This window comes from Gymnodraco acuticeps, unplaced genomic scaffold, assembly GCF_902827175.1.
Source record: "Gymnodraco acuticeps unplaced genomic scaffold, fGymAcu1.1, whole genome shotgun sequence".
Lineage (NCBI taxonomy): Eukaryota > Metazoa > Chordata > Actinopteri > Perciformes > Bathydraconidae > Gymnodraco > Gymnodraco acuticeps.
Window position 1 is genome coordinate 585,030 of NW_022991578.1, and position 72,089 is coordinate 657,118.

Consider the following 72,089-nt stretch of genomic DNA (forward strand, 5'->3'; position numbering starts at 1 on the left):
AGACAGCAGCTGCTCAACAGCTGATCCCCGCTGTTTTTAAGAAGCCAATAGACATGAGAGCCGAGAGACCAAAATAAATAACGGAAGCTTTTGGCATATGTTTTTCAATGACTTTGCGCTCTTGAAACACTTTTTATTATTTATGATGTAATATTTTCAAGACATTCTTTTTAGCTTTACAGCTTGATGAAACCTTTTTGTTTGACATCAGCCATTATAGATAATATGGCCATCTGAGTGTACTGTGTATGGTTTGTTTTTAACTGTTTAATACAGTTAATTATTCAAAATGTCAGAGTTCTTTATTTTTAAACTGAAACTTGCACTACTGTTCAAACATAAATAACAACAAACCTGGAATTATGCATTTGGGACTTTTTTTTGCTTTTTCTTGTTGTACCGAACCGTGACCTCCAAACCGAGGTACGAACCGAACTGTGACTTCTGTGAACCGTTACACCCCTATTGGAAATCGTTTGAAACACTTTGGGCTGGCTACCTCACGGTTCAATCCTGGGGCCTCATTTATAAAGGGTGCGTACGCTCAAAAAATGGCGTACGCCAGTTTCTACGCAATGTTTGCGATTTATAAAATACTAACGTCATGGGAAAACGTGTGGTCCTCGACGCAAACTCTGACCCATGCGTACGCACTAAGCACAACAACGGGAGAGACGAGAAACTGCGACACCGCTGGCAGAAGGAAGAATGGAGAGAAATATGTGGAAATAATACCATAAATAAAACGTTACCTCATGTATCATATATGAAGAATTCCTTTTCAAACATTGTTAAATAATTTTAAGATTGGCTTTAATCAAACGCCTGTTTGCGACTCCTCAGTGCACACAAAAACATAACTTGGAGAAATAAATATATACGGATATGTTATTGAAAACCACCACGAATATGTTGTCTTAAGATGCGGTAAAAAGAAGGACAGAATTACGTCTAAACTGAGGCGGTTTTGTATTTCTATAGGTTGTATAGATACGAGCATGGTTTTATATACTATCATGTTTAATCATGTTTAATGCCGTTTGCTAAGACACAAACGAATGCCGTGCTTCCATGAGCGTCAAATCCCGCCGCAGATGGGAATACATTGCAATCAGTTGAAAGCTATTTGCGTCCCTTTATGACGCTGAAGGAGCCTAGGAGCGTCACAACTGGACGCCACGGACACTGACCAAACGTCGCTCCTGGACGTTTATGGAGTGAGAGTGTGTTGGTGTAAACTGAAACTTTTTTTTACTATGGACTGTTACTCTGCTGTTTTGGTTTGTTTTGGTGCCTTTTCCACTAAAACTAAACAGTTCCAAAAGGAACTAGAGCGTGAGTGAAAATTGCACTCAGGTGTAAACAAACACAACTATTTTGTAATGTGCGTATATTTCTTGATTAATGTTGCTCTTTAACCAGTTTAGCCTTGAGCCTGTTTTTCAGGTCTCAGGCTCGAAAATGACATTCCCAGAACAAATGACCATATCTTCCCTTCTAAAAGGGTTAAATTAATAATCTTTGTTCTCAAAGTAATGATAAACCTGTGAGTTGGATGTAGAAGAGTCAGAATCAATATAGATGTTTTATATTTGAAAGAAAATTCAAATTGAACATGGTAAAAAACTGTAAATTATAGTGTCAGTCCAAAAGATATGTTTTACTTATAGTGAAAACTAATCTTGGATGATGGGTTAGTAGACTAAAAGCTTTAGGAATCCAAAGTACAACATATAATAAGTACCCTGTATCAAGATTGATGCAAAACAAGTGAAATTTGACCTTTTCAGAGAGATTTAGCAAAAAAAACTCCACCTCTGAGGTGATTTGGGTGGAAATGGGGGTTTTACCATTTCTCTAGAACCCATTGGTCGATGTTGCTGATTGACATCTCTTTCTGACCGTTAGAGCCAATAGAATCGAAGGGGAATCTCCCCACTCACACACAGTCTAAAACAAAAAGGTGGGGGCGTCGCGCACACAGTTTTGCACCAGAGCGAAGCTGTCTCTAGGTCTGACTTCTAGAAATGGAAACGCAGGTTTATTTCTTATGGATTATCAGAAATCATTCAAAGGGACACAGACGCATTGGATTAACCTATGGATTAACTTCAGCAGCGTTTTTATCGTTTTAATGCCATTGAAGACAACTTTTGACCAGACTACGACACAGGTGAGCCATGTTAGCGTTTTTAGCCCTAGCGCCATATGTTTTGATGTCTGTTCTTGTTATTATCTCTGCGATTTCGAATAATTGAGTGATAATGAGGGTACCCTTCAATTCTGTGTCACCTCACGATGGGAAACGATGGGTTGGATGCTCAGCAAAGATAAATAATAAGGTTTTGTGAGTGAATTTCGGTGCAGTCATCTGTTTTTCGCTCGTTGCTAATTCAGAAGCTCAGTGTTAGCATTGTTGGGGGTTTTTTTTGAAAAAAAAATTAAAATGATCAGTTAGATGAGTTGCTTCCCGTTACATGAATATAAAACATTCATAGTTTATTAAATGAACATGCCCTCAGACACTGTTTCCTGCAAGATGTTGCGGCAGTGCCCCGGTACCGGGGTCTCTCGGGCTTAACAGGTTAACTACAATGTGTAAATAGGCAACTGTTTGCTAACAAGTTTGCAGTGACACCTTTATGAGGTGATAATGTGTCAATGTGTTCCCAGCTTGTTTCTGCTGCCCTCAAGTGGCCAAACAAGGAATGCAGGTTAAAGTGTTAAGAAAAAGTCTCTCATCAGAGCTCTTTCTTTCCTCTAGTATTTAGTAATCGACTGACTTTGACTCTTAGCCTCTCTGTTGGTTCCTCTCCTCACAGGGTCCCTTGGCCCCTGGGTTACTGGATCATTAGGCTGGTTTGGACCCCTGCACTGCCTCCCTGAAGCTCCTCCTCAATCTCCCAAGGTACGTGAACCTCTTCTACCCTCGGCCTCCCAAACCCTCTTGCCCCGTCTTCCCCATCAGGGAGCGGGGGATGAGATGGATTGCGAGGCAGAGCATAGCCCCCCAGACGGGCTGATTTATTGCGCCTCCTTTCCATCCAAGCAGAGCGGAGACCCCAAGGGGCCCCGTCTGGAGAGTACTGGGGACAGCCGCCATCTCAGACCTGACGGCCCCATGGCTCCCAGTCTACCATGATGCCAAGTACCAAACGGCCACTCCAGAATGGTCGCCATTCATCATATGGGCAGCCGGGGATGTGCCTTAAAGAGCGGATACACAGAGAGCAGGAACAATGAGACTCGCTCCCTTCCTCCCTCACCTCTTCCCACAGACATTGATCTCCACTGAAGCTATTTATTATATCATCTCTGCTATGGCTGCTAGCAGGGGGGATGGTGGGGGACACCTCTGCTTTTATTGAACGGTCGGTGCAATCAGGTATAAAAACCATCATAGGCAACAGAGAGCAACCTTTTCTGTTCTGTATTGACTGCATATGGGTAATTCCATCTTTATCTGAGCCTAACATCTACACAGCATGCTGTTTTACTTCATACAACATACTTACATACTTCATGTACAATGATAATATGCAGTTATAGTATAGGTATATCATCCACCCAGGGATTAAACCTACAAACCACTAATACATATTCTAAATCATTTTAAGAAAACATGCTGTATAAATTGAATGACCAATTCTGTCTTGTGAAAAGCATGGAAAGCATATATCATGTTTTCAATAGAGTGGTTCAGGAATGAATGCTAAACCCTGGAGATTAGTAAGCATGTTATCACTCCAAGTTCCCTCATCTCGAAGTCGATGGTTTGTTGAATTAGTTGGTTGTATGACTGAAATAGGGTCTGCGGCTAATATGAGCTAACGCAATTTTAAAGTTTTGTTTTACGAAATAAAGTATGTCAGTAAATCCTAATCCACTTCTGAATATCTATACTGTGTGTTTTAAAAACAACAGATGCAAACAAGTGACTTAAACACTTGTAAACGTCATTAGGCCGAACATTAGCCACCTTTGCTGAGCATTGTTTACCTCTGCAGACATTCACTCTTTAAATATGAGGAGATTATATTGCTGAAAAAACATGTTTCTACAAAATCCTGTCATCACCACAACACTATGGTGCAAGCTAATAACCAGGTGGCAAACTCCGGTAAAGAGAATGATGAACCAAATTTCACAAGTTTAAACTTTAACTTTTACATTTGAATGAAGCCAGCTATAATCTGGTCACAGAATCGACACATTTTGTTTGTTTATATTCCTCAAATTAAAAAAAGGCCTCTGGATCTTCTGTTTTTGTTCTGTTCTGCAAGTTTCTGAGTGTTGCATAATAGAGTAGGCTACCACTGCATTTTGTTGTGCAACCCTGTGTTCTATAATGGTAACAGATACTTAAAACTCCGCTCCATTCTGAATTTACAGTCTACTACAATTACCAGCAGGTTGCAATATAGGCTACATATTGCCACAGACATGAACACAATTTAACATAATATCAAAATCAAACATCAGAATAATTCTCCACAGACTATGGATATTCCTCTATTTGTAAACTCTGATTCTCAGCACAATTGTAATATGTCCCTGAATCTGAGCAGGCCATTAGTGAGCATACAGATGGAAATTGACAATAGGCAAAAGACAATACGGGAAGGATCCTTGTTGCTGTTCCCTGTGTTATCGGTGTTTTTTGAAAGTGTTATTTCAATTAAAAAGCGGATAAACTGCTGATTAATTCAGCACACTTCCCAATTACAGATCAAACGGGCCTCCTGGGGGCTGCGAAGCCCCAAAGATGGCAGATGCCGTGCACACATTCAGGCATATTTCATACGGCTATGAAATATTGAGCTTGTGTGTGGCGTTGTGATACGCCTGGGTGTCTGTGTTGTTGGGGCTGTATGTAAATCCGGCTGTGACACCCCTGTCTGCAGCAGGAGACTGATATCTGGGACATGTTGGGAGACACTACGTGGAAAATGATGCAATCTGAAGCTAAGATGCATCCAAGAAGCTGCGTGTCACATTGTGCTAGCTATAGCAGAGCAATGCCTGTGCAACTATGGAGAAAAAGAAATGTGAGAGCAAGCGTTGAAATAAGATATGCACTCATGTGGTTAAGTGCAATTCAAAACTGTGGTGTGAATCAAAAAAGAGAGAGAAAAGCCAAATTCAGTCGGTCCCGATCTTTAATGAAGTCTTCATGCGTTACATAACAAACAGCGAGGGTATGTTTTGATATAAAGGTATTTTCTGTAAAATGTTATGGTACATATAATTAACTGGACCTTTTAAACTGAATTGAAAGTATGCTTGTTGTATACATTCTTTATAAAAACAGGCAAGGCAGGTGCCAAACATGGAGGCAAATCCTTTGATTTGATATGATATGGTTTAAACCAAAACTAAACGAGCAGTCTTACAGGTCTATTACGCACGCACGCACGCACGCACGCACGCACGCACGCACGCACTGCTCTCTAGCAGGGGATAAACAGGGGGTAAAAAAGGTTCTGATGAACACATTTTAGTTCTGGCTCTTTTTGGTGTGAACGCGACAAATGGATTTAGGTATGAGAGCCACAGACAGGGAAGACATGTCAGAAAGTATTAGGACACAAAACACAAACAAACACTGAGCTCTGGTTTGTCCTCTACGTTTGTCAAAATGAGCAAAAACAAAGGATAACACCAGACTTACCCCTGACATTGATCATTTCTACATTATAGGCATCTAATGGTTTTGTACATTTCCATGAATTGCAGAGATGTGCCTTGACTTCAATTCTTCTTCTGTTAACGTATTACAGTATTATCAGTTCATCCTGAGTCAATCCTTGCACCTTGTTTAAAACAATAAACTCACTTTAGAACAGACATTATATGACTTCTTGTTCATGTTCAAGCTTATTTCAATTGTTTAGTAGCAGTTACGTAGAAAAGATAATGCTGTTGTTTCTTTTGTTTATCATTGTTATTTGTAATAATATTAGCACCACCAATGAAATTCCATTTACCGCCTTTGTATTAGGAGGAAGACATCTAACAGGTGCCTCAAACCTGAATGTATAAAACCTAAACTGCATAGAGAGACACTGCAAGAGATAAGTCCTACAATCACTTTTTTGATGTGTGAACCTGCACCTAAAACGTAACATAGTGATATAGTGATTAGCAGTAATGCATCTGCATATTTTGTAGCACTGTCAGCATTAGCACAAAAGCTCTTTCAGTACAATCTTTAAAACAGGTCACACATCAATGGCCTAACTAAACTAAGCAAAAGGAAGACCCCTGACTATTATAACCTGAATTATTCCTTTAAATCTCCATGCTTCCTTGTAACCAATAACCGGCACAGATAGTTTTAGAATGACATCCCACATGTATCGTGCCGTTTCCTTCCACTCCCTGTCCACTGCTTATAAGTTTTCAGATGCTGCGCAGAGTTGCCAGATTTGTCTCTTTTCTAAAGTTGAGCATTAGCGGGGGCTTTAACTTCCAGTAGTGTCAACCTATCCTAATGATAGCTTCTTACACTGCAAGATTCATGGAGAGCATTGCCAGCCTTCCCTCCCTTAGTGTGCCCATAACTCATTTGAGTGTAAGAGCAAACAAACTGCTGTAACAGCTCTCTGGACAGGAGTTTGCCTGGTCCAGTTATATGATGCTGCTCTCCCCTCCCTGTGCCGCCTCCCAAACGAGCCCGCGGCACTTTGTAACCACCGCCTCATGTCCCAAAAGACCCCGGACCAATAGTTGCTGAAATCCGATGTGACAATAACACATAAATCATCTTTTAAGCACTGAGAAGAGCAGGTGCGGGCATAAACAGTGTTGACGCTGCTTTCTCAATGATGTAAATAATTTATCAACCCCCCCCCCCCCCCACACACACACACACACACACAGCACAGTTCTTCCATCCCAGTCAGTGTGTAATCCTTAGATGCCATTTTAGTGGAGGGCCTGTCAAAAAATGCGTACACACACACACAGTCAGTGTTTTAGAGGCGGCCCTGTCTGTCGCCGTAATGAATCCCACTGTGATCACTCTGGCAGTTGTGGTCATCACTCTCTGACCAACACACACACACACACACACACACACACACACACACACACACACACACACACACACACACACACACACACACACACACACACACACACACAGAGAGAGGTCCTGCTGGCTGTCTGCTCATTCATCATGCGACCCCTCATGGAGTTGCTTGTGGGAGTCTGGGGAGGCGATGGAGATGGGGGGGAGGAGGAGGAGGAGGAGGAGGAGGAGGAGGAGGAGGAGGAGGAGGAGGAGGAGGAGGAGGAGGAGGAGGAGGAGGAGGAGGGGTGGTGATAATAAGGGTGTTGGAGAACAGGATGGGGGTCTGAGAGCCTGGGTGAGAGAGAGGGAAGTGTAGAGGCGAAGGATCCTGTGCTACAGAAGAGGAAGAAACCTCAGCTCTGGGCCTGGGGAGGGACTCACAGGTATAACAGGGGGAGAGGGATGGGGGGAGGCACCCGGCACACATGGAGTGCCCTTTCTCCCTCCACTTCCCTGCAGAAAAAAAAGTAACCCGGCCTCCATCACCACATTATCAGGCTTGATTTTGGCCACACAGATTCCTGAGAAGAATCCTTCCATTTTGATCTCCTCCTCATTTATGTTGACGAGTGTTTCCTCTCCTCTGTCCGCCAGCTGATGGACATTAGCTTCCCCAGGAGCGTTAAGTGCATATCTAAATAGTTGATGAGCTCTAAGCTGCTGGGGGAAAGTGCCGCCGGCGGCGCCTCATTGAACGCCTTCCTCTGAGACACCCAGTGGGACAGCTTTAAACAACCGGCGTCGCGCTTCTCAGCAACCTGGGAAAGGAGATGATTCCGAGCCCAGCAGGTTCTTCACCTCCACAATCTTCAAAGATAATTATCAGAGGAGCAGCTGTGTTTTATTCCATTCAAACAATGGAGGCAAAGTGCAGATGAATGGCATGTAAGCAGAGAGATTCTGGGAAGAGCTTTAATATTCTCAGAACAGCTGAAATCCCCTACAGATCCCCTTACTCCGTTACCATCAGTGTGTCATATTGGGATGCTTTCATTCACTTTTTAGCAGAGGTGTGGACTCGAGTCACATGACACACATTTGATGTTTTTTAACTCCATCTGACAAAATCACAAAACCCATCCAACTCGACTTGGACTTCAAGACCAATGACTCTGGACTTGACTTGGACTTGAGGTGACTTGATTCTTTACTGTATTCAAAAGAAGTTTGCCACATTATATTTACTCAATCAACAAACCTTAACTATATTAACCTTGGCAAGTTGACATGTACAATCTAATACCCAAGATCCTCCATGATTTAGCTATAAACCAGGTTGCAGGAGAGAGTCGTGGCGCTGCGTGACTCAGCACCCCAGCACTAGCTAAATGATCCCTAAGGAAATCACATTCCGTCAGTGGTGTAGTGGGGATTTTTTTACTGGGTGCACGCTATTTTAATTAGGTCATCCCAAACAATGCCACACAAGTGCGCACGCGCGCAGTGCACTCACAAAACGGGCAGACAGGTCCACAGAAACTACCGGTATGCTTAGTCCTACTTTAGTTGTACTGCAAAAAGCAGACAGCGCTGCGCTCAACACTTTAGGCGGCTCTTCTGATGATGTAGGCCTAGCAGCTTCACTTGTAGCTTCGGTGCTGCTAGCCTCTTTCTTCTTGTGAATTATATTATAGCCTGATGACGAATCATCATTTTTTAAGGAAATCGTTTTTATTTTTTATTATAATTACTGTGACATTTATTATGTTGTTGTCATTATTACAACAAATACACACTTGCAACTGATAACACTGGCAATGATTATATATTTATTAGACTATTAAAAAAAAGATCATGCTCCAAATAAGTGGGGGTATGGCGTACCCCCGCGTCCAACGCCCACTACACCACTGCATTCCGTTACAGAGACTACGTCGTTTTAAATGAAAGCAACTGCAGAATGCATAACATGTGGCGCACACATCACAGCTGGAGACGTCTAATATTCGCAGTTCTTTCAGTTAATGCAAAATGTAGCTTAAAAGCTATATAACCGTGTTGTCTATCCAGCTAAATAAATGCAGGTTTTACATACGGTCTGAATACAGGATGAAATATGTTAGCATCACAGGGCCAAATGACTAGGATAACGTCATGTGGAATATCCTGTGTATGCAATCCAGTTGCTGTGATTGTGCGCTGTAAACGGTCCAGCAGGTAGTCATCATTTTGTCTAGAAATACAGCCTTTATACAACAAACGATCAGAAATGTGTTCAGTTAGTTTTCCTACTCTGCTGCTTCATTCAACTTACCGTACTTATTTACCACCACGAAGACGACACTCTCTTCTTCTTCTGCTGTCTACTCACAGGCGCCACCTTGTGGCGAAAACTAGCAACAACAACAACAACATTAATACTGCTTCGAACTACACAATAGAACATGTAGATGTGAATGACATTAGATATGATTAGGGACAACAGTAAATAGAAATACAGATAGATTGTGGGGTCCCTTATAACACGTTGTACACAGTGGAAATAAACATTGCGGTCAACTTAAAATCAGGGATCGTATTCATCCTCCTTTTGAATTCAAGCGTAGCCTAACCTTACTGTTACTTCCTAAAATAGAACAAACATGTTACTTTACCAGCAGAGAGAACATGGATTAGTAAATGATTGATATGAGTAATAAAGAGCAGTTTGGTCTGCAATTCAAGAAGGAAAAAGGATGCATTTAATGATTAGTTTTATTAGTGTTATGGTACTCTAATGTTTGAGTTCAGGAGCAACTTAACAAACAAACACACTTTTATAAAAGCATTCATGATGTGTGTGAATGTAATATATAATCATTCTGTTGATGGATGTCATTACATTTGGTAAAAAGCACATCATGACTTGTTTGAGGCTCGGTTTTCAAAGTTTGGACTTGACTTGGACTTGCCCATCCTGACTTAGACTTGACTTGGACTTGCCCATCCTGACTTAGACTTGACTTGGACTTGCCCATCCTGACTTAGACTTGACTTGGACTTGCCCATCCTGACTTAGACTTGACTTGGACTTGCCCATCCTGACTTAGACTTGACTTGGACTTGCCCATCCTGACTTAGACTTGACTTGGACTTGCCCATCCTGACTTAGACTTGACTTGGACTTGCCCATCCTGACTTAGACTTGACTTGGACTTGCCCATCCTGACTTAGACTTGACTTGGACTTGCCCATCCTGACTTAGACTTGACTTGGACTTTCCCATCCTGACTTAGACTTGACTTGGACTTTCCCATCCTGACTTAGACTTGACTTGGACTTGCCCATCCTGACTTAGACTTGACTCAGGACTTGAGTGCAAAGTCTTGAGACTTGTGACTTGCAAAACAATGACTTGGTCCCACCTCTGCTTTTTAGTGATCACACATCATTCAACTAGTGCTTTGCTACACCTCCCAGAATACCTTTTGGCAGCACCCTAGACGAGGAGCTGAGAGGATGCAGCTTCACTCTCCATTTGCGCTTTTTTGGGACAAAATCATTGAAATGGGTACAGCCTTCTTAATGAGACTGCACAAGCATCTGCCACAAGCTAAGACTTAAAGCATCCTATGTTTATATTTAAACCTTTTCTCCATGGGAAGAAAACAATGGAAGATGATGACACCGTTTTAACAGTAGGTTGGTGTTCATATCTGTGACAGCAGGCTGCCACTAAGGCTTTGCATTGAGTGGCAATATAAAGCAATACTAATAAGGTGCAAATAGAACATACACATTGCCCATGAATCATAAATGGTTTGGTTGTAGATATGTTTTTATATGATATGAAGGGTAGTGTGGGAGGTCATACTGCAGTAGTTTAAGTAAGGCTGTAACTAACAATAATCATCTTGATAATAATAAGGTGATTATGTTTTTGGTTAAATATTTGGATTACAATTTTTGTGTAAAATACCCATCACTTCAAATTGCTTGCTTGATCTGACCAACAGTCCAAAACCCATGATTATGATCAAATAGACACAAAAATTGAATTTTCTCAACTGAGAATATAAATTGTTATTGTTGGGTACCTGAATGCACCACCAAGAGAGTGTGTTCGGTTTACTTCACTTACTGCTCACTATTTGATGCATGTCATACGATGATGATATCACTTTGTGATACAAATGAATAAAGTGGACCAGATGTTAATTGCGGTGAATTATTTAACACAAGCAGTTGTGAAGTTGATTTGTATGCTTAGAAACATGGGGACCAACAGCGGTCTGTAACAGCTTTGCGAAGATAAGAAAAGAAACAAAGAAATGCTTTAAACCTTGAGATTGTATCTTTGAGTGGATTGCTTTCCTGCATCTGTTTGCCATCACACATCTTTCCTGGTCCTGATAGGTATATGAAGCATCCTCTGGAGCAGTGACGCTAAAAGTCTACACTTTCCAGCTGCTGGGTGTGTGTGTGTGTGTGTGTGTGTGTGTGTGTGTGTGTGTGTGTGTGTGTGTGTGTGTGTGTGTGTGTGTGTGTGTGTGTGTGTGTGTGTGTGTGTGTGTGTGTGTGTGTGTGTGTGTGTGTGTGTGTGTGTGTGTGTGTGTGTGTGTGTGTGTGTGTGTGTGTGTGTGTGTGAGTGTGAGTGTGTTGCAGTGTGCGCTTCATTGTCCTCCAGAGAGCTGGGAGTTGATGCCCACACTGTGGCAGCGCCGAGATGGAGGAGCTGGCTTGTCCAGAATTGATGTCTCTTGAAGGCGTTTTGTTGTTGCTCACCCCTGCACCCTAGGGACCATTAAGCTGAAAATAATTGGCTCTGAATCTCCTCCCTTCATCGATCCTTTAGAGTCAGTGAACTCTCCGAGACACAAGCGCGAGCGTATTCAGAGACAGAGGGAGGAATATACACACACTCACACATTTACACACAAACGGAAGCAGGAGAGGGAAGTGTGTGTGAGAGAAAATGATAAGAGAAAGCAAGGCAGGCACACAAGGGTTTAAACAGCAGCAGTCAGCAGCTCAATATAAGGAAGCACATGGCCTTAGAATAGCAGTGACTCAGCGGAGGTTAAATCAAGTGAATTTCTTCATCTCTGAAGATGTGTGTGTTTTCTTTTTTTCTTTGGAACAGAGCAGGAACAGTGGCCTGAACAATTCTGGATCCCAATGTATCTCAGTGACAGTCACACTGGCCCCAAACTGCTCTAACACTGCTACAGAGCGGCCAACAGAGGGAGCCCGTGTTGTTCCACAGACTCACAGCCTCATGTACTGAGGAGGGGCTTCATTTCAGTGCTGTTCAACTTTGACATGATCTTCTTTGAAAACATAATAAATGAGAGTGAAAATAACAACTCATAAAATATCACTTGCATTATCTGATTTTTCACAATTAGTCTGAAGTGGAACACGCTGAAAACACAGTGACAATAATACTATGTTGTCAATTTGCACTTTTGGACCAACATTAGCATTTATTTGGAGTTGTGTTTCTGTCCACCTGAAGAATATCAGCTCTAGTTTGGTATCCCTGACCTCCTGAGGACAATATGTGTGTTTAGCTGCTAAATGTCCCGCTGTCTTCAACAGATGTTTCTAACATTGTCACTCTCACGTTGGTGCCAGATACTGAACAGTGGTGTTAACAAATTCGTTTTTGTTCTTCCTGAAAACAGCCGTCTGATGTGACAAGAAATGGTGTGGGGTTTGGGGTAAGTTTTCAACTTTACTGACAGGATCACAGACAGAAATGTTTGCAGGCCACACAATGAAATGGATGAGCTGCAAGATTGAGTGCAGAGGTGTGAGGAACTGCAACAGAGATATTTCCTTGACATATTCCACCTTCACATTACACATAGTCCATTGACCAACTGTTCATATGACAAATGTTGATTTGCCCAGATTAAATTAACAACAAAAATGACTTGATAACTATTGTCCTCCCAGGGTAGAAGCACATGTTCAACAAAGAACAAACCACATGTACCCTGTCATGTTTGGTGTCAATTATAGAAAGTCTATTGATTTAAAATCTACTGCAATTAGGATGTCATTTAAGGATCAAACCATTTGAAACCCAGCATTAAATGTAGCTCCTAAAGCCTTTCTGGGAAGTTCTTGGAACGAGGATTCAAACAAGGGCTTGGATTAGCAGCCATGGCGTGCATTCCTCCTCAATTACCTCCTTCAATCTTCATATAGTCAAGTCCGGATTTAATTAAATCTATATCCATCTGTCTTCATCATTTCTGTGGTTGCTGGAGGAATCCACCGTGCCAGCGTTGCCGTCATCAATACAGGCGGATGAAGGCCGCTCCTGGTGAAGAATTGATGGCCAGCGAGAACACAAAAGGGGGTGTTCATCTTCGGTATCACTCACTCCCTCTCTGGCCTTTACAATGCAGAGCACTTCATCACTATGAATATGGAATATATTTACATACCCTGTCCATCCATAACGTGACACCAAGGTAATTAGTTGTGTTCATATTCATACTTCAGAGATGACATGAATAATAATCCTATGTCCCCACCATTGGAAATAGGTCAGGGATAATTGAATTTGTTTATCGTATTTTCTCCCATTAAGAGTAATCAGATAAGTAGTGGGCTATGGCCCCGTGACAGAGTCCTCCACCACTGATGAACCATCACATTAATTGAAGTTAATGGGCAGAGCGGAGAGCGATGGGATGAGAGCGAAGGAGGGAGGCTGCATGGATGAGTGCATCGAATATGTGGCAGAGGGATGGGCTGAGTTCATCCCCCTTGTCCTCCCAGGCCGGGACCGCAGGGATGCGTATGCACAGGAGCAAGCTGGGTAATCAAACACAAAAACGTCCGCATAAAATATTTACTGAGATTAACTCTTGACAAGCTCCCTGCGAAGCATCAAGGCTGTCCAGCGTCCTGTGGGAATACACAGAGTCCACAGAGCAACAACTTTGTTCCCAACATCATCCAGCTCATTCACCAGTTAAATCTGCTCATGATCTGAACAAGATCTGTTTGCTCCATGAACGCTACATGTTTGGTTCTGTTGAGGGAGTGTTTCATTATCTTATCGACAAATGAACTGAATCAAAAACTTAAAATCAGTGGAGAGTAAATGGTGTGCAGCATACACAGGAGAGTTGATTTAGCAGCCATCATTAGTGAACCTAATATGAAAAGTATTCATTTGGAAGTCCAAAAGCTGCTAGTTATATTAACCATGTGGTACCGATACGCATTAAACACAACAGGACATTCAAAAACGATTTGATGTGGTATTGGTTTCATCTTTTTTTGTATTACTACTGTATAAAACCTACTTTTTCCATAATAGCTTTATTGGAAATGTTGGAATATAAAAAAAAGATTATATTTTTGTGTCATTGACTAAATCAAATTTTCATGACAATTTAGAAGGGTCATGGACATAACGCCGGACAAACGCTGGAGAGAACGATCATTGAAGTCTACGGATTGGAAGAACTATTTATTTTTAACAATAATTGTATTCATATTTTAAATTGAACCTGATATCTGATTAGATATTCAACATTGGTTATACTTATTGTGGTTTTACTGTGCTCATATGCTCACCAAAACATTTCCAGTCAAACTCACAACTACAGCCAGAAAACACAATAGAAATAAGCTGCTGGGCTTTATTGCGTTTCATCCTGAAAAGATAAGAGCCTTTATAAAGAGAGTATTTATTGAAATCATCAATAACATTTTTATTAAAACAAATTCTAATTCAATATTTTATATCTTTATATCAATATAATGATATAATTTAACACTTGGGTGTTTGTTACATGTATCAATAAAAATCCCTTGAGGAAACATTGTTATTATAATTAGTGATGAAATGCTAAAGATTGACATACGCTTTTTGTGGAGCTTGCAGTGTATGACAGGATCTTGTTGAGGTTGTTAAGCAATTTCACTGATTGTGTGATTTTCACACGGTCTACAGAGCAGTACCATTTTTATCAAGGCATTTCTTTAAGATACTTTGAAACAGTATAAAGTATAGTAGCAACAGCTGTGTGTAACGGTAATGACAGCTGTTCTGGTGCTGCTTGGTAAAAGCATCAATATGCTGCTTGTGGGAGTAAAAATGGGGCTCTTGGCCCCTGGTGTCCGTTATGTCTTTCGAAAGAAAATTATTTGATATAACCGAACAAAGTATGATCAGCATCATCACCATCATATATACATTAAGCTCATACCAACCTTTGAGAAATGTTTGCTTGTGTTTTTCTACTATTTTGTTGAACAGAGAATATTTGTGGTGCCTTAATCATTCTTTGAGCACTCCCTGCCCTGACCTTTGAAAGCACAGCCAATCACAGAGAGACATTACCGTACAGCTAAATGCATGCATCCCTGACACAATGGGTTTATTAGAAAGACACAGTGATACCACAGTGGTTATAACTTTAATAGAAAATTACACTAACTTAATTGACAGGCAACAAAGAGAAAAGCACCTTCAGCAGTTAAAAAACATGTTTCAGAGTTAACAAGTATATAGTGCAGAATCTAAAGAAATAACCATTTAGAAGCAAAAATGGATCAACAGGATAAAAACATCTGAAATAAGCCCAAATGCATCTGATGAAGCTTGGAGTTGTTAAAGTTCCAGAGCGCTGTAATTACCTGCCAACGCCAGGCAGAGCAGCGCCAGGCCGTAACGAGGCTTGACGGGGTCTTAGGAAGCAGCAACACACAACAATCAATAGGCCAACCTCAGAGGAAGAGCATAGGGGGGGCCAGACATCACAACCAATCTCCTCTGAATGAGTGCTTTGCTTCCACCCTCACTCTAACACGGATTCATCAAAGTGAGAGAAGCGATAAAGAGGAAGAGCGTGGTGACAAGTCTTATGAAGAGAGGTACACCACTGACAGAGAGTTCTGAGGGGCTGATCTGTGAGAGCTGGAGCTCCTCTCCCAGCAGGCTCTGCATCGCTGCCTGGTGGCTCTGTCACTTCCCCTCAGGCTGGGGCTGTGTGTTGTGTTTGTGTTCAAATGTTTCTTTCTTTGTGAGAACCAGGCTTTGGACTCAAAAAGCGTACAATATCCAAGTAAGGTCATCATTTCAAACTCTGACTTTGATACTCAACTTTTAGTGTGCTGTATGTTTTTTTGAAAATGTGTGATTTTGTAAACTTAAAGCAATATTGTATCTTAGTCCAGTAAAATCAGACTTTGTGCACTGCCTAAAGTCGGCACATGCTGCGATGACACAGCTGGATGATAATCTGCAATGTAAATCCCTTTAATGCAATGGCTCCAAAACGTTTCTTTCATTTCCACCCATCCTTTTTGTTAGGAACAGGTCATGATTATCTCTCTGATCTATTTATATTGTTGTGAAAACACCTCCTTCAAACAAATGTATTTCTTTAGGGTCCTCTCCAAAAACTACAATCAACAAGATGACATTTGAACAAACCATGGTAATGTGTGAATGGGTTAATGTTGACATTAGCAAGTCCCTTTGCTAAATATGACTCTTTAAGCAAGAGGAATGTTTAACCATAAGCCTTACCCATGTTATTTAATCACTTTATCAAACCACTTTTTTAAATGAATGTGACTGTGGTTTAATGATTATATCCATCTTAATAATGTCTTGGATCTGTTACTGTCAGCTGCTGGTGTTTTCAGTCATTAAATACACACTGGTCCTTTTTCCGCTCTAACCACATTTGCTGTAAAATGACATCTGAAGAGGTTGTCTTGTTTGTCTTACCTGTTGTTCTTTATGTTATTTCTAAACATCTGTCTATTCTGTAAAGCTAACCCAAGTGCTTTCTGAATGAACACTATCGAAAGTTTGAGAGGATTTGTTTACTGCATCAAAATAATCTGACGTTAGTGACCCCCGGTCATTTGCACCCCACCAGTCATGCCTCTGTGCCCCAACAGGGTGAGCACCTCACTCCTTCAGAACCACAGCTTTAATATAAATGACTACAGTTTGTGGAGTTTGAAGTTCACTGCGCTCCCTGCTATGAACATATTTTGAGAACTAGCAATTAGATTAAACCACCACATGAGAAACCAAAAGATGATTGGAAAGGTAGAACCAAGATCCAAGATGGCGGCAGGCAGTTCTAGCGCAGTGGCAGCAAAACAGCTAGCTCTGCCGGAGGATCTCTGCAGGACCGCGTCGATGGCTAGCAGCCTAGCGGCAGAGATCCATAAAACACCAGCTAGCTCTGTCTCTCTTGCACTGTCAACAATGGCACCGAGGTAAAGCCTAGAAATCCTGTATTTAAAAAACACTGTTACACAAAAATGTTTCAAACCAAAATAGTGTGGATCCTCGGTGCAAGCCGAAGGGTCTATTCAGTGGACATTTACATTTCCACAGCATCTGCAATAAACATGAACAGCTAGAACATCTCCTCCTTGAGTCCAATATTGACTGTTTGGGAATATCTGAATCTTGGCTAAAACAGTCGTCACCATCCACTCTTGTATCTATGTCAGGATATAATGTGTTTAGGAAGGACAGACTGAAGGGAAAATTAGGGGGTGTGTTGCTTTATGTGAGGAATACCTTTACTTGTAGGGAGATTGCACTCCCAGCTAATATTGAGTTTGATTGTGTTGGTGTGGAAATCAAACTTTCTGAGGAAATGTCCTTCACCATGATTTGCCTGTATCGACAACCCACCGCTAAGGTGGATTTCTATGACCAGGTAAAACTCCTGCTGAATTCCTGTGACTCCAACAAAGAGCTAATTATTGTAGGAGACTTTAACATCAACTGGAATGACAAACAAAATAGAAAGAGCTTAAAACGGATCATGAATAAACACAACTTAATACAACTAATGGATCAACCGACTAGAATAACTCAAACCTCCAAGACTATGATAGATTTATTATTTACAAACAAAGATGACAGAATAGTTAAAACCTACAGCTTCCTGATTGGTCTTTCTGACCATAATCTTGTTCTTTTTACCAGGAAACTCACAACAAAAAAGGTTCATGGCCACACCTAAAACCCCTGCCTTCGGTTCACGCTTCATCCCCAAAAACAGACCAATCAGCATCCTCCCCTGTGTCTCTAAGGTAGCTGAGAAATGGGTGTCAAAACGAATCACCAAACATTTAGACAAAGGTTTCGCTCCACTCCACCCAATGCAGTTTGGTTTCCGTGCTCACCACTCCACTGAGACAGCTAACTGTGTCTTTGTGGAAAAGGTTAAATGTATGTTGGACACGAGCCCATATGTAGGTGCTGTCTTCCTTGATCTCAGGAAGGCTTTTGACACTGTTGACCACCAAGTGCTCCTTACAAAGCTGACGTATTTAAATGTTTTGGCAGTTTCGATACATTGGTTTAAGTCTTACTTATCGAACAGAAAAGTGTGTTTTGGTCAACGGTGCGAAATCCCCCTACCTTGTCAACCCTGTTGGGGTTCCACAAGGTTCCATTCTTGGACCATTACTGTTTTCTCTGTACATTAATTACTTGCCTAATGTATGTCCTGAGTTGAATGTATGTCGATGATGCGGTCATCTTTGAACACGGGAAAAACACTGAAATGATCTCATCCTGTCTCTCAAATGCTTTGGACAAGGTTCAACACTGGCTGAACAACATTTGCTTACAGTTCAACGTAAAAAAAACAGTATGCACGATGTTCAGTAAACGACCAGTCAAAATCGAAGGATCCAACGTGTTTTTAAACGGAGCAGAAATAGAACTAGTCTCTCAGTTCAAGTATCTTGGAGTCATAATGGACTCGAACTTGACTTTTAACAAACATATTAAAAAAGTATCAAATACCATTAAATTCAACTTGCAACATTTTAAACTAATTAGACCTTTCTTAACTGTCGATGCTACAAAGTCACACCTCCACTGTATGATCCTATCCCACATTGAATACTGTTTGACAAACTGGTCGTTTGCTTGAGCCACAAACCTGAAACTGTTAAGAACTCAGACACTGACACACATGACAATAAGACACAGGTGGGAACAATCAGGGACGGGGCTGACGCTGATGAGCACAGGAGACACAGAAGGGGTGACAGGTGAAAACAATCAGGGCCAGGGCTGGTGCTGATGAATCTGGAATAACAGGTAAACGGTGTGTGACAAAACAAAACAGGAAGTGGAAGACAATACAACCAAAAAACAACATAAATCTCAACATTTCTGTCGGTGCACAACAGAAACCCATAGAACAGCTGTACAAGAGAGCTATCAAGGTGTTTGACAAAAAGCCACATTCATACCACCACTGTACCATCCTTGATAAACACAATTTCTTGATTTGACCATTTTAAGTCTTTTAAAAGTATGTTTTTTTTAAATAAATGTTTACATGGACTGCCCCCCCCTTAGGGGAAATCATCCACAGAAAACACACTGGACGCTGCACTAGGTCAGAAACCAGAGGAGACTGTGAGGTCCACCGCAGACACCTCCCAACTGAGACACAGGATTGTCCCACTCTCAATAGCTTCAAAGGTCAACTCAAAGAACGGTTGAGAAACAACCAGACGTTCAATCACCGCTAAATGCACTTTAACACAGGGGTTACTTTATGTAGCTCTTGTATCTCCTCTTGCACTTTATGTAGCTCTAGTATCTCCTCTTGCACTTTATGTAGCTCTTGTATCTCCTCTTGCACTTTATGTATCTCTAGTATCTCCTCTTGCACTTTCTGTAGCTCTTGTATCTCCTCTTGCACTTTATGTAGCTCTAGTATCTCCTCTTGCACTTTATGTAGCTCTTGTATCTCCTCTTGCACTTTATGTAGCTCTTGTTTCTCCTCTTGCACTTTATGTAGCTCTTGTTTCTCCTCTTGCACTTTATGTAGCTCTTGTATCTCCTCTTGCACTTTATGTATCTCTTGTTTCTCCTCTTGCACTTTATGTAGCTCTTGTTTCTCCTCTTGCACTTTATGTAGCTCTTGTATCTCCTCTTGCACTTTATGTAGCTCTTGTTTCTCCTCTTGCACTTTATGTAGCTCTTGTATCCCCTCTTGCACTTTATGTAGCTCTTGTATCTCCTCTTGCACTTTATGTAGCTCTTGTTTCTCCTCTTGCACTTTATGTAGCTGTAGTATCTTCTCTTGCACTTTATGTAGCTCTTGTATCTCCTCTTGCACTTTATGTAGCTCTTGTATCTCCTCTTGCACTTTATGTAGCTCTTGTATCTCCCCTTGCACTTTATGTAGCTCTTGTATCTCCCCTTGCACTTTATGTAGCTCTTGTATCTCCTCTTGCACTTTATGTAGCTCTTGTATCTCCTCTTGCACTTTATGTAGCTCTTGTTTCTCCTCTTGCACTTTATGTAGCTCTTGTTTCTCCTCTTGCACTTTATGTAGCTCTTGTTTCTCCTCTTGCACTTTATGTAGCTCTTGTTTCTCCTCTTGCACTTTATGGAGCTCTTGTTTCTCCTCTTGCACTTTATGTAGCTCTTGTATCCCCTCTTGCACTTTATGTAGCTCTTGTATCCCCTCTTGCACTTTATGTAGCTCTTGTATCTCCTCTTGCACTTTATGTATCTCTTGTATCTCCTCTTGCACTTTATGTAGCTCTTGTTTCTCCTCTTGCACTTTATGTAGCTCTTGTTTCTCCTCTTGCACTTTATGTAGCTCTTGTATCTCCTCTTGCACTTTATGTAGCTCTTGTATCTCCTCTTGCACTTTATGTAGCTCTTGTATCTCCTCTTGCACTTTATGTAGCTCTTGTTTCTCCTCTTGCACTTTATGTAGCTCTAGTATCTTCTCTTGCACTTTATGTAGCTCTTGTATCTCCTCTTGCACTTTATGTAGCTCTTGTATCTCCTCTTGCACTTTATGTAGCTCTTGTATCTCCCTTGCACTTTATGTAGCTCTTGTATCTCCCCTTGCACTTTATGTAGCTCTTGTATCTCCTCTTGCACTGTATGTAGCTCTAGTATCTTCTCTTGCACTTTATGTAGCTCTTGTTTTTCCTCTTGCACTTTATGTAGCTCTAGTATCTTCTCTTGCACTTTATGTAGCTCTTGTATCTCCTCTTGCACTTTATGTAGCTCTTGTATCTCCTCTTGCACTTTATGTAGCTCTAGTTTCTCCTCTTGCACTTTATGTAGCTCTTGTATCTCCTCTTGCACTTTATGTAGCTCTTGTTTCTCCTCTTGCACTTTATGTAGCTCTTGTATCCCCTCTTGCACTTTATGTAGCTCTTGTATCTCCTCTTGCACTTTATGTAGCTCTTGTTTCTCCTCTTGCACTTTATGTAGCTCTTGTTTCTCCTCTTGCACTTTATGTAGCTCTTGTATCTCCTCTTGCACTTTATGTATCTCTTGTATCTCCTCTTGCACTTTATGTAGCTCTTGTTTCTCCTCTTTGCACTTTATGTAGCTCTTGTTTCTCCTCTTGCACTTTATGTAGCTCTTGTATCCCCTCTTGCACTTTATGTAGCTCTTGTATCTCCTCTTGCACTTTATGTAGCTCTAGTATCTCCTCTTGCACTTTATGTAGCTCTTGTATCTCCTCTTGCACTTTATGTAGCTCTTGTATCTCCTCTTGCACTTTATGTAGCTCTTGTATCTCCTCTTGCACTTTATGTAGCTCTTGTTTCTCCTCTTGCACTTTATGTAGCTCTTGTATCCCCTCTTGCACTTTATGTAGCTCTTGTATCTCCTCTTGCACTTTATGTAGCTCTAGTATCTCCTCTTGCACTTTATGTAGCTCTTGTATCTCCTCTTGCACTTTATGTAGCTCTTGTATCTCCTCTTGCACTTTATGTAGCTCTTGTATCTCCTCTTGCACTTTCTGTATCTCTTGTTTCTCCTCTTGCACTTTATGTAGCTCTTGTTTCTCCTCTTGCACTTTATGTAGCTCTTGTTTCTCCTCTTGCACTTTATGTAGCTCTTGTTTCTCCTCTTGCACTTTATGTAGCTCTTGTATCCCCTCTTGCACTTTATGTAGCTCTTGTATCTCCTCTTGCACTTTATGTAGCTCTAGTATCTCCTCTTGCACTTTATGTAGCTCTTGTATCCCCTCTTGCACTTTATGTAGCTCTTGTATCTCCTCTTGCACTTTATGTAGCTCTTGTATCTCCTCTTGCACTTTATGTAGCTCTTGTTTCTCCTCTTGCACTTTATGTAGCTCTAGTATCTCCTCTTGCACTTTATGTAGCTCTTGTATCTCCTCTTGCACTTTATGTAGCTCTTGTTTCTCCTCTTGCACTTTATGTAGCTCTAGTATCTTCTCTTGCACTTTATGTAGCTCTTGTATCTCCTCTTGCACTTTATGTAGCTCTTGTATCTCCTCTTGCACTGTTATGTAGCTCTTGTATCTCCCCTTGCATTTTATGTAGCTCTTGTATCTCCCCTTGCACTTATGTAGCTCTTGTATCTCCTCTTGCACTTTATGTAGCTCTTGTATCTCCTCTTGCACTTTATGTAGCTCTTGTTTCTTCTCTCTTGCACTTTAATGTATCTCTTGTATCTCCTCTTGCAACTTTATGTAGCTCTTGTTCTTCTCTCCTCTTGCACTTTATGTAGCTCTTGTTTCTCCTCTTGCACTTTATGTAGCTCTTGTATCCCCTCTTGCACTTTATGTAGCTCTTGTATCCCCTCTTGCACTTTATGTAGCTCTTGTATCTCCTCTTGCACTTTATGTATCTCTTGTATCTCCTCTTGCACTTTATGTAGCTCTTGTTTCTCCTCTTGCACTTTATGTAGCTCTTGTTTTCTCCTCTTGCACTTTATGTAGCTCTTGTATCTCCTCTTGCACTTATGTAGCTCTTGTATCTCCTCTTGCACTTTATGTAGCTCTTGTTATCTCCTCTTGCACTTTATGTAGCTCTTGTTTCGCCTCTTGCACTTATGTAGCTCTATTATCTTCTTGCACTTTATGTAGCTCTTGTATCTCCTCTTGCACTTTATGTAGCTCTTGTATCTCCTCTTGCACTTTATGTAGCTCTTGTATCTCCCCTTGCACTTTATGTAGCTCTTGTATCTCCCCTTGCTTTTTATGTAGCTCTTGTATCTCCTCTTGCACTGTATGTAGCTCTAGTATCTTCTCTTGCACTTTATGTAGCTCTTGTTTTTCCTCTTGCACTTTATGTAGCTCTAGTATCTTCTCTTGCACTTTATGTAGCTCTTGTAACTCCTCTTGCCCTTTATGTAGCTCTTGTATCTCCTCTTGCACTTTATGTAGCTCTAGTTTCTCCTCTTGCACTTTATGTAGCTCTTGTATCTCCTCTTGCACTTTATGTAGCTCTTGTTTCTCCTCTTGCACTTTATGTAGCTCTTGTATCCCCTCTTGCACTTTATGTAGCTCTTGTATCTCCTCTTTCACTTTATGTAGCTCTTGTATCTCCTCTTGCACTTTATGTAGCTCTTGTATCTCCTCTTGCACTTTATGTAGCTCTTGTATCTCCTCTTTCACTTTATGTAGCTCTTGTATCTCCTCTTTCACTTTATGTAGCTCTTGTATCCCCTCTTGCACTTTATGTATCTCTTGTATCTCCTCTTGCACTTTATGTAGCTCTTGTATCTCCTCTTGCACTTTATGTAGCTCTTGTATCTCCTCTTGCACTTTATGTAGCTCTTGTATCTCCTCTTTCACTTTATGTAGCTCTTGTATCTCCTCTTGCACTTTATGTAGCTCTTGTTTCTCCTCTGCACTTTATGTAGCTTCTTGTATCTCCTCTTGCACTTTATGTAGCTCTTGTACTCCTCTTGCACTTTATGTAAGCTCTTGTTATCTCCTCTTGCACTTTATGTAGCTCTTGTTTCCTCCTCTTGCACTTTATGTAGCTCTTGTATTCTCCTCTTGCAGCTTTATGTAGCTCGTGTATCTCCCTCTTGCACGTTATGTGAGCTCTTGTAATCCCCTCTTGCACTTTATGTAGCTCTTGTAATCTCCTCATTGCACTTATAGTATCTCTTGTAATCTCCTCTTGCACTTTTATTGTATCTCTTGTAAAATCTCCCTCTTAGCACGTTATGGTAGCTACTTGTTTCTCCTCTTGCACTTTATGTAGGCTCTTGTCAATACTCCTACTTGCAACTGTTATGTAAGCTCTTGTTCTCCTCTGCACTTTAATGTAAGCTCTTGTATGCCTCCTCTTGCACTTGATTAGCTCTTGTATCTCCTCTTGTACTTTAATGTAGCTCTTAGTTACTTCCTCTTGTACTTTATGTAGCTCTAGTATCTTCCTCTTGCACTTTAATGTAGCTCTTGTATCTCCAATCTTGCACTTTATGTAGCTCTTGTCCTATCTACCCCTTTGCACTTTATGTAGCTCTTGTATCTCTCCCTTGCACTTTATGTGACTCTTGTATCTCCTCGTGCCCTTTATGTGCTTCGTGTATCTCCCCTTCGCACCTTTATGTAGCTCTGTTATCCTCCCCTTGCACTTTATGTAGCTCTTGTTTCTCCCTCTTGCACTTTATGTAGCGTCTTGTATTTCCTCTTGCACTTTATGTAGCTCTTGTATCCTTCCTCTTGCACTTTATGTAGCTCTTGTATCCCTCTTTGCACTTTATGTAGCTCTGTATCTCCTCTTGCACTTTATGTAGCTCTTGTATCTCCTCTTGCACTTTATGTAGCTCTTGTATCTCCTCTTTCACTTTATGTAGCTCTTGTATCTCCTCTTTCACTTTATGTAGCTCTTGTATCTCCTCTTGCCCTTTATGTAGCTCTTGTATCTCCTCTTGCACTTTATGTAGCTCTTGTATCTCCTCTTGCACTTTATGTAGCTCTTGTATCTCCTCTTGCACTTTATGTAGCTCTTGTATCTCTCTTGCACTTTATGTAGCGCTGTTATCGTTCTTCTTCCTCTTGCACTTTATGTAGCTCTTGTATCTCCTCTTGCACTTTATGTAGCTCTTGTATCTCCTCTTGCACTTTATGTAGCTCTTAGTATCTCCTCTTTGCACTTTAGTAGCTCTTAGTATCTCCCTTGCACTTTATGTAGCTCTTGTATCTCCTCTTGCACTTATGTAGCTCTTGTATCTCCTCTTGCACTTTATGTAGCTCTTGTACTCCTCTTGCACTTTAGGTAGCTCTTGTCTTCCTCTTGCACTTTATGTAGCTCTTGTTATCTCCTCTTGCACTTTATGTAGCTCTTGTTATCTCCTCTTGCACTTTATGTAGCTCTTGTTTATCCTCTTGCACTTTATGTAGCTCTTGTTTCTCCTCTTGCACTTTATGTAGCTCTTGTATCTCCTCTTGTATCTCCTCTTGCACTTTATGTAGCTCTTGTATCTCCTCTTGCACTTTATGTAGCTCTGGTATCTCCTCTTGCACTTTATGTAGCTCTTGTGTCTCCTCTTGCACTTATGTACGCTCTAGTTATCCCTCTGCACTTGAGTTAGCTCTTGTATCTCCTCTTGCACTTTATGTAGCTCTTGTACTCTCCTCTTGCACTTTAATGTAGCTCTTGTTTCTCCTCTTGCACTTTATGTAGCTCTTGTTATCTCCTCTTGTCACTTTATGTAGCTATTGTTATCTCCTCTTGCACTTTATGTAGCTCTTGTATCTCCTCTTGCACTTTATGTAGCTCTTGTTTCTCCTCTTGCACTTATGTAGTCTTGTTCTCTCCTCTTGCACTTTATGTAGCTCTTGTATTCCTCTTGCACTTTATGTAGCTCTTGTATCTCCTCTTTGCACTTTATGTAGCTCTTATTCTCCTCTTGCACTTTATGTAGCTCTAGTATCTCCTCTTGCACTTTATGTAGCTCTTGTATCTCCTCTTGCACTTTATGTAGCTCTTGTATCTCCTCTTGCACTTTATGTAGCTCTTGTATCTCCTCTTGCACTTTATGTAGCTCTTGTTTCTCCTCTTGCACTTTATGTAGCTCTTGTATCTCCTCTTGCACTTTATGTAGCTCTTGTATCTCCTCTTGCACTTTATGTAGCTCTTGTATCTCCTCTTGCACTTTATGTAGCTCTGTATCTCCTCTTGCACTTTATGTAGCTCTTGTATCTCCTCTTGCACTTTATGTAGCTCTTGTTCTCCTCTTGCACTTTATGTAGCTCTTGTATCTCCTCTTGCACTTTATGTAGCTCTTGTATCTCCTCTTGCACTTTATGTAGCTCTAGTATCTCCTCTCACTTTATGTAGCTCTTGTTCTCCTCTTGCACTTTATGTAGCTCTTGTTCTCCTCTTGCACTTTATGTAGCATCTTGTATCTCCTCTTGCACTTTATGTATCTCTTGTATTCTCCTCTTGCACTTTATGTAGCTCTTGTATCTCCTCTTGCACTTTATGTAGCTCTTGTATCTCCTCTTGCACTTTATGTAGCTCTTGTTATCTCCTCTTGCACTTTATGTAGCTCTTGTTATCTCCTCTTGCACTTTATGTAGCTCTTGTATCTCCTCTTGCACTTTATGTAGCTCTTGTTCTCCTCTTGCACTTTATGTAGCCTTGTAGTCCTTGTATCTCCTCTGCACTTTATGTAGCTCTTGTTTCTCCTCTTGCACTTTATGTAGCTCTTGTATCTCCTCTTGCACTTATGTAGCTCTTGTATCTCCTCTTGCACTTTATGTAGCTCTTGTATCCCTCTTGCACTTTATGTAGCTCTTGTATCTCCTCTTGCACTTTATGTAGCTCTTGTATCTCCTCTTGCACTTTATGTCGCTCTTGTAGCTCCTCTTGCACTTTATGTATGCTCTTAAGAGTTAATCTTCTCTTGCTCCTCTTGCACTTTATGTAGCTCTTGTATCTCCTCTTGCACTTTATGTAGCTCTTGTTTCTCCTCTTGCACTTTATGTAAGCTCTTGTCTTCTCCTCTTGCACTTTATGTAGCTCTTGTATCTCCTCTTGCACTTTATGTAGCTCTTGTTCTCCTCTTGCACTTTATGTAGCTCTTGTATCTCCTCTTGCACTTTATGTAGCTCTTGTATCTCCTCTTGCACTTTATGATGCTCCTTGTATCTCCTCTTGCACTTTATGTAGCTCTTGTATCTCCTCTTGCCACTTTAGGTAGCTTCCTTGTATCTCCTCTTGCACTTTATGTAGCTCTTGTATCTCCTCTTGCACTTTAGTAGTCCTCTTGTTCTTCTCCTCTTGCACTTTATGTAGCTCTTGTATCTCCTCTTGCACTTTATGTAGCTCTTGTATCTCCTCTTGCACTTTATGTAGCTCTTGTATCTCCTCTTGCACTTTATGTATCTCTTGTATCTCCTCTTGCACTTTATGTATCTCTTGTATCTCCTCTTGCACTTTATGTATCTCTTGTATCTCCTCTTGCACTTTATGTAGCTCTTGTATCTCCTCTTTGCACTTTATGTAGCTCTAGTATCTCCTCTTGCACTTTATGTAGCTCTTGTATCTCCTCTTGCACTTTATGTAGCTCTCTGTATCTCCTCTTGCACTTTTATGTATCTCTAGGTTTCTCCTCTGCACTTATGTATCGCTGTATCTCCTCTTGCACTTTATGTAGCTCTTGTATCTCCTCTTGCACTTTATGTAGCTCTTGTATCTCCTCTGGCACTTATGTAGCTACTTGTATATCTCCTCTTGCACTTATGTAGTCTCTTGTCTCTCCTCTTGCCACTTATGTATCTTTCGTATCTCCTCTTGCACTTTATGTAGCTCTTGTATCTCCTCTTGCACTTTATGTAGCTCTTGTATCTCCTCTTGCACTTTATGTAGCTCTTGTATCTCCTCTTGCACTTTATGTAGCTCTTGTATCTCCTCTTGCACTTTATGTAGCTCTTGTATCTCCTCTTGCACTTTATGTAGCTCTGTATCTCCTCTTGCACTTATGTAGCTCTTGTATCTCCTCTTGCACTTTATGTAGCCTCTTGTATCTCCCTTGCACTTTATGTAGCTCTTGTTTCTCCTCTTGCCACTTTATGTAGCTCTTGTTATCTCCTCTTGCACTTTATGTAGCTCTTGTATCTCCTCTTGCACTTTATGTAGCTCTGGTGATCTCCTCTTGCACTTGTATGTAGCTCTAGATCTCCTCTTGCACTTTATGTAGCTCTTGTATCTCCTCTTGCACTTTATGTTAGCTCTTGTATATCCTCTTGCACTTTATGTAGCTCTAGTATCTCCTCTTGCACTTTATGTAGCTCTTGTTTCTCCTCTTGCATTTTATGTAGCTCTTGTATCTCCTCTTGCACTTTATGTAGCTCTAGTATCTCCTCTTGCACTTTATGTAGCTCTTGTATCCCCTCTTGCACTTTATGTAGCTCTAGTATCTCCTCTTGCACTTTATGTAGCTCTGTAATCTCCTCTTGCACTTTATGTAGCTCTTGTATCTCCTCTTGCACTTTATGTAGCTTCTTGTAATCTCCTCTTGCACTTTATGTAGCTCTTGTATCTCCTCTTGCACTTTATGTAGCTCTTGTATCTCCTCTTGCACTTTATGTAGCTCTTGTATCTCCTCTTGCACTTTATGTAGCTCTTGTATCTCCTCTTGCACTTTATGTAGCTCTAGTTTCTCCTCTTGCACTTTATGTAGCTCTTGTTTTCTCCTCTTGCACTTTATGTAGCTCTAGTATCTCCTCTTGCACTTTATGTAGCTCTTGTTTCTCCTCTTGCACTTTATGTAGCTCTTGTATCTTCTCTTGCACTTTATGTAGCTCTTGTATCTCCTCTTGCACTTTATGTAGCTCTTGTATCTTCTCTTGCACTTTATATGTCGTTGCTGCTACATTGTACTGCCATGTGGTAAATACTTGTGTATGCTGCGCTTGCTCTCTTGCACTTGTCGCATATCATGTATTTTGTTTTTGCTATGTTTGTAAAATGTAATTTTCTTAAATGTTTAATGTGAGGGACTGCGGATGGAAATGAGCTCAAAGCTAAATCTGGCACTGTTACGCTTGACCATGGGCGTCACAGCCATTATATGAGGGTGGGACAAGTCCCCCCCCACTTTTTGAAATGATTAGTTTAGACCCCCCCACTTCTACCATGTGGAAAGTCTGTGAATCGGTCTCTCCACTCGCCGCACTTTGTAGAGCGCTGTGTCAGTGCTTCACTATCAAATCCATTCCACTTGCTTATTGAGAGAATGCCCAAATCAATGAAACTCCGTACCATGTTTTCACTGCTACTTTGTACCAAGGCAGATTCTCACATAGCGCGCGCATGTTCAAGGAGTGTTGTCATAGTTGGACAGCTCAGGGGCCTCATGTATAACGCCTTGCGTAGGATTCACGTGGGAAGGTTGCTTACGTAGTAGAAATCCGAAAAATAGGTCCATACATTTTCCGCCACTTCCCGATTCACCAAACATTGCGTACCGGCAAGGAAAGTGCGTATGGCACTTCCTACGCCGGTTTCCTTTTATAAATCACAACCGACTCGAAATGCGGTGCAGCTTTTGCGGGCTTCACGTAACGCCCATATTTGCCTATAAATAGTCAAAGAAACGCCCATTCATTCATTCTGACTGACTTTATGAAGAAGATCGCAGGAAATGACGACAGAACAGCTAAAAAAGACATCTCACACCGTGTCAGATTCTGGTTCTTTTGGGGAGGTGGAGATAAATCATATTGTTTGGTGGATGCCGTTTGAACCAGAGTAGCAACATGGAGGTCGGATCATCACCAAAATAAATAAATAAATGGCCCGAAAAAGGTTAATGACAAAAACAATACACATAGCTTTCCTCAGGCAGTGTGTTTGTACCGGGGACAGGAGACCCCCCCTTGATGAGAAACTGTAAGAAATGATCGGGGAATCCCTCCGGAGTGGAGTCATGACGACTGGATCTGAATTATGTTTTTGTATTTGGTGGTTTGTGTCCCAGCTGTCGATCAGCTGTGCGCAGCGTCTCCACTGCAGCCTGTGCGTCTCACCCCCCCCACCCCCCCCCCCCGCAGCAACCCTATATCCACCAGTTAAAGGAAATACAACTAATGTGTTGTGTTATATTCGCTGTACAATTTACCACATATGGTGTTCTTAGTTTCCATACCTCCTGTGTTTTACGAGCGACTTATCAAGTCTTAGCAAACGGTATAAAACACGACTAAACGTGATAGTATATAAAACCATGCTCGTATCTACAACCTATAGAAATGCAACACGGCGTCAGTTTAGACGTAATTCTGTCCTCCTGCTTACCGCATCATTTATGAGAAAACATTTCATAACATTAACACAACATATTCCAGGTGGTTTTCAATAACATATCCGTATTTATTTATTTCTCCAAGTTATGTGTTTGTGTGCACTGAGGAGTCGCAAACAGGCGTTTGTTTAATCATTTTAAGATTGGCTTTAATCAATGTTTGAAAATGAATTCTTCATATATGATAAATGAGGTAACATTTTATTTATGGTATTATTTCCACATGTTTCTCTCCATTCTTCCTTCTGCCAACGGTGTCGCAGTTTCTCGTCTCTCCCGTGTTTGTGCTTAGTGCGTACGCATGGGTTAGAGTTTGCGTGGAGGACCGCACATTTTCCTGTCAAGTTAGTATTTTATAAATCGCAAACATTGCGTAGAAACTGGCGTATGCCATTTTTTGAGCGTATATCGCTTTATAAATGAGGCCCCAGGACATGGTTAATACAGCGAAAATCAAAGCTGACGATCTCTTGGTTTGATATGTTTTCTCCCCCAGACAACATGGACATAAGAACATTTGTTTCAAAGAATAGGAAAGTAAGTCATCAGCTGGTAGCAGTTAATCAGTTAACAGTGATGGCGGCGGTGGAAAAAGCGTCTCACTTCTGGAGAGGAGTTTCGTCTTTATGTCATGATAGAGAGATACAAATACTGAATAGTTTAGATGAGAAAATGCATCGAAATGCCAGGTCACTAGTATTTATCATGTAAACAGGGAACATGAATAACCCGATCTCTCTGTGCTCATGTAAACACCATGATGTCCATGTCGAGACGCAGTCAGTGTGTTTTACTGGAGCCTCAGTTCGATAAGAGATTATTTTCTGAGTTCTTTAACTTCGGTACTCTCTCTCAAAATGGTAATGTGCATTATGTTTTAATTATACTTCTTATCATTCAGAAGCTTTTTGTGTGTTTATGTTTTACTGAGTGCTTATAGGCCATTTCCATCCCAGTATTCAGTTAACTGTTTATTTTCTGTGCACATTACATAGACTAGCTAATATTCTACCGCTTGGGGCTTTGAGTCTTCAAAATGTCCAAGACTTATTTTAGAGTCAGTTGTATTTACATTCAGTACTTGTTATGATTCAATGTGAAAGAGTATACTGCTCAATAAATAATGATCACTTCACCACCTCTCTTGACATCTAGGCGCTTGAGTCAGAGGCAGAACACAGGGACAGTGGAGAGAGGTCCGTTGCTGAGGTGAGTGATGAAAGGGAAATTACAGTTTAGAGTAAATTGTGATGTGGACTCTCATCCCAGAATGTTAAGGAAATCAGTGGGGATATTGAACGGGAAACATTTCAGTCAAGGGGCATCATATGACCAATATAGACAGAAGAGCAACATTTATTTGAACATTTAAGTCAATGATACCATTCCTAGGTGAGCTTAACATCTGTATGGAGTCAGATCAGTCTCAATATTAATAAATGCTCACAGAAGGATTCACAAATGTATTTTGCGATTTATATATAAATGACTCTCCACAACAATATCTCTCAATGCACTCACAAATATTTATTGTTGTATATAAATGTACAAAAAATGGGCATTTAAACTGCTTTTTATTAATTCAAAGACGGCTCTGAATTAATAATCAAATATGTTTCCTTTCTTTACTACTGGATGAAATTACAACATGTACCCATCATTTTCCTCATGCTAGTATAGCCACATAAAAGTATCAAACCACCTGTTAAAATGCACCAGAATACAGGAAATCTATTTTTTTTGTGGGGGGGGATCCCCAAACCCCCCGTTAAAAATCCCCCCCCCACATGCAGGATGCTTCCTACGCCCATGCGCTTGACGCATTTTAATGTTTTAAGTGTTCATTTCGGTGCATTGTCCCTGCTAAATAAACGATTAAATAAAAAATTAAATAAAAACAGGATACCATTTACAACGTCATGTTTCAAAATGGTCATTAAAAACGAAATGATGAAAATAAATGATTTTGAGCTAATGTGATTCTCTCTGTGTGTGTGTGTTTGTGTGTGTGTGTGTGTGTGTGTGTGTGTGTGTGTGTGTGTGTGTGTGTGTGTGTGTGTGTGTGTGTGTGTGCGTGCGCGTGTGTGTGTGTGTGTGTGTGCGTGCTGCGTGCGTCAAACGCCAGATTAACATGTATACCTTTGTTTCCCTGTGTGCTTACTGCAGCAGGGGGCTGCAGAGTTCAGTAGGTTGCTGTCAGTGACACGGGGGCTGCCAGCAGTGTTGTCTCCCCCCACGTCCACTCGGGGTGACCTCTCCTAAAGTAATTACCCCTGTCACTCTGTCACCACCCAAACAACATCATATCCGTGACGATGGATTGGTTGATGCTCCTAATCACTGGCTGCCCTCTGCGCAACATGGCTCCCAGTTCTCCTTCATTACACCTCTTGCTTATAAAAGCCTGTGTTCTGCATCCTCACAGCAGCTATACTAGTTTATATTTGCGTAATTTTTTACCTGTTAATTGTAGCGGAGGTTGGCTCTGTGTTTGGTGGTCATGGCTGTTGGAGGTGATTTTAATGGGGGAGACACCAGATAATGGTGGTGCCCTCTTGCCCCGGTTTGTGCCCGAACCTCATTAGGGTGATCAGGGAGTGCCAGTCAGAGAGGGCTGCAGCAGGGGTGAGAGGGCACAGCACACGTATTTGTCTAAGGATAAGTGTCATGAAAATGTTTCATTAAGGTCTGCTGGCCTTCCCAAACTTTTTACTGAAAGTAATGATAATAAGAAATAGCTGCACAATAATTTTATTTAGCATAAACAAAATGCTCAGTTCACACTGCAAGCCTTAGTTCCCAATTCATAATTCATAATTTAGATGAGATTTGTATACTTGACTGTTCCATAGAAATAGAACTGGTGCAGAGCAGACATTACACTGTCATCCATAGCTATTGTTGCCATTTCTTGTATAATAGTCAGATGACTATTATACAAGAAATGGCAACAACACAAACGAATGAGGCCATCCAGCATGGTTGAGCTTCCCAGGGAGAGAGTGGACAGCTCCGGAGAGGGATAACATAAAGCTTGTTAGCTATAGCTAGTCCTTCTCTGGAGCGGTGGGGAGCGATGCTGAGGGGGGACGTGAGACCCAGTGGTGCAGCAGACCACCGGCATGCTGTTCCGTCATGAGCCGAACAAACGTTATCGCTCATCTGTCGATTTGATTTCCTACGCTGTTGTCCAGAGTGTGAAGACAAAAGTAAAATGGACCAATTTGTGATGTTGATACTGCAAAACCTCCCCCCAGTGAGGAGTAAGTCTGCAATATATAGATATATATAGAAATTATTATAAATGTAAAGAGCTACAATTGAGTTTGAAAAGGTAGCTTAACACTGTTTTATGTGTGTTTACCCTCAAATACTTCCCGGTGTTTGACATAGAAGGAAATAGAGGTAAACCACACAAACGCATGCACACACACTAAACTGATTTATTAAAACATGAGGTGAAGGAGACATGGTGTGGTGGGGGTAAAATAAATGGCTGTTCCCCCGGCCTCAGTCAGCGGAGAGTTAAAACGCTGTTAAACTCCAGCCGAGCGGACGCTCTCCCTAACCAACCAGCCTCACTCTCATTGATTTTTTATTTAGCTTCCAGCAGTGATATGTCTTGCAATTCACACCGAGCCGACCGAGCCTCCACAGCCTGTCAGCACATAAATCAGGCCCCATTGAGCCCAGCTTGCCCAGTGTGCAGAGAGCAGTCTGTTAACAGAATTAGTCTAGCCTCCAGTGAGGTGAGTGTAGAGGCGAGTCAAGGGGTTTGAGTGCAGAGCTGCAAAACAGAAAGTACAACACTTTGCCTGGACGACACTTTACATTCAAATACATTTGCATTTGTGTATCTGTTTGTATGAAGGTTTATGACACATAGCAACAGTAATCTCCAACAACAGTTGACCCTTCTTTGTGTTTGACTTTTTTTTTAAAAGAGTCTCAAGTTCCAGAAACACACTATGCTGAAATGGTTCGGGTCTTATCTGACTGATAGAACATTCTGCATCAGCCTTTATGACTCTGAGTCATCTTCTGCACCACTCCTGTTTGGGGTCCCACAGGGCTGAGTGTTAGGCGCCCTGTTATTAGGAAGCATGGCATCGCATCCCACTGCTTGGCAGATCAGATCTATGTGCCACTCAAAAAGAAGGAGGGTTACTCTATTAGCCACTCGGCTGGATTACTGTAATGCACTGTATATAAGGGGTTAGTGGGTTGCATTGCTCGTCCACAGATGGTGCAAAATGCAACACATTTCCCCCATTTAAGCTTCACTCCACTGGCAGCCACATACATATAGGATTCATTTAAAAAATATTTTATTTACTTTTAAATCCCTCAATGACCTGGTCCCACCCCACCTTTCTGAGCTGCTACACCCCTATTCACTTTATGCAGCCCCGTCCCTTTCCCCACTTCCAGTTCAAACGCTTGTCTCTTAGTTGTATTGTATTGCAGCATTGTAAACAATTAATTGTATTCAAGATTATCTACAGCTACACTGCGGTCATTGGATGGTTTTACAGTACCACATCCATTCTCGGTTAGCTACTGGCAGGATGACATATGAAAATGAACCAAAATCAAATATGAGGACTTTTTTAATAACTCTGTAGTGTCTTGTGTTGTATATTGTATTACATGCAGTTATATCTTCAGAACAGCACTGTGAGTTTGTTTGTGTCTCTCTCTGCATTGTTTCACAGGACAGTTTTTGTCATAAAGTGCTTTAAAGATGTTTAGAAATTCATCATAGGCCCTGTCAATATCGTCTCTCTCATATACTACCCTCCAATTCTGCTTTAGTAAATCATTCTTAAATGCAATTATGTTATCTTCAGTTCTCAATCTTTTGTTTTTAAAATGGCTGGCGACTTTCGGTTTCTTAGAACTGCAGTGATAGACAATAAAAACAGGTAAATGATCACTTGTGTCACTATATAATAGTCCGCCTACTGTATTGTTTTCCATAATGTTTGTGATTATGTTGTCTATTAATGTAGCAGAATGAGAAGTGATTCTACTAGGTCTGGTAATTGTAGGATACAAACCCATACTGTATAATGTATTGATTTAATTTCAAACCTTTATTTAATCAGATTGGTCCCATTGAGATCATAGATCTCGCAGCATATAGGTTCCACATGAAACATAAAACAATAAAGGACTTCATACATTATATTCACAGGATACATTTACATAGTTATAGACATTTACAAGTGCCCATAGTATCAACGAGCATTTCATTTAGCCTAGCTTTAAAAACATGCAGAGGAATGAGATTGCTCAGTTTCAATACTTGCTGAAGATTGTTCAAAGCAAGTGGAGCTGCACACATAAAAGCTGTCTGACCTAAGACAGTCCTTGCTCTTGGCACATCTAACAATACTACATCATGCGATCTCAGACAATAGCTGCTTGCAACTCTCTGTGTTATCAGAGAGCAGATACAATAAGGGAGTTTACCCAACAAAGCTTTATAAATAAACGTGGACCAATGACTGAGCCTCTTTACAGTAAGTGATGGCAAACCTGCCTTGGTATACAGGGTACAGTGATGAGTAAGTGCTTTACAATTTGAGACAAATCTCAGTGCGCTGTGATAGGCGGCATCCAGGCAATAAGCAGGTGCATTCATATACAACAAATCACCATAGTCCAGCACAGGTAAAAAGGTCACAGTGACTAGCCTTTTCCTGGCCTCAAGCGAGAAACAGGACTTGTTCCTGTAGAAGAAACCTAGCCTAACCCTCAGCTTTTTAAGCAGGTTATTTACATGAAGTTTAAAAGTGAGACAATCATCAAGCCAGATACCAAGGTATTTATAACAGGTAACCACTTCAAGTACTTGTCCTTGCATAGTAACAATATCTAAAACAGGCTCTGGTGTCTTTTTTCGCTTTTGAAAAGAGCATTACCTTGGTTTTATCAACATTTAAAAGAAGCTTAAGCTCAGAGAGCTGAGTCTGAATCATTTTAAAAACAGCCTGTAATTTAACACCAGCCGATATCATCCGCATAAAAATGTAAAGTAGCTTCATCCACATTTTCACCTAAACTGTAGATATAGATGGAGAATAAAAGTGGACCTAAAACAGAACCTTGAGGAACACCATTAGCAATGTTTAACCACTCAGAAGACAGCCCATCAAAGTGAACACATTGGGACCTTTCAGAGAGGTAGTTCACAAACCACCCACTGCATGGCTGGATATGCCAATACTGAGTAGCCTCTGCTTTAAGATGCGATGATCGACGGTGTCAAACGCTTTCGAAAGGTAAATAAATAGAGCTGCACAACTCTGCTTATTATCTAAAATACTCGTAATGTCATTCACCACTTTCATTGTGGCAGTGATGGTGCTATGTTGCTTTCTGAAGCCTGACTGATGTTTAGACAGGATATTATTGAAGTGTTCTGTAATTTTATGCTTATTTGGATTCAACAGGTCAATATTGTAATCCCCACAGATAAACATAATTTGTTGTAATGATTTAGTAAACATGTTTTCTACCCTATCTGTAAATGTGTCAATACAGGTTCCAGGAGCTCTGTATATACAACTCACAATAACATTTTTAGACTTTTCCATACAAATTTCTACTGTAACACATTCAAACAAATCGTCAACAGCTGTTCTCATGCTCTCCACCACCTTATAGTTCATTCCTTTATCCACATAGATTGCCACACCCCCTCCACTCTTATTCCTTCTGTTTGTATAATTCAGTTCGTAGCCATCCATCTCAAAGTCCACACCTTTCTCAGCACTGATCCAGGTCTCTGATATTGCTATGATGTTGAATGGGTTCTTAAACTGACTTAGATATTCTTTAATGTTGAGGAAGTTGGCATCCAGGCTTCTGCTATTGAAGTGGATCATTGATATGTTCTCTTCTGATTGACACGTTACATTGAATTGCTCTTCTGTGAAATAGTTGCAGCTGTTGTTGATATTGTTCAGTAAGTTGTTTACCGGATCAATGTCATTTTCCATGTCCTGTGCTTTATGCTCTGTATATGCAAAAGTTTCTAGTCTTGATGGAGATATGTGTATATTATCTGGAATTGTCATGGTAGTGTTTTATTTTTGTTACCTTGTCTGATTTGTTTCATTGGTATTTTTCCAGTTCCTCCAGGTCCCTGATGATTAACACTTTGGCTTGTTCTGGTGATCCGTTAAGCTTGATGAAGATTTTGAAGTTTGCAGTCCATGTTGATTGTATTTGTTGCTGTTTTCTCAGGAATCGGGCCTTTCTGGTGATCTCAGCATTTCTTTTAGTGAGGTGTTCATTCATATATACATCCGAGCCCTTAAGCCGTCTTCCCTGTTTCAGAAGTTCAGTTTTATGTTTTCTGTTGGCAAACCTTATTATTATTGCCGGTTTATCAGTTTTATTTCTCCGTGGTAGCGGGTGACAGGCCTCGATGTTTTCGCTGTCAATCTCTATTCCCTTGGAACTTCAGAAGCAGTAAATAAATATAAAAGATATAAGAATAAATTAACCCATATTCTGAGGATATGTAAAAAAGAATACTATAATAAAATATTAGAGAATAATAAGAATAATATGAAAGGTTTATGGAAAGTATTAAATAGTGTCATTAGAAATGGAGCAAAAAGCTCAGGTTACCCTGAGTTTTTTGTGGACAAAAATAATGTTATTAATAATACAGAAGATGTGGTTAATGGTTTTAATGAATTCTTTGTAAATGTGGGGCCGGATCTGGCAGAAAAAATTAAAACCGTAGAAACAACTAAAGGGGAAGATACGGACCTTTGGAATGAAAACAATATCTCTTTCTTCCGCACACCAGTCGAAGAAAAATAAATCATCGATACTGTGCGAAAATGTAAAAGCAAATCCTCGACCGATTGGAATAATATTGATATGATTATAGTAAAAAACATTATTGAAGAAATTGCAGAACACATATCTTTAACTTGTCTTTTCAATCTGGTAAATTCCCAAATAAAATGAAAATAGCAAAAGTTATACCATTATATACAATTGGGGATAAACACCATTACACAAATTACAGACCTGTTTCATTGCTCTCTCAGTTCTCATTCATAACACTCCGTTCGATGTCTCACTATGGGATGCGCCTCATCGCGGAGCAAACAGAAGCATCAATCTCATTACGCCAATCCTGATTGGCTGGTGATCTTGACGTCAGCGTCAGGGAATTCACCCCCTATAAGTAGCTTGCGCCACGACGCATGCGCCATTCAAAAACCTCTTCTCGCTTCAGAGCACATCTCTATAGTAGCCGGACAAGCTTAACGGTCCACAGACTGAACCCAAATATAACCATTTCGGTCGACGGGCGCTTTCCGGCTACTCCTTCTGCTTCGCAAGAAGACGGTAATACTAACGCCAGTTAGTATTAAAATCGACCTCGCCGTTCTTTCCCCGGAAAGTAAGGTAAGGTTTTGATTTTTCTCAAGCTAGCTACGCACCTGTTGCTAGCTAGCTTCCCCTTACTACCGACACCACGGTAGCGAGGACGCTTTTCTTTTTCTCTCTCACGGAGGAGAAAAGGATTAGAAGTATATTGACACACCAGTCAATATTCTTTGAGAACAAAGGACCCACACCGTCCCTTTTACTCCGGATTAAGGACGGGTTGGTAACACTTTTTCTCTCAACGACGTACCTGTTACGAGCGGGTCCTCTCCACGCCACGAGGCGAACAAGATGGACGCCTCTCCCCCTCACACCAGAGGAGTCAGGGACTCGGAGGCTCGGTCATGCGGCTGCGGGTTGAAGATAGCAGGCACAGACTCACACCAGGTCTGCTAGTCCTGCCTCGGGCTGGAACACGCCCAGGAGGCTATCGACAACCCCGGCTCGTGCGGGCATTGTGCCCTTTTCACCCGAAAGAGCCTCCACCGACGGCTAGCACACCAAGCTAGCTTGTTGGAACAGGACTCCCTCATGTCCACTGATTCGCCGTTTGGCAATCAAGACACGGGGGCGTCCACCGCAGAGACTGAGCCCCTCACTGTGTCGGTCTGGGGCTCACTAACAGCGGCAGCTGCGGAACCGGGATCCCACGCCGTGTCAGGCCGGGACCCGGTGGCGGCAAGAGACGCGGGAATGGAGCCCCACGCCTCACCAGGCGGGAGCTCCCGGCGAGACCTCACTATGGTCTCGCCGAGGCTAAGGCTCGGCCTAAGGCTCGGCCTGCTCCGCATACCGCCGATGGAACTGCTGGTGGCAGCCCACCTCCTACCGAGGATGGGCCCGTCACCAAGCAGGAACCCCACGCTGCCAGCGAAGGTGGACCGTTTCCAGTCGACCATGACTGAACGGTCCTACAGAGCCGCAGCGTTGTCCGCCAGGGCTCTGAACGTTTCCTCACTGCTAACCAAGCGGAGCTCTGTGAGGATATGTTGAGTAATCCTGGACCGGCCGTTCTGGATGAGTTTGCCGCGGTCACAGACATTTGTCTCCGTGTCCAACGCTGCGCCGTCCAGGCCACGGGCAAAACAATGGGGATCATGGTGGTGCAGGAAAGAGCTAGATGGCTCAACCTCACCAACCTCCCAGACCGGGAAAAGGAGGATGTGCTTGACATGCCCATCGTTCCCGAGGGGATTTTCGGCTCCGCTCTTGCCTCCATGCAGAGGAGATGCGAGTCGAAAAAGAAGGAGGACGAGGCCCTCCACCTCTGCCTCCCTCGAAGGGCCCAGCCGCTGCCTTCGCAGCGGCAGCCCTTCGTCCAAGCTGCTCCGAACCCTGCTCGGTTCAAAATACCGAAAACGCAGAGGTCGCAGTCCGCCCCGAGTCCCCAGCCCAGGCAGGGGACGAGGGCGAGCTGGCCTAGAAAATCTCCGGTTCCGGCTGCAGCCCAGGCGCAGGCAACCCAGAATTTCGGCCAGCAGTCGAGGAAGAAGAAGCGAGCGGCGTGACAGCCCCTCCTTCTCCCCTCTGTGACAGAGCTGGAAGTCTACGGTTCCCCAGCTCTAAATGTGTTCCCGCCGCCTCGAGAGATGCCTCAACACCATCCTCAAGTCCGCGTAAACACATGTCACACACTTATAGATTTTTCTGTCATAAAACATTTGCCGCTGACGCATCCAGGCTTCAGGCTGAGGGCGCAGCTCAAAAAAATGATAAGAAAAACAATACAACCAATAAACAGCCCGTCAACTGTTCCCCTTCTGAGAGTAGCTACGGCATCAAAAGGCGGATCAAAAGGCGGATTACAGGCGGGTCTGTGAAGGCACCACCGTCACGCGCATGCGCAGTGCCGGCTGGGGCTTTAAAGGCACCACCACCACGCGCATGCGCAGTGCCGGCTGGGGTTGTGAAGGCACCACCGTCATGCGCATGCGCAGTGTCGGTGGGGATTGTCGAAAAGGGGCACCACTGTGTTCAGACACTAGAGGGCCCCATAACACAACAAATAGAGACTCAGAGGGGAAGAGACGTGACATCTCCACTGGCTCTAAGGAGCATGCAGTGGAAGATGCTCACATCATCTGCTTGGGTTTTCAAGACAGTAACACGGGGCTACAGACTCCAATTCGCTGTCACCCCCCCTCGCTTCTCGGACATTCTGCATTCGCAGGCCCGAGGAGAGTCAGCCCATATTCTGGAGAGAGAGATTCTCTCTCTCCTAGAAAAGAGGGCTATATCTATTGTACCCGCCGAGCAGAGTCAGGGCGGCTTCTATTCCAAGTACTTCCTCGTTCCCAAACGGGGAGGGAACGGAATTCGGCCAATACTTGATTTGAGGGCTCTGAACAAATATCTAAAAAGATATAAGTTCAGAATGCTCACTCACACATCTCTGCTGCGGCTCGTACGACAAGACGACTGGTTTACATCAGTCGACCTGAAAGATGCGTATTTTCACATCCCAGTATATTACCCACACAGGAAATATCTCCATCCATCCATCCATCTTCTCCCGCTTATCCGTGATCGGGTCGCGGGGGTAGCAGTTCCAGCAGAGAGCCCCAAACTTTCTTTTCCCTGGCGACATCAACCAGCTCTGACTGGGGGATCCCAAGGCGCTCCCAGGCCAGCGAAGAGATATAATCCCTCCACCTGGTCCTAGGTCTACCCCTTGGTCTCTTCCCAGCTGGACGTGCCTGGAACACCTCCCTAGGGAGGCGCCCAGGTGGCATCCTAACTAGGTGCCCGAACCAACCTCAACTGGCTCCTTTCGACGCGAAGGAGGAGCGGCTCAACTCCGAGTCCCTCCCTGATGACCGAACTTCTCACCTTATCCCTAAGGGAGACACCAGCCACCCTGCGGAGAAAACCCATCTCGGCCGCTTGTATCCGCGATCTCGTTCTTTCGGTCATGACCCATCCTTCATGACCATAGGTGAGGGTAGGAACGAAAATGGCCCGGAAGACCGAGAGCTTTGCCTTCTGGCTCAGCTCCCTTTTCGTCACAACGGTGCGGTAAAGCGACTGCAGTACCGCTCCCGCTGCTCCGATTCTCCGGCCCATCTCACGCTCCATTGTTCCCTCACTCGAGAACAAGACCCCGAGATACTTGAACTCCTTCACTTGGGGTAAGGACTCATTCCCTACCTGGAGTGGACAGTCCATCGGTTTCCTGCTGAGAACCATGGCCTCAGATTTGGAGGTGCTGATCCTCATCCCAGCCGCTTCACACTCGGTTGCGAACCGATCCAGTGAGTGCTGAAGGTCGCAGACCGATGAAGCCATTAGAACCACATCATCTGCAAAAAGCAGTGGTGCAATCCTTAGTCCACCGAACTGCAGACCCCCTCCCCCATGACTACGCCTCGAAATCCGATCCATGTATATTACAAACAGGATTGGTGACAAAGCGCAGCCCTGGCGGAGGCCAACCCTCACCGGAAATGGGTCCGACTTACTGCCGAGGACCCGGACACAGCTCTCGCTTTGGGAGTACAGAGATTGGATGGCCCTGAGTAGAGACCCCCTCACCCCATACTCCCGCAGCACCTCCCACAGTAACTCCCTGGGAACTCGGTCATACGCCTTCTCCAAGTCTACAAAACACATGTAGACCGGATAAGCGTACTCCCAGGCCCCCTCCAGGATCCTTGCGAGAGTAAAAAGCTGATCCGTCGTTCCACGACCAGGACGGAATCCGCATTGTTCCTCCTCAATCTGAGGTTCGACAATCGGCCTGACCCTCCTTTCGAGTACCTTAGAGTAAACTTTCCCGGGGAGGCTGAGTAGTGTGATGCCTCTGTAATTGGCACACACCCTCTGATCCCCCTTTTTAAATAGGGGAACCACCACCCCGGTCTGCCACTCCTTCGGTACTGTTTCCGACTTCCACGCAACGTTGATGAGACGTGTCAACCATGACAGTCCCTCAACACCCAGAGCCTTCAGCATTTCCGGGCGGATCTCATCCACCCCCGGGGCTTTGCCACTGTGGAGTTGTTTGACGACCTCAGTGACCTCCCCCCGGGAGATTGGTGTTGATCCCCCGTCATACTCCAGCTCCAGGAAATATCTGAGATTCGCATTTCAGGGGATCTGTTATGAATACAGAGTACTCCCCTTCGGTCTGTCTCTCAGTCCAAGGGTGTTTGTACGATGTACGGAAGCCGCGATAGCCCCGTTAAGACAACAGGGTATTCGCCTGGCGACCTACCTGGACGACTGGCTGCTTCTCGCACAGTCGGAGCAGGAGGCTGTTACGCAGACAAATGTCCTCGTAAAGCACCTGCTCAACCTGGGTTTCATAATAAACACAGAGAAGAGCATGTTGTGCCCCGCGCAGACTATACTCTTCCTGGGTTTACACCTGAACTCGGTGCCCTTTTCAGCTCGCTTGTCAGCGGATAGAGTGAAAGCTTTCAGAGCTTGTCTCTCTCTTTTCCAGCTGCGCAAACATGTTCTCTTCAGATCATGCCTGCGATTGCTGGGGCTCATGGCGTCAGCCATCCTGGTCGTACGACTGGGACGCTTACACATGAGGGAGTTTCAGCGCTGGGTGGCCGCCCTAAAACTAAACCCCGCGCGCCATGGAGAGTGATGGTTACTGTGAAATGCGTAATGGCACTGCGCCACTGGCTGCACCCGACTTTTCTAGTACGAGGTGTGCCTATGGGTGCTGTCCTTTCACGGAAAGTGGTCACCACGGACGCATGTCTGACAGGTTGGGGAGGTATTTATGAAGGTCGCCCGGTGAGGGGTCTCTGGAGCAGAGACCTCCAGCGGGCGCACATAAATTACCTGGAGCTTTTAGCGGTGTTTCTCACCCTAAAACGCTTTCTGCCTTTCCTCAGGGGACATCACGTCCTTGTGAGGACAGACAATACGACCACAATATCGTATATTAACTGCCAAGGGGTTTTGCGTTCTCTCCAGTTACACACACTGGCGCGCAAACTGATCCTATGGAGCGGTAGACGTCTCCTCTCTCTGAGAGCGACGCACGTACCGGGAGTGATGAACCTCGGGGCAGATCTACTGTCCAGAGGTATACCACTTTATGCAGACTGGACTCTACATCCAAGGATTGTGAGCCAGCTGTGGGTGCGTTACGGCAGAGCCGCGGTGGATCTGTTCGCATCGAAAGACAACGCTCAGTGTCAGCTGTTCTTTTCGATGCGCGATCTAAATGCACCGTTAGGCGTGGATGCACTTGCGCACAATTGGCCCCCGGGCCTTCTGTACGCGTTCCCACCCCTGGCTCTGATACCCCCAACTCTGGCCAGAGTGAGAGAGCAACGCCACACACTTATCCTGATAGCTGCTGTGCGGTCAGCCATGGCAGCTCCCACTACGCAGGGACATACTGTCCCAACCGGGGGGGGGGCGATCTTTCACCCACACCCAGAGCGCTTGGCTCTATGGGCCTGGCCCGTGAGTGGTACAATCTGAATACAGTGTGACATGAAGCTGACCCTGGCAGCTGCCAAGCGAGCCAGTGGCACTCATGCACTATCTGTACAGTCTTCATGCACTCAGTTCGCCCCAGGGCAAACAGAGTGTGGTTGAAGCCTGACCCTGCCTTTATCTTAAGGCGGTTGGTTCAGGTACCACATTTGACATTGAGGCATCCTCCCCGCCACTGTATTCCTCCGGGGAACAGCGGCCGGATTTGCCGTGTCAAGCCCGTGCTTTACGCACGTACAGGGACAGATCAAGGGTGCTTTGTCATAATGACCAACCCCTTGTGTCCTGGGCTAACCCTTATAAGGGCAAGCCTGTTACTAAGCAACGGCTCTCCAACTGGTTTGTGGAAGCAATTGCTTTGGGGCTCATACGAGTCAGAGTTCGCAGGCACCCTTGGGTCCGCGAGCTCTTTCGACTCAGGGTCTGGCTGCATCCTGGACTCTGTCCAGGATGTCTCCCATCAAAGACATTGGTGCAGCGGCGAGCTGGTCCTCGCCGCTCACTTTTGTCCGCCTCTTAACAGGCTGGACGTTCTGCTCCCAGTGTAACTCAAGCAGTGCTGGGCACCTGGTTGAGTCAGAGCTCTACCTGTTAAGTTCTGGTTGGTTTGGTGATTTTCGAGATAAGCTCGTCTGACAATACGGGAGCTACAATTTCCCATAGTGAGACATCGAACGGAGTGTTATGAATGAGAACTATAGGTTACTTACGTAACCCCAGTTCTCAGAGTAACATGAAGTGAGATGTCTCACCAGACGGCCCTCCTTGCTATGGTGAAGCGAGAAGAGGTGCTTATTTTGAATGGCGCATGCGTCGTGGCGCAAGCTACTTATAGGGGGTGAATTCCCTGACGCTGACGTCAAGATCACCAGCCAATCAGGATTGGCGTAATGAGATTGATGCTTCTGTTTGCTCCGCGATGAGGCGCATCCCATAGTGAGACATCTCACTTCATGTTACTCTGAGAACTGGGGTTACGTAAGTAACCTATAGTTTTCCAAGATCCTTGAAAAGCTTTTTACAAAAATACTTGACAGTTTCATGGAAACACATCAGCTTTTGGACGACAGTCAATATGGATTCAGGAAAGATAGATCAACATCTATGGCACTAATGGAATTAAGTGAGGAAATAGCAAACTGCATGGACAATACAAAACAAGCAGGGGGAATATTTATAGACCTACAAAAAGCATTTGACACCATAGATCACAATATTTTACTGATAAAACTGGAACGGTATGGCATCAGAGGGGTGGGATTAGACTGGGTGAGAGATTATTTAAGCAACAGACAACAATGTGTTGAAATTGGTGAACATAAATCAGAATACATGAACATAACTTGTGGAGTATCTCGGGGGTCTGTGTTGGGTCCAAAGTTGTTCATAATATACATCAACGACATTTGCAGAGTATCAAATATATTGAAATTTATTTTATTTGCAGATGACACTAATATTTTTTGTTCCGGTGACAATTTGAAAGAGCTAATGGAAGTGATAACAGCAGAAATGATTAAAGTAAAACATTGGTTTGACACAAACAAATTATCATTAAATATAAGCAAAACAAAGATTATGTTATTTGGAAAACATAAAACAAATCCACAGATACAATTAATACTAGATAACACATAGAAAGAGTATATGAAATGAAGTTCCTTGGTGTGGTTTTAGAGCACAAAATCAGCTGGAAACCTCATATCACTCATGTAAAAGCAAAACTGGCTAAGACTATCGCAATATTGGGAAAAGCCAGATACATTCTGAACTATAACTCATTGTATACTCTATATAACACACTAATATTGCCATATCTGATTTACTGTGTGGAGATTTGGGGAAACACGTACAAAACCAACCTACAGCCGTTATGCACATTACAAAAAAGGGCTATAAGAGTTATCAATAATGTTGGATATCTTGAACACACTAATGAATTATTGAAGTCACACATATTGAAGTTCATTGATCTGGTTAAATTTAAAACGGCACAAATCATGTACAGAGCAAGACATAATCTACTTCCGAGGAAATTAAAAACATTGTTCGTAGACAGAGAGGGTGGGTATAATTTGAGAGGAAATCTACATTTTAAACAACTCAAGGTCAGAACAACTCTGAGAAGTATGAGTATAACAATCTGTGGGGTGATTTTATGGAATGGTTTGGAGCAGGAGTTAAAACAAAGCACAAGCATCATTCAGTTTAAAAGGATGTACAGAAACACTTTTTTGGAAAAATATGAGAATGAAGAAAGGTGATTGAAGATGAGAAATTATTGTATATGTATGTATGAATGTAAATGTAAGTAGGAATAACTTGCATAATGATTTAAAGGACAATCATTGATCAAGTAAGGGGTGGGAATTAATAAGCATTTGCTTCCTCCTACTCCCTTTCAGACACATATGATTTATTATTATTATTAATATGAAGACTTTTTTTGTTTTTTTGTTGAATATACAAATATTACCATGAATGTGGATAACTACTGTATTATAATAATACGGTATTCTGTTTTTCACATTTGTTTGTTATTTTTTAATCTGTTAATCCGAAATAAAGACTGAAAATGAAATGAAATATTTGTCTGTTAAACTGATGATACAGATGATCTGTTGTTCTCTTCAGCAGCTCAGAGAAAGCTAAACCAAGGAGCTGGTGGTGGGTTTGCAAAGGGCAAACCTCCCCTGACTACACCAATGAGAACATTGTGAAGCTCCAGTCTTACAGGATTTCAGACAGAACAGAACACTCCACCTCTACACACCCGACCTATCACGGTGTGAAGTTTGTGTGACGGTTGGACACAGGACAAACTGATCAGGAAAGCCAGCACATGGGAACAATGCACTTTAAAAACTGAAACAGTGACTTTAATAAATGCATCATGTCAACACATTTCAAAATAACTGTATTAGGCATATTTTAAGGGACCTATCATGCAAAATGCACCTTTGGACGTCTTTTATACATGAATATGTGTCCCCGGTGTTCCAGGGAACTCACCAAGTGTCAGAAAACACAACCCTCTCTATTTTCCTCCTTCGCCAAATCTCTAAAAAAGGGGCTGAAACGGATCTGAAAAAAACTGATCCAGATTTCAACACTTTCCTACGTCACAAAGAGACGTGCTCCGCTTATTGGTCAACTCTCCACCTATCAGGGGAATGAGCCACGGCCACGTGCATTGCCAAACCTCTCATTCGCATATAGGCTATCGGCAGGCTAAATCAACTCCAGTCACATCTGTGTTTTTGTCTGCTCTTGCCAGGATGTCTAAGCGAGTTAAACTTTGTGCTGTTGTTGGCTGCAAGACTCGAGAAGGGGGACTGCATGCAATGCCATCAATGGAAAAAGAAAATAATCTGTGGCTAGACTTCATTTTCAAGGGACATGTGCCAGAAGACCACGGCAGATTTCTGTTTGTGTGTTCCAAACATTTGACCACGGACATGTTTATGAACTTCTCTCAAGTCCAACACGGATATGCCTCCAAGCTAATGCTAAACCCGGGATCAATACCAACCATCCGGGAGCAGGCCAGTGAGGACACATCCAATTTTGAAGCTGTAAGTTTTTATTTAGCGGTGTTTTTCCTGATAAAGCTATCTCTAGCTTGTAGTATGTAGCATGTAGCATGTAGCTTCGCCGTATCAATGTCGCCTCAAACCCAAATAGTAATCGGTTAGGTGTTTATATGTTTTTATAACATTTTATATTGTACGCTCCGCAGTCTTTGCTTTGTCTTTTATTTTAATTATCAGGCATTTGCTAACATGTTCAGACATACTGCCGTAATGGCGATCTGTGTGAAGGCTGTAAAGCCACGCCCTAGCCGATAACACAAGTATTTATTCTCCTATTTATTAGTATTTTGTATCCTCTAAAATCATATTGAGTAAGTTATAATAACAAACGTAATCTTCTGTAGGTAAGTGCCGTTTTTTCCAGCGTTATATGTAAAAGCTTTTGTGATTGTAGTCTGTAAGAACGATCAGATCTGTAAGCTAAGCTACGCTACGCTAATGAGACATGCCGTTTTTTCCAGCGTTATATGTAAAAGCTTTTGTATGTTTACTTGTTTACGCACATGAATATAAATGGGGATGTGTTAGGATACAACACTGTGTGTATGTATGTGAGGGGACACACACACCATGAGTAAAACAGAACTAAAGCCCCGTTGGTCTGTTGTTGTTGACGAGGCCTTACCTAGCAACAGGCTAATTAGTGGCTAGCACTCATTACAGTCAGTCTACTGAGCTCAGCCCCTCTCCAACACATCATCTGTATTGAGTCAGAAACACAGCATGCACGTTACGGTTCAAAACTAACTCAGATTGGAAAAGGCTAAGCAAAGAGCTTTGCTAAATAGAGAGTTTTAACCCCCATCTTTTGGGATTTCAGACTATATTTATCCAAATAGTATTTTCTCATCCTGAATACTAAATTGAGATGATTTTGTTTTCTTCTTTACAGGCCAGCACCTCAGCTACCAGCAGATTACCTGTGATGACAGATTCTGCATGTCAGACTGACCCACCCAAGTACCGTACTGTTCGTACACAGCTATCCTCGAGGACTCTTGGTTCACATCGAAGTACAGGTTAGAAGCACGTTTTTCAAATGTTCTTTGGATACATCTTGACATTCTGATGTTGTAGCCTTTAATTTGTGTGCTTCTAATTGTTGTAAAATATGTTTGTTTTATCTTTTGTTTTGTTTTGAATGTCAAATACAATTATGTTACAGCTGTCCAGGCTAAAATTCCCTGCAGAAGCGTTGGTGTCGAAACACTTCCGTTGGAAGTGCCAGTGCCCTTTTTAACATCCACCCCCTTAAAGAGACCACCAAAGAGGCCCCGTGTGGATCTTGAAGAGGAATACGAAGATCCATTTGAGGGAAGCTCTTCTTTGGTGTTTTCCGAAGGCCAGGATGCAACTTATGATCCAGCAGAATCCATAACAAATGCTACAGAAACAACAGCCATGTCGTAAGTTACTGAAATATCACTATGTGTGAGTTTGTCTATGTATTGTATTTTTTGCTGTATATAATTCAAACATTGATAATAGGGAAACACCAAAGATCTCTAAAGCAACAATCTGTGTGATGGATCTTAACTTCTATTTTTTTGTTTTAGTGGTCAAGAACAAAACCCCCCCCAGACGATCAACACATACATCGTGTATGAGACCTGCCTCATGGAGCTTTTTGAATCACGTCCTGTGTGCAAGCGTGTGTGTGATGTACAAACCAGAAGGATCGGTACATTCATATCAGTGCAGCAGCTGTGCCCCCATTGTCAGTTTACAAGAAACTGGAATAGCCAGCCTGTTCTTGGGAGTACTCCAGTTGGAAACCTGCAGCTATCAGTTGCAACATATGTCAACAGAGCATCTTTCTACAAACTTTCAAAGGTAAATTAACTGCAGAAGATTGTTTTGCCAATGTTAGAAAATGCAAATGTAGTTGTTGAATACGATAGGACAAGGTAACAATAACAAGAGTGAGAAAAGGTGGGAATAGCGCACTGTTAGGTAACGACCCATGCTAATATGTAAAGATCTTTTGGGAGGGTGGTGTGGAGAAAGAGAAGAGAAGTGAAAGGGGCACTGTAGAGTAAGCACCCCTAATGACATGTTCAGCTCTTTCCCTGTTTAAAAAAAGGGCAGCTCATTTGCACTTTCCAGGTTCTCCTCATTGACACATCTACAGGTGATCTTTGAGATTAAAATGTATTCTTGCGGTTTTCTTTCAACCATTAGGTCTTCAAAGCAATGAATATGCAGCTATGCAAATACAACACCTTCCGAAGGCATGCCAGGATGTTCATTGAGCCAGCGATTGTTTCTTACTGGCAAAAATCACAGGAAGGCATGCTACAGAAGCTCCATGCAGAGGATAAAGTGATAGTTGGTGGTGATATGAGGGCTGACTCTCCAGGTATGTATTTTTTATATAATTCACATTTTACATTTCAGAAAGGGGTTTCACTATGTGTGATTTGTTCAATTAATGGTTCCTGAAAAACATATGCTAAACACTACAAGCAAAAATACAAATTCACCATCCACAGAGAAAAGTAATTACTGTAAAACATATTTTCACAGGCCACTCTGCAAAGTTCGGAAGCTATACTACGATGGACCTGAAGAACAACAAAGTCGTTGACCTCCAGTTGGTTCAGGTAAGTGGGGTGAAATGAAATATCAATGTTTTTTTCTTTAACACTGTTTGCACGTTATATTTAAAATGTGTGTATCAATGGTTATTTGTATGTGTCATAACAGAGCAATGAGGTTGGTGGAAGCTACCACATGGAGTTAGAGGGCCTGATAAGGAGTCTGGAGTTGTTAAAGGAACGTGGTGTGACTCTGGACTGTATTGTCACGGACAGACATCTGCAAATTCAGAAATTCCTAAGGGAAAGCAGCATCACCCAATTCTTTGATGTGTGGCACATAGAAAAAGGTATTTTTCTTTATGTTAATTTCCATGTAAAGAAATCGATTGTAAATACAATCATTATTTTATTTAGACACAAACCCGGCTTCCTACAATCACATTAGTATAATAATATTTTGAGTAAACTTGTATGTATATTAACTACATGTTAAATGTATTTATTAGGGATTTCTAAGCAACTGGAGAAGGCTGCAAAAAAGAAGGACTGCGAAAAACTTCGAGAGTGGGTGAAGAGTATAAGAAACCACATATACTGGACTGCAGCAACCTCCACCACCGGGCCTGAGAGAGTGGCCAAATGGACTTCCATCCTGAACCACGTGCAGGATATCCACTCTCATGATGACCCCCTGTTCCCCAAGTGCCTTCATCCACTGCGCATTGCGCAATACCAATGGATGGCTGCAGGTATGTTGTTCATAAACCATATTACATTACTCCTCTATAAATATTTGTAAGGGACAACTATTGAATACAGGATGTTGTCAGACACAATCTATAAAGCATGACAATTCAAATATGACTTTGATTTTCAAATTCTTAGGAACGCCGGCCTTTCACAAGCTGGAGACAATTCTCTCAACCAAGAGGATTTTGAAAGCTGTGGCCAAACTCAGCCCACACCACCAGACTTCATCTTTGGAGTCATTCCATGCTGTCATCCTGCGCTTTGCTCCAAAGAATGTTGTGTTTCCATTTCTTGGAATGTTGTGCAGGTAAAATAAACCATAGTTACTTACTAATTAGTGACAATTTGTACATCCTTTGCTATTATTTACATTTTTTTCCCTCATGGCGGAAATGAAAGACTACCTGGCAGCCCTGCACTACAATGAAAACGCTGAGCGTGCACAAGCCACTACATCCACTGGAAACCCTCTATATAAACTGCAGTTCCCAAAGGCCAGGAAGGGAGAATGCAGAGCAAAACCAGTAAAGACTGACCCCACATTCCGTAAGTGTTTAAAATATTTATTATACAACTATTTACAAATATAAAATAAAAAAATTAGAAAGAACTTTCAGTTTTTTACATGCATATCTAAACCACATTTTTTGTTGTGCTTTTTTTAACATTGCACAGGCTACGTGGCCAACTTGATGGACCTCATATTCGACCAAGTCTTTGTGGACCCTGCACCATTCACACAGGAGCTTCTGAAGATACCCATCCCAGAGGACCTGTGTTCCCAATATGAGCGACCTGACAGGGAGGAGGTCATCTCTGGGTATGTTACACGGTTCAATTTGGCTGCCGTCTGAACCCAACATACACATTTCGCGGATCAGGAAACTCCCTGCGAATCCTGAGGACAACGCAGGCCGGAATCACCACTCTGATCCTGCGTCCAAGGAAGCCCCAGCACCAGCTCACAAAGCTTCTGTAGGCTAGATACCTGTGACGCCTGCAATCATTAAAAAAATATATTGTGTCATTTATACAAAATACAAGTACATTTAGTTTTTTTTTATGGGTTCAAAGAACCGTTGATTTTGACAATAAAGTTCCGAGTTGATATCAAATGTGTCGCGATTATTCATGTTTGGATGGGTAAAGAATATTCTGATTTCAAAAGCATAAGGTTGTGTGTGGACTTTTTTTGTCGTACACATGGGTGTGTTATGCCATTGCTGTGTAATAATATATATATATATATATATATATATATAATAGTACATGTACAATGAAAGATTGCATAAAGCCATATACACCAGTATTTATTTCCATGAACAATATTGGCATTCGTTTTACAATTTCAGTCAAAAGAAACAAACCACTCACTGCTCTATTTGCCTCAACTGTAGTCCACCATGTTCAGCTCTGTAAATATTCAATGCATTCTGCAGGGAGAACACATTCAGGCACACAGGCTCCAATCCAGGATGGTCCACCATACAGTTAACAGAGTCTTCAAGTTCCTGCATCCGTCTTGACACCTAGTGTGATAAACATATTGAATGACATGTTAAAAATGCATTCTCTAAACAGACAACTTAGTGAAGCTATCAAAAATGTTACCTGTGGTATCTCCATGCAGCACACATTCTCCGGTTCAGAAGGCATCGTGGCGCAATTTGCACATGTACACCTGTAGAAAGAAGTCAATAACTGAGCTTTTAAAAACACATGAAACTACACACATTGCTGACAACTGAGGTGTTGTTGGAGTTATACTTGTTATCACCCTAAGTTATTGAGCTTTCCAACGGTTGTTGCACGATGTTGGAAGAAAAGGACTGTAAACTATTAATAAACGCAATGAGGCCATTGTATATATGCTGAAAATATGAATGTCTCCCTTTATAAATATGTATTGCTGTTTTTGCGTTACAAACTGTACACATTGCATTCTTGCTAATTAGTCAAAATATGAACGGAATAAGTAGCAATCATCGTAACAGAGTAAAATAAATAGGAACAACAGCTTGTCAACTAACCATTCAGAAACGTCCTGCTGCAACCGAGATGTTTCCACCTCCACCAAAACCTCCGCTGCTTCAGGGTCAGTCTATGGATCAAATTCATAATATGCTTGAACACATGCATTGCTCTGAGATGACATGTTTATTCCACACGTAATCACAGCAAGCATGGTAACGTTACTCTCACCGGCTCATGCCCCGCTCTTCTGCAGGGGGGCGTGGTCAGCTGCTGCTCAGAATTTTCAAAGACAGGCTTGGAAAAGAGCGAAAATGAGCGAAACGAGGCATGGCTAAAAAATGATCTGTTTGGTATTTTGAAAAATAAAATGTATAAATATACCTTATATAGGTATGGTCATACACTATATCATTTAAATATAGCATGATAGGTCTCCTTTAAACGTAATGTTACACTTTTTTCAGTGTGGCTTAACAATAAGGAATCATGTTCAAACATTTGGTTTAATGCAGTAGCAGTGGAGAGCCCTAACCCTGTGTTAAAAAATTAAGGAATTTAGCCAGAACTGAGTTAGAAAGTCCATCCATCCATCTTCTCCCGCTTATCCGTGGTCGGGTAGCAGTTCCAGCAGAGAGCCCCAAACTTTCTTTTCCCTGGCGACATCAACCAGCTCTGACTGGGGGATCCCAAGGCGCTCCCAGGCCAGCGAATATATATAATCCCTCCACCTGGTCCTAGGTCTACCCCTTGGTCTCTTCCCAGCTGGACGTGCCTGGAACACCTCCCTAGGGAGGCGCCCAGGTGGCATCCTAACTAGGTGCCCGAACCACCTCAACTGGCTCCTTTCGACGCGAAGGAGGAGCGGCTCAACTCCGAGTCCCTCCCGGATGACCGAACTTCTCACCTTATCCCTAAGGGAGACACCAGCCACCCTGCGGAGAAAACCCATCTCGGCTGCTTGTATCCGCAATCTCGTTCTTTGGGTCATGACCCATCCTTCATGACCATAGGTGAGGGTAGGAACGAAAATGGCCCGGTAGACAGAGAGCTTTGCCTTCTGGCTCAGCTCCCTTTTCGTCACAACGGTGCGGTAAAGCGACTGCAGTACCGCTCCCGCTGCTCCGATTCTCCGGCCCATCTCACGCTCCATTGTTCCCTCACTCAAGAACAAGACCCCAAGATACTTGAACTCCTTCACTTGGGGTAAGGACTCATTCCCTACTTGGAGTGGACAGTCCATCGGTTTCCTGCTGAGAACCATGGCCTCAGATTTGGAGGTGCTGATCCTCATCCCAGCCGCTTCACACTCGGTTGCGAACCGATCCAGTGAGTGCTGAAGTTCGCAGACCGATGAAGCCATTAGAACCACATCATCTGCAAAAAGCAGTGGTGCAATCCTTAGTCCACCGAACTGCAGACCCCCTCCCCCATGACTACGCCTCGAAATCCGATCCATGTATATTACAAACAGGATTGGTGACAAAGCGCAGCCCTGGCGGAGGCCAACCCTCACCGGAAATGGGTCCGACTTACTGCCGAGGACCCGGACACAGCTCTCGCTTTGGGAGTACAGAGATTGGATGGCCCTGAGTAGAGACCCCCTCACCCCATACTCCCGCAGCACCTCCCACAGTAACTCCCTGGGAACTCGGTCATACGCCTTCTCCAAGTCTACAAAACACATGTAGACCGGATAAGCGTACTCCCAAGCCCCTCCAGGATCCTTGCGAGAGTAAAAACTGATCCATCGTTCCACGACCAGGACGGAATCCGCATTGTTCCTCCTCAATCTGAGGTTCGACAAACGGCCTGACCCTCCTTTCGAGTACCTTAGAGTAAACTTTCCCAGGGAGGCTGAGTAGTGTGATGCCTCCACCCCGGTCTGCCACTCCTTCGGTACTGTTTCCGACTTCCACGCAATGTTGATGAGACGTGTCAACCATGACAGTCCCCCCGGGGCTTTGCCACTGTGGAGTTGTTTGACGACCTCAGTGACCTCCCCCCGGGAGATTGGTGTTGATCCCCCGTCATACTCCAGCTCTGCCTCTAACATAGAGGGCGGAGTTGTCGGGTTCAGGAGTTCCTCAAAGTGTTCCTTCCAACACTCCATCAGTTGAGGTCAACAACGTCCCATCCTTACTGTACACAGCTTGGATGGTTCCCTGCTTCCCCCTCCTGAGGTGTCGGACAGTTTTCCAGAACAACTTTGGTGCCGCCCGAAAGTCCTTCTCCATGTCTTCTCCGAACTTCTCCCACACCCGCTGCTTTGCCTCGGCCATGGATGAGGCTGCTGCCCTTCGGAATGCCCGAAAAGCTCCGCCAGAGGTGTGAGTTGAAGGCCTCCTGAACTTGGGCCTCCTCCAGACGTTCCCAGTTCACCCGAACTACACGTTTGGGCTTACCAGGTCTATCCAGAGGCTTCCCCCGCCACTCAACCCAACTCACCACCAGATGGTGATCAGTTGACAACTCCGCCCCTCTCTTTACCCGAGTGTCCAAAACATACGGCCTCAGGTCCGATGATAAGATAACGAAATCGATCATGGACCTTCTGCCTAGGGTGCTCTGGTACCACGTACACTTATGAGCATCCTTATGTTCGAACATGGTGTTTGTTATGGCCAATCCATGACTAGCACAGAAGTCCAGTAACAAACCATCACTCCGGTTCAGATCAGGGGGGCCGTTCCTCCCAATCACGCCCCTCCAAGTGTCTCCATCATTGCCCACATGTGCGCTGAAGTCTCCCAGCAAGATTAAAGAGTCCCCTTCAGGAGCCCCATACAGGACTCTTTCCAGGGTCTCCAAGAAGGCTGTATACTCTGAACTGCTGTTGGGTGCATAAGCACACACAACAGTCAGAGTTTTCCCCCCCATAACCCGCAGGCGTAGGGAGGCGACCCTCTCGTTCACTGGGGTAAACTCCAACAACGAAGCACCCAACTGAGGACTTGTGAGTATCCCCACACCCGCCCGGCGCCTCACACCTTGAGCAACTCCGGAGTCCAACCCCTATCCAGAAGTAAGGTTCCAGAGCCGACGCTTGGTGAGCCCAACCAGATCCAACTGGTAACGCTCCACCTCCCGCACAAGCTCCGGCTCCTTCCCCCCCAGAGAGGTGACGTTCCATGTCCCCAAAGCCAGCTTCTGTCGCCCGGGTCTGGTCCGTCGAGACCCTCCGCTTTCACTGCCATCCTTCTGGCAGCGCACCCGACCCCATCACTGTTTCCCGTAGGTGGTGGGCCCGCGGGACGGAGAAGCGGAGGTGTTGCCCACGTTGCCTTTTCGGGCTGGGCCCGGCCGGGCTCCGTGGCAAGCCCGGCCACCAGATGCTCGCCGACGAGTCCTCCTTCTGGGCCTGGCTCCAGAAGGGGACCCCGGGCTTCCTCCGGGCCGGGTATCCTCACTTCTTGTTTTTTCTTTCATGAGGTCTTTTGAACCAATCTTAGTCTGGCCCCTTGCCTGAGACCAATTTGCCATGGGAGACCCTACCAGGAACACAAGGTTCCAGACAACACAGCCCCCAGGTTCATCAGGGCACACAAACCTCTCTACCACGGTAAGGTGCTGGTTCTTCAGAGAGGAAAGTGAACTTGTTTAAATGAAAAGAAGACAACAAAAACGAACTTACCCCTGAATAACGTGTCTATGCTCTCATATTTAAATATATTTTTTAAGGTTTCCATGGCTGTTTATTTGGTACATTTTTTTCATCACTGTGACCCAGAACTACGCACATAATTTTAATTAGTTGTTATAAGAGGGAGACATATGGGAGATTTGGAAAAATAAGATATAGAAAAATACTGTAGCACTACATCAAATAATTTGTATTGTTGCATACATTTTTGCCAATTAAAACGTTTTGTGATCTTTGCCACTCCAGTTTATCATTGTAACTCAATCTTGAAAATGACTCGGTTAATAATTTTGCAACAATGTCATCACTATCACTGACGTGAGCCATCATGAACAAACGTATGCTAATTAGCTACTTCCCCCTAGCTTGAACCGTTGTTATAACACATGCATAAACTTCACAGCGGGCGGAACTTGTCATAAAGTCCGCGATAATAAAGCCCGCTCATTTAGAGGGAAGATATGATTGGTCAATTGTACTGTCATTTCACATTACTCTCTCGTTCAGTTACTATAGCTGGCCCTCTGTGAATTTACAGCTGGACCACCAATCAGCTCCTATCTTCACAGCAACTCACAGAGACGGCCAAAGGAGCTTTTTTCATTTAACCCTTCACATTCCAACAGAAACTGAATAGGCAGATTCAAAGGATTTATTTCTTTGGAAATGTTATTTTAAATACAATTAAATCAGGTTATTTTGGTAAAACTAATGACAATTTTAAATATATTAAAAAAATATATATTTAAAGGTGGGGTTGGTAAGTTTGAGAAACCGGCTCGAGATAGACTTTTTGTTATATTCCATGGAATGCTCTTAACATCCCGATAGCAATGAACATGCTTTGACAAAAAGTCCATATAAAAACCTGTGGAAGCCGTAGTACTGTAAAAAGCACGACCAATCATCTGAGCCGGCCCGGCTAAAATGACTGGATGGCCTACCTGCCTGTCAGCCTTCCATCTGTGCACAAACTTATCTCGTGCCCTCATTGGTCATGTGCGCGTTCGTGTGTGTTGGAGGAGGGGCTCTGTAAGGAAGTGGCAGATTTGTTCCGGCTGTGTATTTTGAAATTCTAGCGCACTCGAGCTGGTTTCTCCAAAATTACCTACCTTTATAAAAAGGTTTATAACGCTGTGAGCATGGGTCTGCGGAGAGCATTTCTCCGCGATCTCAACTTAGCAGCCTGAAAAACGTTTACCCATTTAAACAGTCATGGTAGATACCTTGTTTGTGTTAAACATCATAAATACACAAACAACAATGAATACTTACAGGTTGTGTACCCGAATCTCCCGCTGGTCCAAACAAAGTAGGAACAGCATCGTTCTTCAGTGCCCTACGCTGTACATATCCGGCATGCATCGCTGAAAGGTTTGGGAAGCTTTGTTTCGTGAAATGCTGGCAGAGGGTGCGGCCATAGCTCTGGGTGTGGCTACGTAGTACGTATCCCTACGTAGCGATACCTAGGAAGTAAATGAGAAATCTCCAACGAAGCATTTTGGGGAGGTCTTTTCTGTGTTAGAGTTTAACTCCCTACAGGGTGTACTTTGAGGGTTTGTGACTCTGCAGACCGTTTACATGCAGAAAAACATTCATAACACACAAGGGGACGGGTGATAGCCAGAAAAGCATGACATGGGACGTTTAAAGTGTCTGTAAAACCTCTCAGGGAATTTCTTCTGTATGAAGTAGGAGCAGTTTTGCATGACAGGAGACTAGAGATGTGGGAGAGGAGACATCCTTATTTAGACACAGGGCAAGTATCTGGAAGGCTACATGTCTAAATTAGGTGTGGGATCTAAAGTAACTGATATGTATTACTTGTATTGGCCAACTATAAACAGCTAGGTCGTAAACATATTTTTAAAATACCAAAAGTATGTGAAACTGTGTGTGTATTGAACTGATGGGGGAGGGGGCTGGAGAGAGGGAAGTCTATGCAGAAAATGTGTGTGTATGCAGGGCGCAGGAATGTGGAACCACGGACACCAGATGTGTTTGTTTTGCCTCAAACTGAAGAGACTCTTTTTCTGGGCTGCCTCCTGGCTGGCTCGCGCTGATTCGCTGCGACAAGCTATCGTTTTGTATATCTCCCAATAGATGGGCCCTATGGGAGGAGCATCCTACACAACTCCTCCCCGTTGTTCTTACATGTATCCTGTTGTGTGCTTTGTCCGGTCTCTTTTCCTCCTGCCTCCAAGATAGTAAGATCTCCCAGCACTGGGAACAGAGCAGGGGTGCCCCTTTAAAGTGTATTGTTGTTCTTTTACCAATAAAACAGATTATTGTTTAACCCTTTATCTGGTGCTTTGAATTCCTTCTTTTCTAAATCTGACCAGCTCATCAAAGGACGCGCGGAGCCGAGGTGGGTTTCAGACCCAGTGTGCGAAAAAGTACACGTCCCACCGTCCGGGACGTGTTATTTACAATATCGGACAAGTAGATCTGTCAATTGACTTGTCCGGCGGACAAGTGACGTTTATTGACAAATTATTGATACATTCAGTTTACAAAAGGCAGAACTCATTCGCAAATTGTACGTGTCCGCCATTGTTCGTTTAGAAATGTTAGTTTCGGTTCTGCTTGTCGATTCCTAAGGAAATGCATCTCGCCGCTTTCTGTACAGTTAGACGGGGGCGGGGCGGGAAGTGTAGCACAGTGGCAGGGTTGGGAAGCAAAACTCGGTTCCGAGTAGGAACAAATAACAATTGTCCGGTACCGGGATTAATAAGAGTTGTGAGGACAGGAGGCGAGTCCGAGCCCCGCGGACTGCAGCTCTCTCATATGCTCCGTATCAGCTGATCGCTGCACGGTGCAGCTCAGCGTCTCTGTCTCTCTCTCTCTCTCTTTCTACACACAGCGGATCCGCTGCCCGTTTAACAGCCTCATCTTTGTCAAACTTTCTTATGTTCTTTCTCTAACACGTAATGAAAGTTATTAAGCGTTTTAACTCCTGTGTTGTTAATATTGACCGCCATTTCCTTTATGAAGTAAAGCAGCCTCCCTGTCTGTGTCCTCGCGCTGTCCTCACATCCCCAGACCCCAGACTCGGAGGAGCAGGGATGTCAGTATTGTTTATGAAGCAGGGTATAGAAAGTACATTATTGAAATGAAAATACTATTTATTTACTTTTACAAACATTGAGCAGCTGGGCAGCTGCAGCATGAGTATTGCAGGACATGTGTAAGCGTGCAAGCGTCTTTGAGTTGTAGAAAAGCGCTAGGCCTATAGGCTATAAATATAATGTATTATTATTATTATTATTATTAGGTTATGTCCTATGTGTTGGACATGTGTGGTTGGACTCTGTCTCACAGGCAGGTTGCAGTGTAACATCAGAGGAGACTGGGCCAATTGTGCATTCTCAAACAGCACCACTTAGAACTAACTAAACAATGCATAGATTATTTGTATATAATTGTATTCAATAACTGTAAGAAATTAAACAGTATGAAGTGATTTGTAAATAGAAATACAGATTTTACTTAATGTTTTCATAAATATATTTTTTCTCCCAGTTTGACTTATTTTTACCCTCTCAAAGAACCGGAATCGAGAACCGAAAATAACCGGAATCGAAAAGCAGAACCGGAATCGTTAAAATCCAAACGATATCCAACCCTATGTGTGATGCAGTAAAATCTTACCGCTCACTTACGTTAGCGGTGTCGTAAAAACCGTAGGAAAGTGTAAAATACGATGACGAAGAAGAAGATTCCAGTGGCCCCAATTTTTGTCCATTCTGGACAAGTGAAAAATGTATTCGGACAAGTAAATTGCCAAACTCACTTGTCCATGGACAAGTACTCTCTAAAAACTTTTTCTCACACTGAGACCACTCATTGCTCCAACAAAGTGGTGACCCCGACGTGATGAGCAGCAGGGTCGAGAAGGAACACCAGCGACCGCATTGGGTCCAGGGGTCCGCATCAAGAATATCTTTGACAACTAACAACAGGGCCCTGACAACGAAAGAGGTAAACAGATGCCTGTTTTCTATCAAAGATCTGTGATTGGCTAAAATAAACTACATTTTAGAGTTGTCAAAGAGATTCACAGTGTTTAAGTTATGGTAAAAAATACAATACATATATTAGTTAGGTAGGAAAGTTATATAATATAAAAGTGAAGCAATGAGGTGTGTAAGAGGAAGGTAAAAGACCCCGTAGATTTTTTCAGAAATCATACGGCCAACTCATTGGGGAAGTTCAGTGGTTTTCTAAAGACTCCATCCAGAACAAAACAGAATAATACTTTCCAGTCTCGTAGGAGCTGCAGTTGTATTATATGTAAAATTCCAAGAGGAGAACGCAACCTTCAAAAGCCATTTGAAACGATCGGATCTCATTATCTCTTGTTCTGTTGGGTTAAAATCTACAAGGCTAAACGTGACGATAAAGAGATTCTGTAGACCTGGGTTTCGACTCCATGTGAAGGCCACATGGCCGCAAGGGGGGTCGAAGCGCCCTTCAGAGGTCTCTCCATCTATTGAAATATACATCGCACTATAAAGGCCGGATAGACTGTACAGGGAATATAACTAGCTGTGAATTTATATAATTAGTGAACATAAATCAACCTTAGTCAGATATAGAAATATGAAGTCATAATGGAAGGAGAATTTGAACGAGAAGAACGTGAACTAGGCGTCCCAGTACCAGGGAGCTTACGAGAACAATGGGGACATACTGAGAGATTGATTCTCAGTGGAAAAAACAGGGTGAAAGGCCATGCCTGTTCCGGTCCGTTCGGTAATTAAGAGATTAATAAGCCCGATCTGAGTTCAGGGAGTTAAAAAGATAAAACTTGACTGGCGACTCTGTGAATTCACTAAATACAAAAGTAGAGTTGTCCATGTTTTGTCAGGCCGTGATGTAGAGCCTGTGATAAAGCGCTAAATGTTTTTGGAATACCATAGTTTGTTGTTTGTTAATTGTTCAAAGTAGCCCCCCTTCTCCTAAAAAGGCTGAGCGCTCCAGCCGGGGGGTGTCTGTCTTTGTCTGTGAAAGTATCTCCCCCCCTTCTCCCCATTCTGCTCTAATTGTCGAGCAGCAGCCCGGAGTGTGACTGCTCGTTCTTTTTCTCTAATGCCTGGACGAAGGCTGCTGAGCGTTGAAAGATCAATGAGTGATCTGAAGTTGGAGTGACTACATTGAAAATTAATAGATCAATGTGTGATTTTAAGTAGTAGATATATTGAAATAAATAAGAAACTATCATTTGTTGTTTTTAGCATAGTTTTTGTAGGATACAGTTACGTCACATTGTGGTTTTTATGAGAAGTTTTGAGAACTGATTGTTACCATTGCATTGCGTTGTGAATTTCATGGTATTTGTCATTAACTAAGAATTGTACTGAATTATATTTTGCATTTACAATCAATATTAAGAAAGTTCACAATTGATACCATTAAAGACCGTTTTGGATTAATAGGGCGTGTCGGTATAAAGTGGAATAAAGTGATGTTCTCAAGAGTGGGAGTTTTCACAATGCTTTTTAGTTTTTATTGAAACAATTAAGTGATAAGGACAGAAAACTGTTCCGTGATGATTTATTTAGGTTTTAGATTTAGTAATGGAGATTACATTTCGTGAGGAAACTTTTCCACCAATAATTCCTTTAACCTCTTAAGCCCTGAGCCTATTTTTCCAACACACTCTCACTCCCTAAGCGTCCAGGAGCGACGTTTGGTCAGTGTCCGTGGCGTCCAGTTGTGACGCTCCTAGGCTCCTTCAGCGTCATAAAGGGACGCAAATAGCTTTCAACTGATTGCAATGTATTCCCATCTGCGGCGGGATTTGACGCTCATGGAAGCACGGCATTCGTTTGTGTCGGCTGCCCTTAAAGGCAATGTGAGCGTCCATTCCCATTGGATAACGGATAATTGTACACCCGGAAGTAAGTATTCCCCTTACTGTCGATTGATTTTACAGTGATATCTGCACTACTCATCGACTAAAAAACACCAGATTATCCTTGTTAATTACACAACATTGATTGGTTTAAATTGTGTGCAATGCTTTTGTATTTTTCCCCTTCGATTCGGAGAAACAAATATTTTTTCGGAGTAAAGAATGGCAGAAGACACTACACTACCCAGAATCCCCAGCTATCGTTTGGACTACACCATGTGGTCTGTTTGACAAACCCCGTGATAGTCCTCAAGCTCTGTGATTGGAGAGTGTATTCCGAGGGTTACGCCGATTCTCGAACAGCACTTGAAATGGGATGGAACCACGGCAGACTGTCCAAAACTGGATTTGAACGGGTCCACCGCGTCCCCCCCTCCCCCACCCCGTCCCCAGAACTACACATGCTGGCTATTCTGTTTCACAACATGTTCTCTATCTATGGCACGTCTCTACTGGGGGGAGTTGTAGTTTTAAAAGACGTTTTCGTATTTCCCATAATAAGAAGTTGCCAGTATTAAACTGTGTACATCCCTGGAGGTTTAGGGGATAGGAAACACTCAAATTTAAAACATATAATTAACAAATGGGTGAAAATTGCTTGTGCCCATAATGGGCAGCATTAATATATATACACACATGCCAGCTAAGGTCAGAAGAGCTTTATTTAACAGCTGGTCTCATGTTTGTGACCCATGTTGTTAATTGATAACATTACATTACATTAATTGATAAGCCTGAAACATGCACTTGTCAAGGTTCAGAGGCAAATTTTGCAAATATGGCAGTAGCCATCGATCAGCTTAAAATAAGATATACTTTATTGATCCCAAGTTGGAACATTTGCGTTACATCAGCATGTGTAACAGTTGTAAATATGCAGTGGTGTTTATTTGTAAATCATTTAGTATAATCACACAAATTCTGTGTTTTATATTTAACAATTCTGTGTTCTTTATTTATTGATTGTTCAATACCTGACAAGGCCGGAGATGAAATGTCTACATACATCTTATAAGAGTATAATACATTATGTATAATATCAGTTAAAATAAGTGCTTCAACATAGTTAACATTGCTGGAGGTATGCACAAATATTGATAGATGTCTTGTAATGCACTATTGAGGAACCTGCGACCCAAGTTTTTCATTCAATGCAGAACTACACCATAGTTGTGTAGTCCTATATGATATGTCAATAAACCTTAGAAAATCTTGAAAGGGATGTGCAAAATAGTCATTATATACAGTCTTTAATGAACTATTAGTAGAGAATAACGAGTACTGAATATACTTTATAGGGATCCTATTAATATCTAATAATAAAAATAATGAAATTCAATAACATGCTTTAACCACTAGGTGTCCCTTTATATCAGCTGTGCACCTTTATGGTGTAAATACAGCCTATCTACCAATTGGATCAAATGTAAAAGTCAGCCGAATTAGTGTTGATACTGCAAGGAGACGTATTGTGTGAAAAGAAATGTAAGATGGTGTTTAATTGCTGATATATTTATGATCCACCTCACGTTTTCAGTGTTGGCGGCAGTTCCTCGTGTTCCTCACGGCAGATATGTAATATTTAATGCAGCCGAACCGTGTATTACAATGCCGTTATGTGATGACTTTCAAAGAGAAAAGCAAGCACACTCGGAATAAAGTATTATTTTATTTTTTAAAAATGTTTTCGGTCTGTTTCCGGTATTTGTTAATGACGATGTGCTGTGAGATGTGAGACTGGAATTGCACAGGGGAAAATAACGTAGGCTATCTTTAGATGCGGATTTTGTTAAACTAATATGTTTGCGCTGTGGACCAACACTATACATTGACGGGGAAGGGGGTAGCAATAAAGATAACACCATTAAACAGTTACACAACATAACAGAAATAATATCGATAGCAGCGTCCCTAGCAACCACCTTGGTAACAATGAAAACGTCGCGATTTCCTGAAGTAATCTTCGTAATAACTAGCAAACTAAAGATCATGTACATCCACTGCACACATAATCTGAAATAACAACTCATATTTCTCGCATCAAATGACATCAAAACGCATTTTAATGGCCAAACTAACTTTAAAATAGGCATTTTCCACCGAGAATAAAACGAAGTTCGGCCATGTTTTCTTTTTCTGCAGGGAGAAATGTGAAGATCACGTGACATAGACGCCAGCCATTGGAATGAATGGTGAAAAAAAAACGGGGTTTGTCAAACAGAGCACATGGTGTAGTCCAAACGATAGCTGGGGATTCTGGGTAGTGTAGTGTCTTCTGCCATCCTTTACTCCGAAAAAATATTTGTTTCTCCGAATCGAAGGGGAAAAATACAAAAGCATTGCACACAATTTAAACCAATCAATGTTGTGTAATTAACAAGGATAATCTGGTGTTTTTTAGTCGATGAGTAGTGCAGATATCACTGTAAAATCAATCGACAGTAAGAGGAATACTTACTTCCGGGTGTACAATTCTCCGTTATCCAATGGGAATGGACGCTCACATTGCCTTTAAGGGCAGCCGACACAAACGAATGCCGTGCTTCCATGAGCGTCAAATCCCGCCGCAGATGGGAATACATTGCAATCAGTTGAAAGCTATTTGCGTCCCTTTATGACGCTGAAGGAGCCTAGGAGCGTCACAACTGGACGCCACGGACACTGACCAAACGTCGCTCCTGGACGCTTAGGGAGTGAGAGTGTGTTGGTTTTTCAGGTTTCAGGCTCGAAAATGCCACTAACACAACAAATACTATATCTTCACTTCTAAAAGGGGTAAATTAATAATAATTTCTCTCAAAGCAAGGTTAAACCTGTGAGTTGGATGTAGAAGTGTCAGAATCAATATAGATGTTTTTATTTTAAAGTAAATGCAGATGGAACATAGTAAAAACATGTAAATTCTAATGTCCGCCTAAAAAAAAACCTTTACTTATAGTGAAAACCACCCTTGAATGATGGGTTAGTAGACTAAAAGCTTTAGGAATCCAAACTATAACATATAATAAGTACCCTGTATCAAGATTGATGCAAAACAAGTGAAATTTGACCTTTTTAGAGAGGTTTAGAAAATAAAGTCCAGGCGGACTCACCTCTGGGTAATTTGGGAACCATCAGTTCCATTTGACCTTTTTCACTGTAAAAATCATTTTATTACTTTTAATTATCCCCATAGGTATTCATTCCATCCAAATACAACTGTTGTGAAAAAATAAATAAAAATAAAAAACATACTCTGTTATCCTCTTAGGCCCCACGGACCCGGTTCCGGGGCCGAAATCGCGTCATTTGCAGGAAACAACGTCTAAGCAACCTTAATATTTTATAAACTATGAATATTTTATATCCATATAACGGGAAAAAACTAAATGTAACTGATCTTTTTTATTTATTTTTTCAAAAAAAACACACAATGCTAACAGTGAGCCTCTGAATTAGCCCCGAGCGAAAAATGCTAACCTATTACTGCACCGAAAATTACTCCTAGCTCCCTTATTACTTATCCTAGCTGCACATCCAACACATCGTTTATGATCGTAAAGACACAGAATCTAACGGTGCCCACCTCAACACTGAAAGATACAAACTCGCAACGTTATCAACAAAAACGTACATCAAAACAAGTGGCGCTAGGTACTAACATGCGTTAGGCTAACATGGCTTACCTTGGTCTTTGTCTGGTCTAAACTGGTCTTCAATGGCATTAAAACGATAAAAACGATGATATAGTTAATCCATAGGTTAATATCCAATGTGGCTGTGTCCCCTTTGAAATGTTCTGATAATCTATAAGCAATAAAACTGCAATTCCGTTATCTGCTGTCCGCTCTGTGCTCCGTGCGCTCTGGGTCCTGCAATTCCTGCTTCCTTACGTAGTAAACAAGTAAAGTCTGCTGCGTAATGTGCTTACGCTGGCTGGCATTCTTTATACTTTACGCAGGACCATATCTCAGGAACCGATTTTACATTACATTACATTTAGCTGACGCTTTTATCCAAAGCTACTTACAATAAGTGCGTTCGACCAACAAAATACACACTTGAAGAAAACAGAATCATATAAGTACATCAGGTTTCATAGAGCAAAAACATTTCAAGTGCTACTCAACTGGCTTTAGGTAAGCCAGTCCTTTATTAGTATATAAGGTCTTTGTTAATAGTTCTATCGCTCGAAGTGGAGTCGAAAGAGATGAGTTTTCAGTCTGCGCCGGAAGGTGTGTAAGCTTTCTGCTGTCCTGATTTCAATGGGGAGCTCATTCCACCATTTTGGAGCCAGGATAGCAAACCCACGTGTTTTTGCTGATGGGAACTTGGGTCCCGTTCGCAGCGAGGGTGCAGCGAGCCGTTTGGTTGATGCAGAGCGGAGTGCACGTGCTGGGGTGTACGGTTTAACCATGTCCTGGATGTAGGAAGGGCCAGATACATTCGCAGCATGGTACGCAATTACCAATGTCTTGAAGTGGATTCGAGCAGTTACCGGAAGCCAGTGGAGGGAGTGGAGGAGCGGCGTGGTGTGGGAGAATTTAGGAAGGTTGAAGACCAGACGAGCCGCTGCATTCTGGATGAGCTGCAGAGGTCGGATGGCACATGCAGGTAGACCAGCCAGGAGGGAGTTGCAGTAGTCTCGGCGTGAGATGACGAGAGCCTGGACCAGAACCTGCGTCGCTTTCTGGGTCAGCTGGGGACGTATCTTCCTGATGTTGTAAAGCGTGTATCTGCAGCAGCGGGTTGTAGTAGCTATGTTTGCAGTGAAGGACAGGTTGTTATCTAGGGTCACACCCAGATTCCTTGCAGTCTGAGTCGGGGAAACAATAGAGGTGCCGATGTTGATTGTTAGGTCAAGAGTGGGACAATCTTTTCCCGGAAGGAAAAGCAGTTCAGTCTTGTCAAGGTTGAGCTTGAGGCGATGAGCAGACATCCGCTGAGAGATGTCAGCTAGACAAGCAGAGATGCGTGCGACGACCTGAGTCTCTGAGCGGGGAAAGGACAGAATCAATTGGGTGTCATCAGCGTAGCAGTGGTATGAAAAACCATGCGGGCTAATGACAGATCCGAGCGAGTTTGTGTACAAGGAGAAGAGGAGGGGACCAAGAACAGAGCCCTGAGGGACCCCTGTAGTTAATTGACAAGGGTCGGACTCCGACCCTCTCCAAGTAACCCTGTAGGTGCGGTCTTTGAGGTATGAGGTGATGAGGGAAAGTGTGTCTGCTGATTGTAGCACATTGATCCAGAGGTTCCTTCCCCCTCAGGACATCCCAGTGCCAAAACAAGAGTTTCCTTGATCCAACTGACTACAGCGGCAGAGGACAACGCATCACTGACTGTTCTCATTATGACAAGATCTATGAGACAGACTGGTCAGACTCTGAAGAAATTATGCAATGATTTTACAGCATAACTGTGCAAGAGTTTTTCCAGAGGGTGGTGCTGAACATTATGCTTAGTGTTTAAAAGAGGAGGCTGATTGTTTAAACGATGGTTTGGAATACTGAAAAGATTCAAGTTTAATATCCTTGTTTAGCAAACAAGACATCTGATTATTATGTCACACGGAATAATCTTGACATAGAAACTAGCTATGGGTAAAACGTGTGGTTGTTATACCATTGTTATCATGAACTAAAAAATAAATAGGGAAAAGGGGTCACTCGACCCACCCTGCAGTGGTTTTTAAAATCTTACTTGCAGCTTCACAGGGAGCGCACAGCACCAGATTATGAGTTTATAAGACAAGCGTCACCACCTCCTAATGGACATCCATTTAATTTGTAATTAACTGACATTTAGAGATGTTAAAAAGTAAAAACATACCTACCATGAGTGATAATTCCTAAATTCAACTACAAACAATTGATGAAATGACTTCTGTTTTTAAATCCTTGATAAAGGAAGGAGTGATTGTTACATATTCGGACACCCAAGGTTCCACTCACTGTTAAAGAGGTTAACATTGTTCTTTAAGTGGAACAGAATTGAAGATAAATGAATATGAGTTATGAAATACATGGCAGAGCTTTACAGATCCCAATAATGTTTTGACTCAAGAAAATAATTATATCCACAAGTTTCTGAAATAGATCTACAGTATTAGACATTTTGATATAGAATAAACTGCAGTAGTAGTACTATGAGGAAGTGACATTTTTGGCTAACACATTTCAGGGAATGTGGGAAACAGCTGAAAGATTCTGTTTCTTTTAGGACTGAAAGATGGAGAGAAACACTTCATTTCACTGGAGTGTTTACTGTGGAAAATAATGGATGTACATTTGTGAATAATGTTTGGTATTTTCTTATAATCAATTATTACCTGAAGGTTTTCTTCCCATACAGGATTTTGTTACACATGAGTTCATGTGTAAAAAGGGGGAGTGTAAAATTCACAATCTACATTTTTCATTTAGGGACTGAAAGAAACCTGCCGCCCCAACTCGGATGTTCAATCTGACCATTGATTGACAGTTTTAGAATTAACCTGCTCCATGTCTATAAGATACTGTTTGATGAATGTTGATATGTTTCTAAATATTGATTGAATTATAACAGGGATATAACGAAGATGCAGACTCAACCCCAGGTTCTCCGGCCCCTACTGAGTCACCCAGAGGACCTACCATGCCGTCCGCCTAGGAGGAAAGGGGGACAACTGGTACCACTGGAGCTAGTGTGCGGTCGGGAAACCTCCGGCTAGGACCTTGGACGACATCAGGATGGACCTGGCTCTCGTCTAGGACTCGACCCGGAAGCCGCCATCAGTGGACTGGAGGAGCAGGATCCTGAGGACATCCATCCAGCAGACGGCCCAGATGCTGCCGTCAGCGGGCTGGGGTATATCAAATTCATCAGTTCCACCATTGAAGGAAAAGCTGCCCCTCCCCCTCCGTACCAAATGCACTTGTTGGCTTATGCGGAGGGAGAGGACGAGTATGATGGCTCAGCAGACAAGGACGCAGTTTTTTAACATATCGTCACCTTCTTAAACTAATGGCCTAAGTCATATTTGAAAGTTTTTCAAAAAACAGAAAAAACTTAACCAAATATAGAATATATGATATATATTAATTATTTCACACAAAAAGGTTATGATAATATATTACTATTGACATACAAATAACACTGTCTGTCAATTGTGTAAAATAAGAGGATTAGATGACTTAGGCCAATTTACGAACATGTTGTTGTGACTTAGGCAATTTGAAACCTGACTTAGGCCTTATTACTTCTGGAGTAAGTGACTTAGGCAAAACAATGCACTTCTCTTTTCCGCATTACTGTGACAGACCATGGGGCTGGGTCAGCCACTAACAGTTTAAAATGCTAGAGGAGCATACAGAGACTCAGGAAACAGAGGGCAGTTTGGCCGTGGTTTGTCCTTTAATTCAATATAGCAAACTCAAAAGCTACAACTTAAATCACTCTTAGCTAAATAAAACAAAAGGCAAGTAAAGCAAACCCTGAGGAGGCATGTGCCTCTCCTCACTACTCCCTCCAGCTCTTCTTTGCTGTGTTTTTAATTGTAGCTAACCCTTTTCCATTTAAATCAGTTTCTCCCCTGAACCTTTCTCAGTCATCTTGGTGTGTGTGTGTGTGTGTGTGTGTGTGTGTGTGTGTGTGTGTGTGTCTAATTATGTGACAAATTGTCAAAAAGCTGATGACACTCGAAGGGCATGACATGTTTCATGGATGGAAGGTCCTGAAACCTCCTCGCCTTGATTGGCAGAGCGTCAACTTCAGCAGTTGCAGCTGCCTGTTGATATTCCTGATAGAGTTGGGAGATGGTTGTGCCTGGGTGAAGGAACTTCGTGTCTTTGTAGGCAGTAGTGCGAATCAACAGTGGGCAGATCCTATAACCAGTCTTTAAGGAAATCTGCAACAGCCATTTCCAGCTTTGCATTTTTGCCACTCTTAGGTGGAGATGTAGTTGGCGCGTCTGCCACTTGTTCGTCATGGTCGATGGTATTTTTGTTCAGCCAGTGTAATGGTTCTTTCAGGGATACCAAGTGTTGAAGAAAAAAAGCTTTGCACACTTTAAGATTTGTTCCATCCTGAAGTTTCAGTTATAGGAAAATGATGAACTGCGCCTGGATCCCTCACCAACTTTCTTTCTTTTGCTTCATGGCAACCTTTGTGACCAAAGTGGTGACGTATAACCGATGTTCTTCCCAGTTGTCCATTGACCAAACTTTCTGAAATATCCACTGCCTCTGCTCTTCTGTAATGGATTGCCAGTCTCAAGTCGTGACTCGTTGACAGAACTTCGAATTGCAGGGAAGTCCCATAGCCTTTGCAGGCAGCTATTTATTTGCCACATTTGGCCTTGTATGCCATTCCTTTGAGACGTTTCTTCTTGGATTCATTTTGCTTCCATGTTTCTGGGCTGAGGTATTTATGTTGTTTCCTTTTGACCGTATTGTTTTCATACACATCCTTTAGATCAGTGGTTCTCAAAGTGGGGTCCGCGACCCCCTGGGGGTCCTTGGCACTCTGCCAGGGGGTCCGTGAAAAGTTTTCAGATTCATTAATTTAAATGATCATGATATAATTTTTTTTTAATTTTTTTTTTTTTTCAACAAATAATATATATATTTTTTAATCTAAAATATTTCATAGATTACGTTCAAATCTAACATATAGATACATTTAAAAATCAAGCGCGTTACCGTGGAAACAACAATAACTGTTACGTCAGTCAAAGAGCGCCGCTGCAAGCATCATAGATATATAACACGGCTAGCATACTACGAAGATGGACAGATTTTTAAAACGACCGGTTACGGCTACAAATGAAGTAAATGAAAAACAGACAGGTCCACAGAAAACTACCGGTATGCTTAGTCCTAACTTACTTTAGTTACTGTACTGCAAAAAGCAGACGGCGCTGCGCTCAACACACAGACAGACTCAAAACCATGGACACACTGGCACATAAGTTACATAAACAATTTCTAGGCCTAAATTGCATAAGCTACAGTATTGCAACTAAGCAGACAGTTTTCTCTCTCTCTCTCTCTCTCTCTCTCTCTCTCTCTCTCTCTCTCTCTCTCTCTCTCTCTCTCTCTCTCTCTCTCTCTCTCTCTCTCTCTCTCTCTCTCTCTCTCTCTCTCTCTCTCTCTCTCTCTCTCTCTCTCTCTCTCTCTCTCTCTCTCACATTTGTGTATATTTCTCGCTATTCAGATGGTCATGGTGCTGCTGTTGCGCAATGTGCAGAAGTGTCTTCTTTTCGCACCATGACATTATCAGTTATGAATTTGTTTTTCACTGCAATGTGCAGAAGTGTCTTCTTTTCGCACCATGACATTATCAGTTATGAATTTGTTTTTCACTGCTTGAGAAAACGGACTTGTGGCTGAGAGCGTGTGAAAAATGTCAATTGTGTGAGAGTTGGCAGCCCTGTGAACTCGCTTGACATTATTATTATGTATGAAACTGCCAATCAGATTTATTTACTTATTAATCGAAGGTGCCGGAACGCTGTTCTGGATCGTTCCGGCCCACTTTAACCCCTGTGTGTGTGTGTGTGTGTGTGTGTGTGTGTGTGTGTGTGTGTGTGTGTGTGTGTGTGTGTGTGTGTGTGTGTGTGTGTGTATGTTCTGAAATGCACTTCAAATGATCACTTTTCTCTTGATTTCCCTTTGATATTTTCTTTAGGTACAGTGTTACTTGCAGCTAATTGATTGATTGTTTTATGGGTATTCTGTGTTGAGATGGTGCAAA

At 42.5% G+C, this 72,089-nt stretch overlaps 1 protein-coding gene across 1 annotated transcript; it reads left to right on the plus strand.

The window, feature by feature from the left end:
* Positions 1-13,677: 13,677 nt before the first annotated feature.
* LOC117533693 lies at positions 13,678-51,155 on the plus strand. Its single transcript, XM_034197592.1, has 10 exons — positions 13,678-13,829; positions 46,596-46,758; positions 48,447-48,573; positions 48,720-48,960; positions 49,111-49,387; positions 49,736-49,913; positions 50,081-50,157; positions 50,261-50,441; positions 50,601-50,843; positions 50,980-51,155. The coding sequence occupies exons 1-10, from the start codon at positions 13,678-13,680 to the stop codon at positions 51,153-51,155; spliced, it is 1,815 nt and encodes a 604-aa protein (XP_034053483.1).
* The last annotated feature ends 20,934 nt before the right edge of the window (positions 51,156-72,089 follow it).

Coding starts and splice junctions, on each gene's coding strand:
- LOC117533693 (XM_034197592.1), top strand. CDS start 13,678: ATGGGCAGAGCGGAGAGCGATGGGATGAGAGCGAAGGAGGGAGGCTGC. Junction 48,574..48,719: donor TGGTTCACATCGAAGTACAG/GTTAGAAGCACG, acceptor ATTATGTTACAG/CTGTCCAGGCTAAAATTCCC. Junction 50,442..50,600: donor TGTGTGGCACATAGAAAAAG/GTATTTTTCTTT, acceptor TGTATTTATTAG/GGATTTCTAAGCAACTGGAG.